This window comes from Mytilus trossulus, unplaced genomic scaffold, assembly GCF_036588685.1.
Source record: "Mytilus trossulus isolate FHL-02 unplaced genomic scaffold, PNRI_Mtr1.1.1.hap1 h1tg000024l__unscaffolded, whole genome shotgun sequence".
Classification (NCBI taxonomy): Eukaryota; Metazoa; Mollusca; class Bivalvia; order Mytilida; family Mytilidae; genus Mytilus; species Mytilus trossulus.
The window spans coordinates 7,978,990-8,051,078 of record NW_026963290.1 but is presented as its reverse complement, the minus strand read 5'-3'; the positions used below and the strand labels follow the sequence as shown (position 1 = coordinate 8,051,078).

General features: G+C 32.5%; 5 protein-coding genes across 6 annotated transcripts in view; 2 read left to right on the top strand and 3 right to left on the bottom strand.

Moving 5' to 3' along the window:
* Positions 1 to 137, bottom strand: part of LOC134698965 (glutathione S-transferase theta-1-like) — a 10,134-nt gene extending 9,997 nt beyond the window's left edge. The window contains exon 1 of the mRNA XM_063560650.1: positions 1 to 137. This exon is cut by the window's left edge and continues 104 nt beyond it. Within this exon, the coding sequence (XP_063416720.1) occupies positions 1 to 19 (19 nt within the window). The 5' untranslated portion in view covers positions 20 to 137.
* Positions 138 to 16,867: 16,730 nt separating this feature from the next.
* Positions 16,868 to 32,506, bottom strand: LOC134698872 (cyclin-D1-binding protein 1 homolog). The gene is made up of 9 exons (XM_063560546.1): positions 32,371 to 32,506; positions 24,911 to 24,973; positions 23,112 to 23,191; positions 22,402 to 22,483; positions 20,260 to 20,353; positions 19,547 to 19,617; positions 18,372 to 18,448; positions 17,350 to 17,661; positions 16,868 to 16,969 (listed from the first exon to the last, which is right to left on the bottom strand). The coding sequence occupies exons 1-9, from the start codon at positions 32,444 to 32,446 to the stop codon at positions 16,919 to 16,921; spliced, it is 906 nt and encodes a 301-aa protein (XP_063416616.1). The 5' UTR covers positions 32,447 to 32,506; the 3' UTR covers positions 16,868 to 16,918.
* Positions 32,469 to 42,163, top strand: LOC134698873 (programmed cell death protein 5-like). The gene is made up of 5 exons (XM_063560547.1): positions 32,469 to 32,687; positions 35,687 to 35,804; positions 38,825 to 38,916; positions 40,880 to 40,951; positions 41,501 to 42,163. The coding sequence occupies exons 1-5, from the start codon at positions 32,631 to 32,633 to the stop codon at positions 41,540 to 41,542; spliced, it is 381 nt and encodes a 126-aa protein (XP_063416617.1). The 5' UTR covers positions 32,469 to 32,630; the 3' UTR covers positions 41,543 to 42,163.
* An 11,359-nt stretch (positions 42,164 to 53,522) lies between these two features.
* Positions 53,523 to 63,978, top strand: LOC134698936 (uncharacterized). Of its 2 annotated transcripts, none has more exons than XM_063560619.1 (2): positions 53,523 to 53,647; positions 60,304 to 63,978. In XM_063560619.1, exon 2 carries the CDS (start codon positions 60,307 to 60,309, stop codon positions 63,250 to 63,252), a length of 2,946 nt encoding a protein of 981 aa, XP_063416689.1. In that variant the 5' UTR covers positions 53,523 to 53,647; positions 60,304 to 60,306; the 3' UTR covers positions 63,253 to 63,978. The 2 variants fall into 2 exon arrangements, with proteins under 2 accessions (XP_063416689.1, XP_063416688.1); XM_063560618.1 differs by lacking the exon at positions 53,523 to 53,647 and adding an exon at positions 53,659 to 53,847.
* A 342-nt stretch (positions 63,979 to 64,320) lies between these two features.
* Positions 64,321 to 70,364, bottom strand: LOC134698937 (uncharacterized). The gene is made up of 2 exons (XM_063560620.1): positions 70,062 to 70,364; positions 64,321 to 67,460 (listed from the first exon to the last, which is right to left on the bottom strand). Exon 2 carries the CDS (start codon positions 67,455 to 67,457, stop codon positions 65,676 to 65,678), a length of 1,782 nt encoding a protein of 593 aa, XP_063416690.1. The 5' UTR covers positions 67,458 to 67,460; positions 70,062 to 70,364; the 3' UTR covers positions 64,321 to 65,675.
* Positions 70,365 to 72,089: the final 1,725 nt, after the last annotated feature.

Below are 72,089 nucleotides of genomic sequence, written 5' to 3'. Positions count from 1 at the left end.
CATCAACTCCGTTTTCCATAGTTTTTATTTGAGTAATTTCACATGGTTCTGTCTTACCTGAAATTTAAACTTTAGTATGATACAACCTATATCAATACTACTTGATTTTAGAAAAATAAATTAACGGTTGATTTGAGATCTTTAAAACCACAAGTATTGACTGAAATGCTTATCTTTTTTAACCAACAGGTACATACTTATATGTTTTTTTATGTGTTCATAAAAGATAGGACCTTGGGTATCGTAACACATCTTGGTTTCATTAATTAAGTCAATAATTCGTAATTTTCAAATCTGTGGTAAATAATGTACATAATTATTTAGACGATTTTGTAGATAACCATCATCAAATGTTGTAAACATTTTTGACATCACGCAATATAAGTCGTAAACAATTAATTTTAACTTTTAAAAGGCAGTAAGCCTAAACTAGCCGTAATACAAGCCCTTAAAAATAAAATACATATCAGACACATAGTATCGAAAAATTACAGGTATAGGACGATAGATGCTGCTGTTATGTAACTACAAGAGAATGGTAAGTTTACTATCATTAAACGGAATTTACTCTGATGTAGATGCAATAGCATTTCTGATTCTACTCATATAACTTCAGTATTATTAGAAGTCGTTTTACTGAGTTTATCCCTACCCTTTGTAATTTTCCTTGTGGTTATTATTGTCCAATCTTCATTTGTCTGTGTAAAATCATGTTAACTGTTGTTTGTCAGTTTGAATTATCAAGTTTGTCATAAAAAGTTAACAGCCTTATATACCTTTGTCATATTCGTGCCTCTCTTTATTTGAATCATTTATAATATTTTTCTCTCTTTATATATTTGTCCAGGATCGCAAATTTTGATATGACTATAATCTTATTGTCACTGTTGAATTGGATTATGCTTTAAATTTCAAGTCCACACGAATAATTAATTTTGGCGAATTCTCGAACATAAAGATAACTGACATCGTCAATATATGTTACTGTTGGTTAAGTTGGTTGACCGTTATGGAATAACCGTTTCACAAATGATATCGGATATGTTCTATACGTCGTAACTACAATCCCCTTCCCTTTCATGAATGTGACCTACCGAATTATACTATTTACCGGATTTGTTATCACATAAGCAACACGACGCGTGCCACATGTGGAGCAGGATCTACATACCCTTCTGGAGCACCTGAGATCACCCCTAGTTTTCGGTGGGGTTTGTGTTGTTAATCTTTAGTTTTCTATGTTGTGTCATATGTACTATTGTTTGTCTGTTTGTCTTTTTCATTTTCAGCCATGGCGTTGTCAGTTTGTTTTAGATTTAAGAGTTTGGTTGTCCCTTTGGTATCTTTCGTCTCTCTTTTGTAGGAAATAAGGTTGCTGCATAAAAAAGTATAACGAAAGTACCAAACTCAAAGGTAATTTCAAAAAGTGGAAGTAAACCAAACATTGTCAACCAACGAAGAAAAACTAATGTCATATTTTCCAAGAAAATGGTATTTTAAACTTGGTTTTAAAACTAGATAAACCTCCAATTTGTATGACAATTGATAATAGGTCCGTTATTGACTAAATTGACCCAAACTCACATTTAAAGTTAATATAGCAATAATTGAGATACAGCAACCAAAACTGTTCAAACATAGATCAAAGACATTTTAGTCTTTCTGGAGTTTTGTATAAACTCAGCTTCGTATGAGAATAAGAACAGATATACTAACAGGGATGTGCAATTGAAACCTTATGAAAAAACGGCTCCAGGGATATCAAAATTCTATGAATATACTATGGAACTATTTTTTTCTACCGAAATCATTACTTGTTTTGCTTATTCTTTTTTTTTTATTTTTTGGTGTGGACTGAAATTCCAATTTCTGTATTAACATATATATCAAAATAAAGAGGGTATACAATATCACAAAAGATGTACTATTTTAGCGACCTTTCCGCTATCGAGACACACGACTAAAATCTAATACCGATACATATTCTCACCTCTTTGTGTTTTAACCCGTCTTCTTTTGGTTATAATGAGCTAAATATTATGCAACACAATACTTCAGGCGACGTAAAAAATATACTAACCATATGCTTGTACTGGACAATCATACGAAAACGACTCCTCCAGTTTGTAGTTATTATTCTGATTCGATTTCTTAATCTGACATCGTATTCAGACTTTGTGTATTGCTGTGTTTATTTATTCTATATTGGCGCAATGTATAGGGGATGGTTGATACTCAATAAACATGTTTAACCACGTTGCATTATTGCGACTCCCGAGTCATCAAAAGCCTCAAACCTTTGTTAGTCTTAATTTTTTTTTTAATTAAGTTCATTTACATGTTGCATAGATTAGTGTGACGTTCATTTTTATAGAACGAGTACACATTTGTGCTTAAGGGTCGGATGAAGCCCACCTCCGGTGTCGGTTTTTTTCCGCTCTGACGAGGACCCATTGATGGCATTGGGCTGTTTTCTGTCTTTTGTCCGGTTGTTGTCTGCTTGTCACTTTCCTCATTTCTATTTCCAATTTCATAAACAAATTTGAACATCGGCAAACGAGTGTTTTCATAATCTTTCTTACTAAGTATATACAATATTGCAATTGTGTTACAAATAAAAAAAATGAACTTGTTTACCCTTTGATACAAAATCGACAAAAAAAGTTATTTTCCACACAAATGCGAATCACAGTAACAGATTACATGTTTCAGGTACATGCCTTTCTTTTTGATTGACTGCAATGATTCCAAAAACAAATAGACCGCTTATGATGTCATCAAAACGATAGGCTTTTTGATTGATTACACATTTGCTGAGTTTGTTTGATTAAAAACACATTGCTGAGTTTGTTTGATTGAAATTTCATTAGACAAGCGGTTTACAATTTGTACTAGTTGTGTCAACCTACTGGCCGACTTGTTTTTATACTAATATAACGCATTATTTACAAATTATCTGCAAAGGTCTTGTATTTTTTCTTACGATATATTCAAGATGTTTTGTCACTCAATAAATTAAGACAACAATAGTTAACAGATGTTCAAACTCTCATTTCCTAGAGTCCTGTCGTCTCATATACCCCAGTGAACTTGAGGTTATTGACAGAGCAAGAACTAGAAGGTATGCATCATATCTTGAGGCTTTTTCCTTTATGGACACAAATGAACGAGTGTACTTGATTTTCATATGATGCAAACACCAGATGCTCCGCAGGGCGCAGCTTTATACGACCGCAGAGGTTGAACTCTGGACAGTTGGGGCAAGTATGGACACAACATTCAAGCTGAATCCAGCTCTAAATTTGGATTGCGATTAAATAGTTGACACAGCATAGGTTTCTGACACAGAATGAATGTGTTCTAATAAACTTAAAATTTTTGTTTTCTTTTTGAGCAATTCACTATGCTGTTGAATATTAATCCTCTCAAAAAAATGTTTGAAGAAATTTTCTTTTTATTTATGAATTTTCAAATGAGAAATATTTTTTTCACATCCCCCTTTCCCTTATTCCAAAACTGATCTCAATTCAAATTTCTAATGGAGTTTGCAACAATAACTACTCATTTAAATACATCATAAAATATTAAGATGTAAAGAAAGTGCTTGTTATCACTGAATGGTAAAGATTGTTTTAATTTATCAGTTGGTAGTAAAAAGTGAATATACATTGTTTATTGTATATAACAAAGATTTAAGTTGATTCTGGACAAAGAAAGATAACTCCAATTAAAAACCTTCTTGTTATTGCACAATATTGTGCAATTACCAAAAATTAGGAATCTACTTACACGGTTAGATTCGGGAAATCAAAGAACCATAATTATTTAATTTTTGATGAAATCAAACAAAGTTTAATTTTGGACCCTTTGGGCCCATTATTCCTAAACTGTTAGGACCAAAACTCCCAAAATCAATATCAACCTTCCTTTTATGGTCATGAACCTTGTGTTTAAATTTCATATATTTCTATTTACCTATATTAAAGTTATGGTGCGAAAACCAAGAAAAATGCTTATTTGGACCCTTTTTGGCCCCTAACTCCTAAACGGTTAGAACTAAAACTCCCAAAATCAATGCCAACCTTCCTTTTGTGGTTATAAACCTTGTGTTAATTTCATAGATTTCTATTTACTTTTACTAAAGTTACTGTGCGAAAAACAAGAAAATGCTTATTTGGGCCCTTTTTGGCCCCTTATTCCTAAAATATTGGGATCAAAACTCCCAAAATCAATCCCAACCTTCCTTTTGTGGTCATAAACCCTGTGTTAAAATTTCATAGATTTATATTCACTTTTACTTAAGTTAGAGTGCGAAAACTAAAAGTATTCGGACGACGACGACGCGACGCAGACGACGACGCCAACGTGATAGCAATATACGACGAAAATTTTTCAAATTTTGCGGTCGTATGATAATCCTTCAATCACTTTAATTGAGGTCTGGAGCTGGTATTTCAGAAACTGCTTTTAGTCCTTTGTTAATTTATGTATCATTGTCATTTTGCTTAATGTTTGGGAAAATCTATTCTGAAATCGGAAACGGACTTCTCAACAGAGTTTCACTGTTCGTATTGCTATGTGTTTATTTTGTCTACATTGGCTTTAGGTATAGGAGGGTGAAGATATCATAAAACATAGTTTAATCCCGCTGTATTTTTGCGCCTGTCACAAGTCAGGAGTATCTGGCCTTTGTTAGTGTTGTATGGGGTGGTGTTAATTTTAGTTTATTGATATGATTTGGAGTTTAGTGTGACATCCATTTACACTGAACCAGTACATAATTGTATTAAGGGAGGGAAGCTGAGGACCGTCTCCGGGTGCGGGATTTTCTCGCTGCGTTTAAGCCCGTTTGGTGGCCTTTGGCTATTGTCTCTTCCTTGATCGGGTTGTTGTCTCTTTGACATATTACCCATTTCCATTCTCAATTTTATTGACTTTTAACTAGAATCTAGAATCAACATAGTGATTTCCACATTCCTTTTTCTATGTGCTCCATGCATCCTGCATGAATTCGCATGGCGGGTGATGTAGGTAAATGAGGTTTCTTCTGCAATATCAACTATACTATTTAATCTAAGAGTGTAGGTTCCATTGTAGGTACTTTGGTTATATTGTACTACAACTTTTTTGCATTTCATATATATCGATTTTTATGTTCAGTTATTCTACCTGTGCTTTTGCATTCTGTATTATCAATTGCAACTTATCGTTTTAATGCATTTTGCTGATTTTGAAAATATATGTCAAGGGTAAATAAACTCATCATAGGTAACCGTATAAGAATTGGAATTTTGTATTTGCGATTAATGTGAGTTCCGTCTCCAATATCTTAACTAAATTTTGAAATCAGAAGTTGATGTCCGACTGTATTTATTTGCTCTGCGATTACGAACTCAGGTAGCACTCCACAGTTAGAAAATAAAATTAAAAATGAGCCCCAAAATATTTTATCATCTCCTATTCCTGGATTTCTAATACATTAATCTAACTGTTTGTGTTGTACATGTGCATATGTATGTAATCAGTATCTTCCATAGATTCAATTTTCAAAAGTTAAAAGGATGAAAAATTAATTCCTTTTATGTGTATCCATGGCAACATTCTGCATTTATTTACCATAAAATATTGTAAAAAGGGGGGTGAACATGTCATATATCCCCCAAAAAATTGGATCAAACTAGAATTTCAATGCCTTTGAGTGATACCTTTTTAGAAACTGTTTTCTTAAATCTTCCTAATGATCAAATAAAAAATGGGTGTCTTTCGCCTCATTTTTTCGTAAAATCCAATCACAAAGTTCGTGCGATAATAAGTTGGAAAAAAACATTGCAATAATTGCCGGACCAATGTATGGTATGGACATGCAAATATGGACTGTCATACAGAAAACAGCCTATATTACATACATTACATAACCTTGATGTTCATATAAACCCAATACAAAGGCTATTTTAATACTCAGCTATCCAAAAATGAATTTTATTGCACACTAGCTCTCATATTTGAAAAATCCACAGGGGCCAAAATGCGAAACTACACACCTAACTGTGGAGTGCTACCTTAAGGTGAAATTTTTCCCCTTTTGCCTCAACATTTTTTATATTTTCTGTGTTCTACTATCTGTTACGATGAAAATGGTACCTTAGTTTTTAAATTTGGTTCAGTAATAAAGATTTTATGGAGGTTAGCAGTTGATGTTGAAACACGACAAAAAGTGATTTAAAAATAAATGCTGGATCATAGTGAAAAACTTCAAGTCTGTCTCATTTTTGGGGTAAATTTCTAAAACTTGCCCCTTTTTTTTATTTGAAATTATAAAATTACCTTATAAGAGGACAAATTGTACAAGTTTTAGGTGTTTGAAAGCACTTATAGGTAATTTTTGATGTAAATAGCATACCTAAGCTTGGTTTAGAAGCTCTCAAGCAGGGTATAAATTTCTAACAGTACTGGCATCATTAAATTTAATTAATGCCAAATTATAATATAAAATCCTGCTAAAAATGTTTATTTGACTTATTCGCATTCAAAAATATAAAGCGATACATTCTGAGATTATTATATAAAGCGCAATCTTTGGTTAAAAGGGCAAAGCTTACGGAGTACAAATTTGAGACCGCAACATGTCTAAGTGTCAAAATGTGTATATTTGGTTGCTAAGGACAGTAAACAATAAAATTAACATAAATTGCATCCCTAGCAGTTTTTTTACCTTCAGAACTAAAACAAGAACATAAAAGACTAAATATTTGTGGTCAATTTTATCTTAAAAAGTGCATTTTTGTGCTTTCTGATGTGCCATAAGGTAGCACTCCACAGTTAGAAAATAAAATTAAAAATGAGCCCCAAAATATTTTATCATCTCCTATTCCTGGATTTCTAATACATTAATCTAACTGTTTGTGTTGTACATGTGCATATGTATGTAATCAGTATCTTCCATAGATTCAATTTTCAAAAGTTAAAAGGATGAAAAATTAATTCCTTTTATGTGTATCCATGGCAACATTCTGCATTTATTTACCATAAAATATTGTAAAAAGGGGGGTGAACATGTCATATATCCCCCAAAAAATTGGATTAAACTAGAATTTCAATGCCTTTGAGTGATACCTTTTTAGAAACTGTTTTCTTAAATCTTCCTAATGATCAAATAAAAAATGGGTGTCTTTCGCCTCATTTTTTCGTAAAATCCAATCACAAAGTTCGTGCGATAATAAGTTGGAAAAAAACATTGCAATAATTGCCGGACCAATGTATGGTATGGACATGCAAATATGGACTGTCATACAGAAAACAGCCTATATTACATACATTACATAACCTTGATGTTCATATAAACCCAATACAAAGGCTATTTTAATACTCAGCTATCCAAAAATGAATTTTATTGCACACTAGCTCTCATATTTGAAAAATCCACAGGGGCCAAAATGCGAAACTACACACCTAACTGTGGAGTGCTACCTTAAGGTGAAATTTTTCCCCTTTTGCCTCAACATTTTTTATATTTTCTGTGTTCTACTATCTGTTACGATGAAAATGGTACCTTAGTTTTTAAATTTGGTTCAGTAATAAAGATTTTATGGAGGTTAGCAGTTGATGTTGAAACACGACAAAAAGTGATTTAAAAATAAATGCTGGATCATAGTGAAAAACTTCAAGTCTGTCTCATTTTTGGGGTAAATTTCTAAAACTTGCCCCTTTTTTTTATTTGAAATTATAAAATTACCTTATAAGAGGACAAATTGTACAAGTTTTAGGTGTTTGAAAGCACTTATAGGTAATTTTTGATGTAAATAGCATACCTAAGCTTGGTTTAGAAGCTCTCAAGCAGGGTATAAATTTCTAACAGTACTGGCATCATTAAATTTAATTAATGCCAAATTATAATATAAAATCCTGCTAAAAATGTTTATTTGACTTATTCGCATTCAAAAATATAAAGCGATACATTCTGAGATTATTATATAAAGCGCAATCTTTGGTTAAAAGGGCAAAGCTTACGGAGTACAAATTTGAGACCGCAACATGTCTAAGTGTCAAAATGTGTATATTTGGTTGCTAAGGACAGTAAACAATAAAATTAACATAAATTGCATCCCTAGCAGTTTTTTTACCTTCAGAACTAAAACAAGAACATAAAAGACTAAATATTTGTGGTCAATTTTATCTTAAAAAGTGCATTTTTGTGCTTTCTGATGTGCCATAAGGTAGCACTCCACAGTTAGAAAATAAAATTAAAAATGAGCCCCAAAATATTTTATCATCTCCTATTCCTGGATTTCTAATACATTAATCTAACTGTTTGTGTTGTACATGTGCATATGTATGTAATCAGTATCTTCCATAGATTCAATTTTCAAAAGTTAAAAGGATGAAAAATTAATTCCTTTTATGTGTATCCATGGCAACATTCTGCATTTATTTACCATAAAATATTGTAAAAAGGGGGGTGAACATGTCATATATCCCCCAAAAAATTGGATCAAACTAGAATTTCAATGCCTTTGAGTGATACCTTTTTAGAAACTGTTTTCTTAAATCTTCCTAATGATCAAATAAAAAATGGGTGTCTTTCGCCTCATTTTTTCGTAAAATCCAATCACAAAGTTCGTGCGATAATAAGTTGGAAAAAAACATTGCAATAATTGCCGGACCAATGTATGGTATGGACATGCAAATATGGACTGTCATACAGAAAACAGCCTATATTACATACATTACATAACCTTGATGTTCATATAAACCCAATACAAAGGCTATTTTAATACTCAGCTATCCAAAAATGAATTTTATTGCACACTAGCTCTCATATTTGAAAAATCCACAGGGGCCAAAATGCGAAACTACACACCTAACTGTGGAGTGCTACCTTAAGGTGAAATTTTTCCCCTTTTGCCTCAACATTTTTTATATTTTCTGTGTTCTACTATCTGTTACGATGAAAATGGTACCTTAGTTTTTAAATTTGGTTCAGTAATAAAGATTTTATGGAGGTTAGCAGTTGATGTTGAAACACGACAAAAAGTGATTTAAAAATAAATGCTGGATCATAGTGAAAAACTTCAAGTCTGTCTCATTTTTGGGGTAAATTTCTAAAACTTGCCCCTTTTTTTTATTTGAAATTATAAAATTACCTTATAAGAGGACAAATTGTACAAGTTTTAGGTGTTTGAAAGCACTTATAGGTAATTTTTGATGTAAATAGCATACCTAAGCTTGGTTTAGAAGCTCTCAAGCAGGGTATAAATTTCTAACAGTACTGGCATCATTAAATTTAATTAATGCCAAATTATAATATAAAATCCTGCTAAAAATGTTTATTTGACTTATTCGCATTCAAAAATATAAAGCGATACATTCTGAGATTATTATATAAAGCGCAATCTTTGGTTAAAAGGGCAAAGCTTACGGAGTACAAATTTGAGACCGCAACATGTCTAAGTGTCAAAATGTGTATATTTGGTTGCTAAGGACAGTAAACAATAAAATTAACATAAATTGCATCCCTAGCAGTTTTTTTACCTTCAGAACTAAAACAAGAACATAAAAGACTAAATATTTGTGGTCAATTTTATCTTAAAAAGTGCATTTTTGTGCTTTCTGATGTGCCATAAGGTAGCACTCCACAGTTAGAAAATAAAATTAAAAATGAGCCCCAAAATATTTTATCATCTCCTATTCCTGGATTTCTAATACATTAATCTAACTGTTTGTGTTGTACATGTGCATATGTATGTAATCAGTATCTTCCATAGATTCAATTTTCAAAAGTTAAAAGGATGAAAAATTAATTCCTTTTATGTGTATCCATGGCAACATTCTGCATTTATTTACCATAAAATATTGTAAAAAGGGGGGTGAACATGTCATATATCCCCCAAAAAATTGGATCAAACTAGAATTTCAATGCCTTTGAGTGATACCTTTTTAGAAACTGTTTTCTTAAATCTTCCTAATGATCAAATAAAAAATGGGTGTCTTTCGCCTCATTTTTTCGTAAAATCCAATCACAAAGTTCGTGCGATAATAAGTTGGAAAAAAACATTGCAATAATTGCCGGACCAATGTATGGTATGGACATGCAAATATGGACTGTCATACAGAAAACAGCCTATATTACATACATTACATAACCTTGATGTTCATATAAACCCAATACAAAGGCTATTTTAATACTCAGCTATCCAAAAATGAATTTTATTGCACACTAGCTCTCATATTTGAAAAATCCACAGGGGCCAAAATGCGAAACTACACACCTAACTGTGGAGTGCTACCTTAAGGTGAAATTTTTCCCCTTTTGCCTCAACATTTTTTATATTTTCTGTGTTCTACTATCTGTTACGATGAAAATGGTACCTTAGTTTTTAAATTTGGTTCAGTAATAAAGATTTTATGGAGGTTAGCAGTTGATGTTGAAACACGACAAAAAGTGATTTAAAAATAAATGCTGGATCATAGTGAAAAACTTCAAGTCTGTCTCATTTTTGGGGTAAATTTCTAAAACTTGCCCCTTTTTTTTATTTGAAATTATAAAATTACCTTATAAGAGGACAAATTGTACAAGTTTTAGGTGTTTGAAAGCACTTATAGGTAATTTTTGATGTAAATAGCATACCTAAGCTTGGTTTAGAAGCTCTCAAGCAGGGTATAAATTTCTAACAGTACTGGCATCATTAAATTTAATTAATGCCAAATTATAATATAAAATCCTGCTAAAAATGTTTATTTGACTTATTCGCATTCAAAAATATAAAGCGATACATTCTGAGATTATTATATAAAGCGCAATCTTTGGTTAAAAGGGCAAAGCTTACGGAGTACAAATTTGAGACCGCAACATGTCTAAGTGTCAAAATGTGTATATTTGGTTGCTAAGGACAGTAAACAATAAAATTAACATAAATTGCATCCCTAGCAGTTTTTTTACCTTCAGAACTAAAACAAGAACATAAAAGACTAAATATTTGTGGTCAATTTTATCTTAAAAAGTGCATTTTTGTGCTTTCTGATGTGCCATAAGGTAGCACTCCACAGTTAGAAAATAAAATTAAAAATGAGCCCCAAAATATTTTATCATCTCCTATTCCTGGATTTCTAATACATTAATCTAACTGTTTGTGTTGTACATGTGCATATGTATGTAATCAGTATCTTCCATAGATTCAATTTTCAAAAGTTAAAAGGATGAAAAATTAATTCCTTTTATGTGTATCCATGGCAACATTCTGCATTTATTTACCATAAAATATTGTAAAAAGGGGGGTGAACATGTCATATATCCCCCAAAAAATTGGATCAAACTAGAATTTCAATGCCTTTGAGTGATACCTTTTTAGAAACTGTTTTCTTAAATCTTCCTAATGATCAAATAAAAAATGGGTGTCTTTCGCCTCATTTTTTCGTAAAATCCAATCACAAAGTTCGTGCGATAAAAAGTTGGAAAAAAACATTGCAATAATTGCCGGACCAATGTATGGTATGGACATGCAAATATGGACTGTCATACAGAAAACAGCCTATATTACATACATTACATAACCTTGATGTTCATATAAACCCAATACAAAGGCTATTTTAATACTCAGCTATCCAAAAATGAATTTTATTGCACACTAGCTCTCATATTTGAAAAATCCACAGGGGCCAAAATGCGAAACTACACACCTAACTGTGGAGTGCTACCTCAGCCCTGATTTTATTGATATTGAGAATATAAGGGGTTAGTTCTAAATAAACTTAGCCTAATCCCAATGACTTATATGTATTTATGTACATGTTCAAAGTCAGAAATCTCAGCAGAAATAGTCTTAAAATGTTTTTTGTCATTTCAATAGTTTGATGTCGATGAAATTCTTTACATGTTTCAGCTTTAACCGTTCATATTTAAAATGATACGTCCTTTTATAATATTAATAGGCTACAATAATTTGCCAATCAGCCTTTTTAATTCATTTCTTCTGACTCATCACCAGGTAACATTGATTGATTGATTGTTGGTTGCTTTACGCCGCATTCAACTGGTAACATATTTTTTCTCAATGAAATGGTATCAGTCTAAAGCGCAGTGCAGTGCAGTGATATAAGCCACATTTCGTGCCATCTTTTTACATACGTTTTTCATATTTACTATCAAGTTGCTGATATCAAAGGTAGATCATTGGAGAGCAATAATAACTTCGTAAAACACATCCAAATTTTACCAACATTAATAAAAAATCTCCTCTTGAAAATAAATTGCATTGTTCTTTTCAAAAGGATATCTGCATAACCTAGAGAACTTTGTTTCGATAAAATTGCAAACAGTCATGTTGATAAATGTTGATATATCCATGCAACACTTATTTAAAGTTTTTAAACTGAGTGATCAAAATAACATTGAACTTTTGATAAACAGAAGTCAATCCCTAGAATTGGATGGTTAGAGTATTTTTTTCAATAAAAGTAGTTGGCTAAATATGTTCACCAGTTGTTCAGTTTAAAGCTGCAGCATGGTAAAGATTTTTAGCCAATTAGTTGTGTAAAAGCACAGTTATTTATGTACGACTTGTTAGAATCAGCGTAAGTGAATAAGAGCTTCACATATGGAAAAGATAACTTTCTATTGTCCAAGACTTCCTTTTCCTACACAAACATTCATATCTGTTATTTCAACCAAATATATGTACCACCTTGTTATTGTAATTCATAAATAATCAATCAATCAAAAATTTTACAATGACAATAATTTTAAAAATTTGGTGCTTCCTATGAGCTAACTGAATGAACCTTCATCACAAAAGCTCAAAACCCTAATTGTGAATGCCAAGGCTTTCTAATTACCTAAATACATGAAGTGCTATATAACCAAACGGACATAAAAATGCTGTTAATTAACTTTTATATGTTGTCCAATATTATCAAAAGGATCCAACAGGTTCATTTATCTCAATACTTGTCAGTCTGGAAATCCAGGTATACCTTTTCAGTAGTAAAGTTAAATTATATCCCTTTTTTTAATAAAAATATTGAAACACCTGAAATGAGAATTTATAAAGAACAAGGTTCACTTAAAGTTAAACCTAAATATGGCTTTGAAGATCAACTTTATAACAAAATATCAAATAAAAAGGTCACCAATTGGTTATTTCATGATTTTTTTTCAAAAGTTTTATTAGTGTTATGATAATTTAAGTTATACTTAAGAATTCATTATGGGCTCCAGACATAACATTTTGGAGATTTTTGTTAAAATATAAAGATTTTCTGCATTTTTTGGACCTCAAAACTTCAGGAAAACTTAAGCCTCAACCTACTATCTAAAATGTTCAGTAACCGAAATATGCATATGACCATATTGAATTTCTGGACACAACATTTTCATAGACCACTTTCCAGTTCATCCGTCACCGGAAAAAACTCGTCAATTATTTGCACCTGTATGACGTCATTTACTAGATAGAGGGGGTCCCTGTCCTATTTACGTTCATCAAGTGTCTAAGTGATTATCATTGTGCAGGATAAACCAGAAATAATGGTTGCTCTGTAGATACTTAATGACAATTCCCTAATGACAGCAGTGCTGATTTTTTATTTTGAGAATTCAATTTGCCAAACAAATTGTACAATATAGAATTATAGTTTCCAACCACTCGCTCAACATTGGAATGGATGTGACCACGCCCCTAAACGCACAAATGACGTTCACTAAAACCAGAGTTTTTAACAGAAATGCATGAACTCGAAAGTTGTCTATTTACAGATCATTTGCAGGTGATCCAAAATTATTTATACTAAAAACTGTAAAAAAAATAATAAACAAGACTTCATAAATTTTCTGCCTCTAAAGTACTTTTCTTTTTTTTTTATCTTTATTCAATTCTTCAACATATATATACAACAGATATATTACATATTACACAAAATATCACAAGGCAATGTTTTTAAGTATAATCATATACAATCAGCACAATATTTAGAAATTAAATGTTATTACACCTTCGGTTTCTTGTACCAGAATATTGTTCTTTAAAAAGTGTTTCTCAAAAATATTTCTCATACATCTTGCATCACACAAATATTCATACAGGTAAGTTATATAATGTTTTACAGTGTATTTAAATAGTCTAATAAGATCAACATTACTGTTTAAATTTTTAAGTAAATTCCTTCTTCTGAAGATACAATATCTCGCTACAGATAACATGAAATTGACAAAACTTACATTTACGCCTTTGATAGATCCAAATAAACCAAACATAAATACCTCTTCATACACTAAATTATCAATTTTGTCAGAATCAACATTATCAAATAAAACTGACAAAGTACTTTTCTGAATTTCCTTAAACAGGAACACTTAAGGTAGATTGATGGTATACCGCCATCTTGGATTGTACAATCACAGTACAAAATCGGTCTAGTTATTTGCCTAAATCTGCAAATTTGGAGACAGATTTGCAATTCAATTGTAAGATGTTTTTTCTATTTAAAGAAAACTTGTTAATTAATTGTATTATACAAAATATTTTAACAAATATCTTTTTCTTTGGTTTAATTTTTTTTTTTTCAAATGAGCCATTTAAGGGGAGATAACTCTTTTAGTACAAAAATTATACTGGGCTAATAGGGAAATTTTTTATATTTATTTGTAGCAAGAAAACAAGTTCGGTGACACCATTTTTTCTTTTTATTTTCTTAAAACATATTATGAAACCTTTCTTCTCACAATTTATTTCAAAATTCTATCTCATAGAACTTTTTTTATGCACACTAATGTGTTTTTTCATGAACAAACTAACCAAATTTTGGCAATTTTCAACGACTCATAGCTTGAAAAATAGCACGGTGACCCATACTTTTTATTAAATTTTTGAAAAGAGCATAGTAAAATCTTCATTTTGGCAAATTATAAAAAAATCTGTCTCAAAAAATATATACTGGTGATCTACCTTAAGGTGGTATGGGAGTCTAAAATAAAAATGATAGAATTTGTTCATACGTTGCCAAAATGTAGTATCTATTGATACATGTTAAAAAAATTTATAAAAATGATAGGTCACCGTGCATTTTTTCAAGCTACGGGTCGTGACAAAAAGACACATTTTGTATGGATTATACAGGAAAAAACACCATTTAGTGAATAGAAACTAAACAAAATGATAGAATTGTAAAATAAATTAGGAAAATATAGCTTTCAAACAATGCTTTGATAATATCAAAAGAAAAGATAGGGTCACCGTGCGTTTTTTCCGGCTAAAATACAAAGTAGGAAAATTCCATGAACAATCCAACAGAAAATGCACTGTTTTAGAGTTACCTCCCCTTAAAATGACAATTTCAAAATATTTAAAAACAACCAAAAATAATCTACACTTGTACATATATTTATATTTATAAGTTATATTCTTATAAATTGGATCTTTAAAATGTAAAAACACATGAAATATCTGCATTCTTGCATCAAATTTTGCTAATTTGATAGAAAATATGGACCTTAGATTCTCTGTTTTTTACAATCCAAGATGGCGAAAGACACCCATACCACCTTAAAGCTCATAAATTAATAATTAAAAGTGTATTATCCTTTCTTAAGTATGTACTTTAGAACAACAGAGATGCTGTATTAAAGATTATATGTTAGGCAAAGGGGATGGCTACTGATGCTGTACAAAAAATAATCTGACATATCAGTATTGTCTAGGCATTTTTATTCAACTGACTTCATTTAAATGTGTGTTAATGTTTTCCCAGTTGTGTTGATTTGCTTTGAGTAGAAAATCTATCCACTGTTGATCGTTTTCTGACACAAACTCACATTTTCTGAAAAAGAGAGAAATATTTAGCTCATTAATTAGTTCTTCTACAGTTATATACAATATGAAATAGTATGAAAAGTAATCTGAATTCTTCTGGTAAAGGTAAAATCAATACTTTTTCCACCCAAAGTTCTAATATGGATTCATTTATTTTATCAATTTTCATGGATTGAAGAAAACTTGCATTTTGCATGGATATTTGATTTCATGGCTATGGAAAATTTGTGAATTGATCATCAATTGAATTCATCACATGTACTCAAAATGACCTCATATGACCACTTCAAGCATTATGTACTCAAAATGACCTCATATGACCAGTTCAAGCATTATGTACTCATAATGATCTCATATGACCAGTTCAAGCATTATGTACTCAAAATGACCTCATATAACCAGTTCAAGCATTGTGTACTCAAAATGACCTCATATGACCAGTTCAAGCATTACATGTATGTCCTCAAAATGACCTCATATGACCAGTTCAAGCATTACATGTATGTACTCAAAATGACCTCATATGACCAGTTCAAGCATTACATGTATGTACTCAAAATGACCTCTTATGACCAGTTAAAGCATTAAACTTTAACATCAGACACTTCAGAATGTAACATAATTTGAAAATAAGAAGATTTGTAGGCGATAAGTTCCAGTGTTATTCATTTTATTGAAGAAATCACATATGTCTGTTGTCATTGACAAAATGTACATCATCTGAACCTATAAAAGTTATCAATGACCTAATGAATAGCTAAGGAAATGTTGTAATATTGTCTTTTGATAAGCCAATTCAATTTTTTTTGCATTTTCCGTACATGAAATTTATCCTCATGCAAGATAAATTTGACAGGCCACAACCATATGAGAAAACAATTTATAAATAATTTCATATTACACTAAAATGTATAAATAAATCAACTTTCTAGATTACCTGTACATAAACCAATGCATTTAACAGATTATGACCGTAAGCTCTGTGAATTGTTTTTGTTACCTCTCTTGCTGAAGTCCTATTGTGATAGTCAGTTTTTTGTTTTAATAAAAGAAATTTTAATCAAGTTCACCTTCTCCAAACTTTTTATATTTTTACAGTCATATCACTACTATATAAATTACCTGATAAAGTCTAACATAGTTCCATGTATTTGGTAAACAGTCTTTCCCTGAAATAAGCAGATAGCACACTTTACAGTTTTCTAAAAATTAAACATGTATAAGCACACAGATAACTTTTTAATGCTGTACATATAATATTTGTTTGTTTTGTGACGCTTACATTTTGTATGCATGTGTACCTCTTCCTTATGCAAAAATAATATGTATCATCATACACTGCTATTGATTTTATCATCAATCGATACTATTCACTATATATTGAACTTTATATTATATGTAGGTGTGAACTAAAATTTGATGCATATTTTGTTTTATGCATTTAAGCTGAGTAAATTGGTTTTTAAAATAAACTTTAGAAAAAAAATCAATTATAGAAATGACATAAATATTTCCAGTTAACAAAATTAATCATTTTTAACAGACTTACATTTTCATTCAATGTCTGGTAGTGTAATGGTGGATACAAACTAGAAGCTAATTCATCAATGGCAGGACTTAATCTGTCTACAAGATCTGCTAAATCATCAAGCTGTGTGACCGTCTGCTCACTATTACAACAAGCATTCTTCTTAATTGTGTCCTTTGTCTTTTTAATCAATGATTTAGAAGCTTTCAGCAATCCAAGGCAAGGGCCAAGTAATGTTTTATCTCGTTCTGACCATGTGTTTTCATTATCTGATCCGACATCTTCATCAAGGAGTTCATCAAGGTCATCTCCTATACCACCACTGTCGACAGCCTAGAAATTAATCATTACAAAAATAAATGGACCAATTTCCAATTATAGGATTTGGTGTATAATGAAACTTTCAGCATTATTGGCTTTGAGGCTGCCAGTTTGTATCAGTTGAAGGAGCTGGGGTTCCCAAAGAAAACCACAGATTTTGGACAGGAAAACTGACAACGCTGGTCAATTAAGATTAATGCAAGCTGTTGTTTATGATCAGCTATGGTTTGAAAATGTTTCCCTTAGTTCATATACAGGTATCTTAAATTTAGGTTAAGGAGGGTGCATATGACATCAATGAAAAGAAAAAAAATTATAATTATTAATGCTAATATCAAAAAAGAGAAGCTTGTGATTTATCCTTTTTCTTGTAATTTCATGGTGACAGTCACTTTTAAGCTTAAAATTTGCATATTGTTTTAATATTAGAAATAAATCCTTCATGTCATGCTCTATGCTCATTCTCACATTAGGTAGGCATTATATTTGGTGATATTTTACACTGAGTGATAGAGAGGTGTAATATATGGCAAAATATAAGACATGTAACGCCTACCCATGGTAAAATGAGCATAGAGCATGACATGAAGTCCCTTAATATTTATACATGTACCTCTTGTATTTCTTGAAACACATAAGTAGTCAACCATTGTGCCTCACATATCACTCTTTATCAATGGTAAATTGTTTGTAATGATACACCTTATTATAAGTACACCTACCTCTTGTATTTCTTGTAAAGCATCAGTAGCCATTCCCTGTGCCTCACATAAAACCTTTAATACAGCTTCTCTATTGTCTGAAAGTACAACACAAAGTAAAGAATAGAATTATTGTCATAGCTCAAGATCAAAGAGATATCACTTTTGATTGATTTCTATCAATTACAAAAAAATGCTCCCTATAAAGAGTTACACTACGAGAAAGCTTGATATCTAACAATCATAATTTTAAAGCTTTCTAAAATACATTTGATTCATTAAAATCATATCTTCTATAAATTTATATAGAACTCAGCTGATCAGTTAACTTTTTTCTAATTTTTCAGGAAAGCAATGCCTCATACAGGAGTAGGTCCAGTAAGACCCCTTTTTGGCCCCAAAATATGACAGTTTTACAAAATTGTTAAAATGTATGCTTTTAGTTATTTATTGGACAGTTGAATGCTTCTGCTACATAAATATGGGCTGGTTTTGACAATACGATGTGCATATATCGAGTACTAGCACCATAAAGTCATGCTAAATTACTGAAATCTTTACAATTCTAGCATTTTGGTTAAATTTTAGACGGTTTCCGTGTAAAACGAAAGTGGCTGCATTCGTGTTCATCCAAAATATTTAAATTAAGTTGTATTTGATGATAATACATAACATATATAAAGGTTGAGGATGAACACAGATGGGGCCACTTTCATTTTTGACAATAAACATCTTAAAAGAGACATTTTTCAGCATATTTGGTAGAATTTTCATATTTGAGCTTGAATCGGAGCGTTTTTAATGACTAAATTAGTTAAAATCTTTCACATGAATTAATTGAATCAAATAAAATAGACATTTTAAAAGTGTATAAAAAGTGGTCAACATCTTTCGTCAGATGAACCTGAAATTTGAGGCCAAAATCAGTCCTTACCGTACTCCTTTCTTGAGATGAAATTTCTGATGGTCATACAAAAGTCATCTTAATTAACAGTTCTTCATAAGTCCTTGAAGGGCGGATCTGGTCATTATTTTAAAGGGGGAGGGGGTTCCAAACCCAGGAGAAAGGGGGGTTCCAACTATATGTCCTAATTTAAATGCATTGATCATTCAAAAAAAAACCTTCCACTGAATCTACCACTGCCTTGTACATAAAAACTTCTAAAATTCTTTTTTTGATTTTTATACTTTATTACCTTTTGGAATCTGAAGAAATATATCAGCACCATTCCATACATTGCCTGTGGACTGTAACTGTTCAGATGATCTGGTATATAAAATATTGATACTGATAATAAAACATAGGTCTTGACAATTAATTATTATCAATATTCATAAGTCAAACTGTTTTGTTTAAAAATTATCTTTATGCATTGCTACATACAGTTATATTTTGCTAGCTTGAAATATATGTGTCAAAAAATAATAATTATGATAATGGTGATAAAATATCCTAACTTTAATTTAGAAATGCAAGATTTTTTTAAGAACAATACATGCACACAGCCTAAAGGATCACAGCTTTTCTTCAACAGGAAAATTTCTCTCTTTACAGTTCATTTTCTCGTTTCTCCTTTTTATATAGATTAGACCATTGGTTTTCCACTTGTAAGATTTTGCATTAGTAATTTTTGGGCCTTTTTATAGCTTGCTGTTTTAGGTGTGAGCCAAAGCTCCTTGTTGAAGGCTGTACCTTGACCTGTAATGGTTTACTTTTATAAATTGTTATTTGGATGTAGAGTTGTCTCATTGGCACTTATACCACATCTTCCTATATCTATTTATAGAGATATTGCACGTCACAGATCAATTTGTTGACATAAAACTAATAAACTACATGTATCAACAGGAAGTTCTAAACTAATCAAATGATTTATTTAAATAAGTTTTAAGTAAGAGTTTTACTTACCCACATCCATATTGCTTAACAGCTTTAGCTAAATCAGTAATACCCTGTATTACATCTACCACAGCATTCTGTGTGGACTTTCTTAATCTAAGACCTAACAAAAGCAAACCATTTAACTTATTGTAGTAAAAAATAACCTATTGAACAATCGATCCAATTCAAGTAATATTAGAAATAAATTAATGAATGAAATCTTAGTTTCATCTGTTAAATGAATACAGTCCAGGGTTTCCACTGGCATTCGCCATTTTCGCAATTTGCGAAAAAAATTTAATTGTGGCGATTAAAATTCGTCATTGGCGAAAGAATTTGGCGAAAGAAATATATATCTAACGATATTTTTTTAGCCATCTTGTTTATTTACATTTTTCGGGTTTCTCTGACTTTACCGATCAGACAATTCTCGGAATTCAACTTGAACTCATTAAGAATTTGACAGAATATCAATAATCAGCTGATTGCATTTATAGCTATGGTCAGCTATCGACATCAAAGGACTAATTAATAAAGATGTTGATTGTATGATATACAAATACCAATATATAAATGGCTCCTGTTGCATGTCACAAAAGGGATTTATTAACCACGTTGCGATGCACGTGTTAGAAGCAAAATTTTTATGCTTCCTCTCCTTCTTTTAATGGTAGTCCAGAAAACTGTTGTTATGACGAAAAATGTTCAAAAGCAAGGAAGGTCTCTGATTTAAAACTTTAATTTATATCCTTGATTTGAGTGGGTACTTTAAAGTCATTTTAGTGACAAACGTGTTTCAAGCATATAGTTTTACTTTATTTACGATGGTCTAGAAGTAGAAAAGAAAACTGTCGTTATGAAGAACTCTATTCAAAAGGTTGGCATGAGAGTAACCCTTCAATGTATGACTACACCTTGCACGAGGGATCAATTTCAAGTGATAAGATGTTTTGTTTTGTTGTAAAAAACGCTTCTTATTTATGGAATGTGGGGTGGGGGGTCTTGGGGTGGCAGGCTGGAAAAAAAAAGTAAATTAAAAAAAATATACTGTTAACCAACTTATTTTCGCGAGCGATTTATTTTCGCGACTTTCGCAAGTAGAAAAAAACACGAATATAAATCGTCGCGAATATGTAAAACTTTGATCATTCCTTATTAAACTACATCAAGTCAATCAGAAAATCGCGAAATTAAATAGCCGCGAAATGGTCTAAAAAGGGTAAAACGCGAAATAAAGTATCCGCGAAAATAAGTTGGTTTACAGTATATATTTGCATTACTTGGCGAAAAAAATATTAAAGTGGCGAAAAATATATTGTTTTACCGAAAGAGGTGGCGAAAAAAATAATTGACCCAGGGGAAACCCTGGAATACACTCTTACGTTCCTTTGTATTAAGGAATAAAATTTCAGCTGAAATCAACAGCACATTCAATGCTTTCTGGATGTTGAACACCACTTCATATTATTCCATGAACACCACTTCATACTGTTCTATGTACACAACTTCATACTGTTCCATGTACACAACTTCATACTGTTCCATGAACACAACTTCATACTGTTCCATGAACACAACTTCATACTTTTCCATGAACACAACTTCATACTGTTCCATGAACACAACTTCATACTGTTCCATGAACACAACTTCATACTGTTCCATGAACACAACTTCATACTGTTCCATGAACACAACTTCATACTGTTCCATGAACACAACTTTATACTGTTCCATGAACACAACTTCATACTGTTCCATGAACACAACTTCATACTGTTCCATGAACACAACTTCATACTGTTTCAAGAATCTGCATTACACTCTTTCATCAATAATGGGTTTTGGAGTGTATATATAACAGCGTATATTTTAATTCAAAAACTATTAAATGTTTTACCACAACCTTAATTTGAATGAATGTTTTTCTTTACTTCAATTATGAGTGTTAACAAAGTTATGTCTAGTTAAAGTTTATTTGTGTGTTGAGAGAGTGTCATACTTAGTAAATCTCTTATGTGCATTAATACGCTTTATGTGTATCCGTAAATGAACTAATTCTCAATCTCTGCATCACTGAAATAGAAAGTTTGATTTTATTTTTTTTTTCTTTCTTGTTTTCTTTTAGCATATTCAAATTTATATGTATCTGTAGAGAATATATCCTACCTTGAGACTTAGGTAAGCAGTAATATAATGATACTAAAGCTAAAGTTGTTTTCTCCACTCCTGTTATCAATGATTCACACTCCTGCAAACAAATCTTTTGTGTAGATTTAATTGACGAACGTATAAAACCCATTCAACAAAACTGTTTCTAGTATTTAAAATAATGTAGTCATCCAGCCTATTAGAGCCTAGAATTAAGCAACCCCCATACAAACTTTGGTAGCCTTTCTTTCAGTGTATAAGTACATAAGTTTGACATGACAATAAATATGTGTCATTACTGTTGTCATCATCATGTGTGTTTCTTGAAATGAGTTTTGAATGTAAAAAATCAAATTATCTCCCTTGAAAGATGGTAAATCATGCTTAAATGCTAAATTATTCCTTCCATAATGTAATATATAGCATTTTTCCCCTCAACTAAATTTAGAAAAAGGTTGAAATATCTTTGGTGTAAAATTTATCTGATTTCTCAAATAGTGACCAAAATAAAATTCACGATATTTGAAATTTACCATGTGCAATGTTTGAACAAAATATAATACATGCCATTATGGTCTCTAATTGTAGTTTAATTTAACATGAGCAGAATGCAGAATAAAAAGAAATGAAGCTATTTTTATGATGATAACTGTATTCATTGATTATGATATAGCCAATAGAAGGCAAGGGAATATCATCAACTTTAACTGAAACATATATTCACTTACCTGAGAAGAAGGCAATGGAGGGGAAGAAAATGTCAGGGATAATTTAGTAGCTTCATGTGCTATAGCTTTAAATACCAATCCTACAAAAAAATACAAGCAAGAAATAAATAAAGTTATCATGCAGCAACCAGATACTTAGATCCCAAATGCCACCAAAAATAGTTATAATTCATTAAATGCATTAGAACAGCTATGCTATGATCTTATAAATCAAACTTTGTATTATTCTCCCGTTAATTTAGAAATTTTAACCAGATGCTCTGCAGGGCGCAGCTTTATACAACCGCAGAGTTTGAACCCTAAACAGTTTGGGTAAGTACAGACACAACATTCAAGCTTGATACATGAATCTCTGAATTTGGATTGTGATTAAATAGTTGACACAACATAGGTTTCTGACACAGAATGAATGTGGTCTAAGAACTTAAACTTAAAAACAAAATTTAAATACATGGTTAGATTCAGCATATCAAAGAACCCCAAATGCAAAGAGTTCAATTTTTGATGAAATCAAATAAAAGTTCAATTTAGACCTCAATGTGGACCAATTTGATAACCGGGTCCAAATATAAAAAATCTAAATAAATGGTTAGATTCAGCATATATCAAAGAACCCCATGTATTCAATTTTTGTTGAAATCAAACAAAGTTTAATTTTGGACCCCGATTTGGACTAACTTGAAAACTGTGCCTGTAATCAAAAATCTAAATACATGGTTAGAATCAGCATATGAAAGAACCCATAGGATTCATTTTTTGTTGATATCAAACTAAGTTTAATTTTGGATCTTTTGGACCTTAATGTAGCCGATTTGAAAATGGGACCAAAAATTAAGAATGTACATACATGTGTACACAGTTAGATTCTGCATATGAAAGAACCCCAAATATTCAATTTTTGATGAAATCAAACAAAGTTTAATTTTGGACCCTTTGGACCCCTTTTTCCTAAACTGTTGGGACCAAAATTCCCAAAATCTTTCCCAATCTTCCTTTTGTGGTCATAAAGCTCGTATTTAAATTTCATAGATTTCTATTTACTTAAACTAAAGTTATAGTGCGAAAACAAATGTGTCTTTGGACGACGACAACTTCGATGACGCCAACGTCATACCAATATACGAAGTTGTATAAAAACAAAGGCTCCACCCCCCAACAGGAAAATTTTACCTTAAGAGGATTTGGCTATTTTTCACAGGCTCCTTTTAGGTGACAGCTACCTTTGTATGTTGGTATTTACCCCTTTTTGGTATTCAAATTTTTTGGTTTGAGCATACCTAATGAGGTTGAACAAAGATAAGCAATTATACAAAAGTAATTTTCATAATCATTACCACTGTATTTTTATATGTTTTCAGCCTTCACGCTTAACTTTTGAGTCCACAAGCCAGATCTCAATTTTGGAAAATTTTATATGGATTCTGTTGGCTTGTAGAGAAGAATTTCACAAGCCAATGCCATAGGACTGGTGGTTAAGCATGAAGACTGTGATTTGGTCTACATTCATATTTTTCAAATCGTTTTGGGACAATCAAGAGTGAAAAATAATGTCTGAACAATTTTTACTTATATTGAATTTAGAAATTATCTGACACAAGTTTAGGATTTGCAAATTTGTCAGACTATGTCAAACTGAATATCCAGTCAGATAAGGAAGAAAGGGCAAAGGTGTCATAATTTGGCCTTAAAAATTGAACTCTTGTTATATCACGTATACAGGTATATCCAAACATGAATACCGGTATGTCCTGTATACCAGACCACTCCCAGGACATGTTTTAAACTGTGCAATAACTCACCTAATCTGTTCCAGTAATCTTCTGCATCAAACTCAATACCATCAGTTTCTTTAGTTTCTCCACCTGTAAAATATAAATTTAAACAGGTTGTGTTTGGTTGTACATTAAAATAAACACTTCAGTATTAATTGCTATGTTTTATTGTGAAGTAATATATGAGGGAGGGGGGCAGAACCTTTCTCAAGACATAGGGATCAGGTGTTTTTAGGCTCAGGATTTCAGGATCGATCCAGGATTTTCTTTTTGGAATTTTAGGATGTTTGGATTTATTTTTTTTTAATTTGGGACCTAGGGATTTCATGTTTTAAAGCCTGGGATTTCGGGATCAGGACCCCTCAGACCCCACCTCATAATATATGATAATCATCAATTATGGACTTTTTCATAATATAATGACCTGTTCAAATCATATTGACCAAGGACAAAGTATGAGGTTTAATATATCCTAACAGGTCCATATATTATACATGTATGTATCTATGCTATTCAATGATCCTTTTCCTTATTCATGTATTCTCTATAAATATGTCCCTTGTATGCCCTTAATTGGTTATAAAATAGGTTCTTGTTCTATGGCTGTCTCATTGTCCCAACTTATTTTCAAAGACAGTCATTTAATCATTTCAATTTAGTCAAAACTATTTTTTTATACAGTGTGATCATGGTGATTGGGCATTATAAACAGTCCAAGTTGACAGATTAAAGAAGGTCTTCATGGGGGTAGTTTTCATGAGGAATAACAATTCGCCAAATGAGGTTAAGGGCAATGTTTGGTTCATGATCTGATAAAATGTACACTTTCTTTATGGCAATAAGAAGATCGACTATTTTGACTTATCATGTTATTGTTTTTCCTAAAAACAGTAATAAAATTGAGAATGGAAATGGGGAATGTGTCAAAGAGACAACAACCCCACCAGAGCCTGAATCGCTCACCTTAATTTTTTTGGTTAAATCTCTCATCAATGATAATTTTGGCTTTTCTATTTATTTAAATGTTCTTTGAATCGTCCTATTTTCATGATTTTCTTCAAAAGCAAAAAAAAAATCATTTTCTCCTATGTTCTATTTTAGCCATAGGAGCTATGTTTCTGACATACAAGGAAATGAAATATAAAATTTATACTAGATACTCTGAAACTCATTTAGCCTAAGTTTGGCTGAAATTGATACAGCAGTTTCAAAGGAGAAGATTTTTTAAAGTAAGTCAACATGATGAACAAATTGTGAAACCAGATGCTCCGCAGGGCGTAGCTTTATACGACCGCAGAGGTTGAACCCTGAACGGTTGGGGCAAGTATGGACACAACATTCAAGCTTGATTCCGCTCTAAATTTGGATTGTGATTAAATAGTTGACACAGCATAAGTTTCTGACACAGAATGAATGTATTCTAATGAACTTAAAATTTTTGTTTTCTCTTAGAGCAATTCACTATATATGCTGTTGAATATTAATCCTCTCAAAAAAATGTTTGAAGAAATTTTCTTTTTATTTATGAAATTTCAAATGAGAAAAATTGAACCCAATTTTTTAATCACATCCCCCTTTCCCTTATTCCAAAACTAATTTCAATTAAAATATTCTCATGGAGTTTGTAACAATTACTACTCATTTAAATACATCATAAAATATTTAGATGTAAAAAAAACTGCTTGTTATCACTGAATGGTAAAGATTATTTAAATTTATCAGTTGGTAGTAAAAAGTGAATATACATTGTATATTGTATATAACAAAGATTTAAGTTGATTCTGGACAAAGAAAGATAACTCCAATTAAAAAAAATTTTGCAGATATTTCTTGCTTACTATACTGGACAAAGAAAGATAACTCTTAATTAAAAAAAAATTGCTATTTCACAATATTGTGAAATTAGATATTTCTTGCCATTGCACAATACTGTGCAATTGAAAAGACTTGCTATTGCACAATACTTAATATAATAATTTTAGATCCTGATTTGGACCAACTTGAAAACTGGGCCCATAATCAAAAATCTAAGTACATGTTTAGATTCAGCATATCAAAGAGGCCCAAGAATTTAATTTTTGTTAAAATCAAACTTAGTTTAATTTTGGACCCTTTGCACTTTAATTTAGACCAATTTTAAAACTGGACCAAAAATTAAGAATCTACATACACAGTTAGATTTGGCATATCAAAGAACCCCAATTATTCAATTTTTGATGAAATCAAACAATGTTTAATTTTGGACCTCGATTTGGGCCAACTTGAAAACTGGGCCAATAATCAAAAATCTAAGTACATTTTTAGATTCAGCATATCAAAGAACCCAAAGGTTTCAATTTTTGTTAAAATCAAACTAAGTTTAATTTTGGACCCTTTGGACCTTAATGTAGACCAATTTGAAAACGGGACCAAAAATTAAGAATCTACATACACAGTTAGATTCGGCATATTAAAGAACCCCAATTATTCAATTTTGATGAAATCAAACAAAATTTAATTTTGGACCCTTTGGGCCCCTTTTTCCTTAACTGTTGGGACCAAAACTCCCAAAATCAATACCAACCTTCCTTTAATAGTCATAAACCTTGTGTTTAAATTTCATAGATTTCTATTTACTTATACTAACGCTATGGTGCGAAAACCAAGAAAAATGCTTATTTGGGTCCCTTTTTGGCCCCTAATTCCTAAACTGTTGGGACCGAAACTCCCAAAATCAATACCAACCTTTCTTTTGTGGTCATAAACATTGTGTTTAAATTTCATTGATTTCTATTTTCTTTAACTAAAGTTATTGTGCGAAAACCAAGAATAATGCTTATTTGGGCCCTTTTTTGGCCCCTAATTCCTAAACTGTTGAAACCAAAACTCCCAAAATCAATCCCAACCTTTCTTTTGTGGTCATAAACCTTGTGTCAAAATTTCATAGATTTCTATTAACTTAAACTAAAGTTATAGTGCGAAAACCAAGAAAATGCTTATTTGGGCCCTTTTTGGCCCCTAATTCCTAAAATGTTGGAACCAAAACTCCCAAAATCAATACCAGCCTTCCTTTTATGGTCATTAACCTTGTGTTAAAATTTCATAGATTTCTATTCACTTTTACTAAAGTTAGAGTGCGAAAACTAAAAGTATTCGGACGACGACGACGACGACGACGACGACGACGACGCCAACGTGATAGCAATATACGACGAAATTTTTTTCAAAATTTGCGGTCGTATAAAAAGTCTTTAAAGGGCAATAACTCCTAAAGGGATCAATTGACAATTTTGGTCAAATTGACTTATTTGTAGATTTTTTTTGCTTAACATTTTTGCTATTAATAGTTTATCTGTATCTATAATAATATTCAAGAAAATAACCAAAAACTGCAAAATTTCTTTAAAATCATCTATTCAGAGGCATTATACCCAGTCAGAGCTCAGACATAAACAAGTCTATTTTTGTTTTTGACTTAAATAAGTCGAAACATGTATTTATTATAAAAATGTAGTTTCAATTTTAGACTTATCTAAGTCAGAAAATGACAGACTTAGCTTGTTTAGGTCTATTTATGTTGGTGAAAAAACTTAATGTTACTTTGTGGCCAAACTACACCACCTATGACAGCAAAAACCTTTATGAGAGTTCACAAGGACTTGAGCTATCTGTATTTAATTATCTAATTGAACATCCTTACTAAACACAGATGTTTTACCTCATTAAGTGTGATTCCAGGTGGTTGCATTGTTAGGTTAATTAACATTATCTCCGATTTTTTAGACTCTCATTCATATTTTTCTTTAGAAGACAAAGCATTGTTTTTCAATGTGGTTATTATTTGATTTAGATGCATGACCTCCTTATAAATATGCGTGGGTCTTGAAGTTAACCAATTTTTGATCACTTATGGACTTGTAGGAGTCGATATTTGCAACTTTTTGACTCTGGTCAATTATTTCTTGTTTAACACTATTGGACTTATTCAAGTTGTATTTTGTCTTACATTAAAGGGAGACAAATCCTAAAAGTTACAAATTTAGACCTCTATGAGTCAAAAGCAGATTCAGACTTGTTTATGTCTGAGCTCTGACTGATACCTGAAAAACCAGTTACCCAATTCGGCTGAAAATTTCAGGACAGGTAGACCTTGACCTAATAAAAACTTCAACTTCTTGTCTTATTTGCTCTAAATGCTGGAGTTTTTGAGATATAAGCCAAAACTGCATTTTACCCTGTGTTTTATTTTTAGCCATGACGGCCATGTTTTTTGACGAAATAAAAAATAAAGCACAAACTTTATGTTATACACCCTACTGATCATTCAGTTGAAGTTTGGTTGAATTTGGTTGAGTAGTTTTAGAGGAGAAGATTTTTTAAAGTTAGCAAATATGATGAACAAATTGTGAAAAAATGTCATTAAAGGACAATAACCCCTTAAGGTGTCAATTGACAATTTTGGTCATATAAACTCATTTGTAGATCTTACTTTGCTGATCATTTTTGCAGTTTACAGTTTATCTTTATCTATAATAGTATTCAAGATGATGACCAAAAACTGCAAAATTTCCTTAAAATTTCCAATTAAGTGGCAGATCCCAACAATGGGTTGTTTGATTCACCTGAAAATTTCAGGGCTGATAGATATTGACCTAATGAACATTTTTTACCCATCTCAGATTTGCCCTAAATGCTTTTGTTTTTGAGATATAGGCCAAAAACTGCGTTTGACCCCTATGTTCTATTTTAAGTAACGGTGGCCATGTTTTTTGACTGATCAAAAATCAAGGCACACACTTTGTGCAGGATAATCTCAGGAACAATCATGCTAAGTTTCATCCAAATCCATTCAGTAGTTTTAGAGGAGAAGATTTTTTAAAGTTAGCAATTATGATGAACAAATTGTGAAAAATTGTCATTAAAGGACAATAACCCCTTAAGGGGTCAATTGACAATTTTTGTCATTTTTAAGTTATTTGTAGATCTTACTTTGCTGATCATTTTTGCTGTTTACAGTTTATCTTTATCTATAATAATATTCAAGATAATGACCAAAAACTGCAAAATTTTCTTAAAATTACCAATTAAGGATGTACACCTCTGAGGAGCCAAACATTTCTAGAATTAAACTTTTTTTCTAACCCTGTTTTTTGGGTTCATATGACTGTAAAAAATAATTGGTGAAGAAAAAATTATATGGTGGTGCACTTCTTTCTTTGCTACAGCCCTTTGAAAGTACACAATTTTGATGATTTTCTCATTTTTCATCAGTTTTTACCTATTTTTGGGCTATAATCATGAAAAAAAAATCACATTTCCACAATTAAACTTTTTGTCATACTTTCAATAAAGACAAAGGGGACCAATCTGAATAAATTTGAATTACAAAAACTATAGGTAGGTGTTAATATAAGAAAGTTTTATCATATTTTGATGCTTTTTTGTGCCAAATTTACCATGTTGTCAATTTAGTAAATTTGTGATTTTTCTCCGTTTTAAGTACAAATTGCATATTTTTTCAACTTCTTTGTTATAAATGTTTGAAAACATACATATCTAAGAAATTTGAAAAGAAAAAAGGGATGTGGGATGAACATGTTTCTGGTAAAATCATTTTTTGTATCCCTCACCCATTTTCTCGAAATTTTGGCTAAAAATACTGACTTGATTGGTAATAAAATTTGAAAAATTGATTACTCAAAAACTACTCATTGGAAATACCCAATTTTTTCACATAGTTGAGTTTGATTATAACTTTTTTTAAATGCATTCATATTTTTCACTTGCATGACTTGTACCACATGTTTTAGACATAATTCCAGAACGAGATTTCAACGAGACTGAACGAGACTGAAATGTCAGAAGAATACATCCTTAAGTGGCAGCAACCCAACAATGGTTTGTTTGATTCATCTGAAAATTTCAGGGCTGATAGATCTTGACCTAATGAACATTTTTAACCCACGTCAGATTTGCTTTAAATGCTTTAAATTTTTGAGATATAAGCCAAAAACTGCATTTGACCCCTATGTTCTATTTAAAGTAACGGCGGCCATGTTTTTTGACGGATCAAAAATCGAAGCACACACTTTGTGCAGGATAATTTAAGGAACAATCATGCTAAGTTTCATTCAAATCCATTCAGTAGTTTCAGATGTTTGAAAAATTGTTAACGACGACAGATGACGACGATGACGGACGCCAAGTGATGAGAAAAGCTCACATGGCCTTTTAGGCCAGGTGAGCTAAAAACAACAGCAGAAGGTCACCAACAGGTCTTCAATGTAGCGAGAAATTCCCGTACCAGGAGGCCTCCTTCAGCAGGCCCCTAAACAAATATATACTAGTTCAGTGATAATGAACGCCATACTAATTTCCAAATTGTACACAAGAAACAAAAATTAAAATAATACAAGACTAACAAAGGCCAGAGGCTCCTTACTTGGGAAAGGCGTAAAAATGCAATGATGGCAATTATTTGAGAATTTGGACAAATCATGATAAGGATAGTTTGACAAACTCACAGGTGCTTGAGGACAGGATCCTGTATGAGCCCCATATAGTCCCTCCCCCCCTTTTTTTTTATTTATTCATAAATCACAGATCTTTCGATATATATCACTTATTTGTACCATATATATACTAATATACCATATTTATACTCTAAATATGCATGTTTACTATCAACGTGAATCTCGACTACAGGATCCTGTCCTCAAGCACCTGTGGACAAACTTCCATAAAAATTCTAACCAATTTCTTCTTCTAATAATTTGCATACCACCTCTTGTGTATTATCCCAAATGACTATTTACACATGCCCAAAGGAAACATAGACGCTAACTGCAGCTGAAAATGAACTTTTTATACCTGATCTATAATCTTCATAGATTAGAAAGTTAAAATTATCTTGATGATTAGAATTCATGGGGCAGATGTTGGGAAACTGGACTTAGCGTTAAATTATTGGATGTAAATGCATCATAATCATATTCAAAACAAGTCTATGTACATGTATGTGTGTTTTCTAGCCCTGCATTTTACCAGTCAAAAGTCATGAAAGTATTATATATCAAAATATTAATAAAGATCTATAGTTGGTCTCATTGGGGTCTAAATCTATAGTGAGTCGCATTGGGGTCTAAGTGTGACATGGGATTGCTGATTTTTTGTAAGCGTGACACATGAAAGTCAAATTATTGTGGTGTGAAAACGGGAAATAAGTTCTTGGGGGGGACCCAGGAAATGACAAAAAAATGAGAATTGCTTACGCACATAGTGTCAGCAGGATACGGGAATCTGACATAACAGTAAGAGGGATCCGGGATCAGAACCAACCCCCACCCCTCCAATGAGACCCCCTCTATACATTTCACAACAGGATGACAGGCACAGCATGGTCACATAATCTTAATTTACCAAAACTTAAAATTGTGTCAAGTGTGATTCACAACTGTCCTTATTCTTTTTTCTCCTTTTATCTGGTATCTGTCTATTGTTCATGTTACCTTTCACTTGATCTATTGCTATTGCTAAATTTGCTGTTAAATTGTGGAGTAGTTCAACATATAAGTTTTCTGCCATTTCCGTGTTTGGTTTAGAAATTATTTACACATTATTTTCGGATTTTCGGGGTGAATCTGCGTTTTTTTATGAACAGTCTAGAGAATAAAAATTCCGTTGTCATTCTCAAGATTCTCGAATCAAACACATTCTCACCTTATAATAATTATAAGATCTTATAAAATTGTTTAAAGAACATTACGAAATGGCTGATGATGAATTGGATGCCATAAGGGCCAGAAGAATGGCAGAACTTCAAGGGGTAAATCAAGGCACAATGAATGTATAATTCTGACAAACATGCATGTGTTATGAATTTTTCTACAGTTTATAGTCACTTCGGCACCTAGTTAAACTGGTTTGGAACAAACCCCCTGTATGGTGATTATATCTGTATAGAGGTATAATCCTTCTATAGAGGTGTTAAAATTATCCCTCTTTAGACATGTTAGAGGGGTATTTTTGTGGTATCAGGTCCATTCGCCCCCAATATACTTTCGCACCCTACACGTTTACACCTTGCACGTTCACACTGTACATGTTCACTCCCAATTTTAATTCAAATTTCAGTTGAATAATTGGAAAATCATGATTGTTGTTTTTAATTGCTTTCGTGTAAATACTGAATATAGCTTGGTATGATATTTTAAATGAAAAACACAAAAGGTAATTGTTTTAACAGTTTGGACCCTTTAATTGATCTGAAACAATGAAACAATAAAATATAGCAATACGCTATTATACATGTTATAACCAAAACATGTTAAAATTATTCAACACAAAAAAACACCCCAAAAAAACGTAGTCATAATCTCACTTCATTTTGAAACAAGTCAATAAATCAAAGTTATAGCAATACACTAACCAAAACATGATTAAGAGTTATAATTATCAACACAAAGTAAAACTGACAGAATTCGACTTTAAAGGAATAATATTTTTTTTAACAAACCGTACACTATCCAACATGTCCAAAACATGATTAAGATTTATTCAACACAAAAAAAAATGCTGTCTCACTTTATTTTGAGACAAATGAAAACAATAGGGCTCTTCACGGTTAGTTCAGCCATGTTGAATAGGGGGCAGATTTTTTAGAAAGAGGTGGAAATAGTATGAAAGTATGGGAAATCCTATGTGTGTTTCCAAGCAACTGCTCTGTTTCTATGATGTTCCCGTATTTTTGCCCCCTATCCAATATGGCCGAACTAACCGTGAAGAGCCCTATTATACTTATAAGAATACTACTTGCCAATACTTGATAATAAAGTTATTAAACGCAAAACCAATAAAAATTGGGCGCGAACATGAAGGGTGCGAATGGAGTTTGGGTGCGAACATGTAAGGTGTGAAAGTGAAAGGGGGCAAACATGAGTGGGTGCTAACATGAATGAGCGCGAACGGACCCGGATTCTGTTTTGGTTTAGACTGGATTTAAATCAAAATAGAGCAGAATGACATTCCCTACTTATTATGGCAGTAACCTGCAACAATTGATGTACTTAGTTTAATATGCACATGCCCAGTTTGATGCTTATCTGACTAAATATAAAATCTATTGTTCATCCTGATTGAAAGCTGTGATGATCAGGTAAATTCTACTCACTTATGCCTCACTGAACAAAATTTCTATTGTTAGATTTAAAATGAAATTAAAAGGTCAACTATTCCTTTTGTTGTTAATCAGGTGTTCAGATAGGTATACAATAGATTGCAAGTTTTGTCACTAAAGCAGAAAACTGGCTTTCCCAATCTTTAGTAAAGTGCATTTAATGCTAGAGATTATAGCCAATATAACTAGAAAATGCCATTCTGCCCTAATTTGCTTTAAATCCAGTCTAAACAAAAATACCCCTCTAAAGAAGGATTATCCCTCTATACAGGTATAATCACCATACCCAACCTGTTAAATCGGACTCTTTGTCAAATCGCATCCGGTTTACATCAGCACACTACATGTAGATAGTTATTTCGGTACACTAGCTGTGGAACCGTAGGTGTTCTAAAAAATAGGTCCTTTATTAGTATGGTTCGCAAATAGTAAAACAATAGACGTTTACACCTTATCACTAATCCTGGCCGACCCGGCCGCTTGATCTTTTGACGTCAACAACAATCACTTTTCCATTGTGGCGTCAGATATTTTGTTTTAGGAAGTCAAAATTTTTTTGGAACCTGTGTGAAATCCAGTAATGGCGGACACAAAGAGATAAGGTGTATTGACACTTGCATGCAAATGTGTCCGCCATTACGTATAATCACACAGGTTCCTTTAAAATTTGACATCATAATTTAAAAAATTTAACATCACTATTAAAAAGTTATTGTTGTTTGACGTCAGAAGGTTATTGGTAGTAGATCTGAGGTCATTTCAGAGGCAAAATTCAGCTTAATACCAAAAGTTTAAATACGTTTATAACACAAGCTAATAGCTATACACCTTATCCCTATTTGTCCGTCATTACTGGACATCGCACAGGTTCCCTTTAACTTATGATGTTATAATTCAAGATACATGTATCTAATGCCACAATGAAAAAGTGATTGCTGTATAATGTCAATTGTTCCAGCGTGACACATTCTCAATTCAGCCAGGAACAGCAATAAGGTGTATTAAAGACCTAAGACCCCTAGGTTCCACAGCTATTGATACCCATGATCATGAATCATAGTGATTAAAAAAAACCAAGTTTTACAATTAAAATATTGCAGATCATATAAGACTCTGTTTTTATACTACGGTACCCCCATAGCAGAAGGGGGAAAGGGGGGGCATTAAATTATACCTCTGTATAGCCAATCTTAACACAGTGTAGAACACATGCGTGTCAACTGGCATATATTTCAGCCCAATAAAAATCTCTGATGATTTAGGTGTTATATACTCTCAAAAGGATAGGGTATAATGTACATCAAATCCAAGAAATTACCTTCAAAAACAACAAAACCCAGAAACACTATGCAATGGACATAAAAGCACAGTGTTCATTAATGTAAAAATGTGGGGTAATTGATAATAAAAGTTATGTTTTAGAATGTTTATGTTTCCTGTATGGAAAATGTTTGTTGGGAAAACATTACAATGCATTGTAGATAAGGCAGGAAGCCAGTTAGTCTCCAGACAACCAAAGTTGTGTTAAAAAGTAGAAAGTCTGTTTAATAATTGAATTCTTAGAAAAGTTTTTTATTGAATGTATAATCCTTTGATGTTGTTTAATTTTTTATGTCTATTAAAAGTATCATTTTTAAATCATTTTTTAGGGAGGAGGAGGACAGAATATGCCGAGTCCAGAGGAGCAAGCTGAAAGACAAAGACAGATGAGTGATATGAAAAATGGCATCCTCAGTCAAGTACTGGATCAGTCTGCTAGAGCGAGATGTAAACTTTGTTTTATTAATTTAGCTTACATGTTTTAATTAGGCCCATTTGTGAAGGCACTTGTTGTTGTACCTTAGCTTTGAATAATATCTAGATCTTCTCCTCTAAAGCTATTGCCATTTAGAACAAACATCATACTTAGAGTACATCATCCATCATGTATCTTGTTTTTACAATATATGGCTTATAAAATAGTACATGTATGTGTTAATCCAGTTACATCTAAAAAGAAATTAGGGTAGGTACATGTAGGTAGGGATTTTTTTTTAATTTTATGTTTTATTTTTACATTGAGCCTATTGGAGAAAAATTCAGAATTAAATAAACAGTGCTTAATGAAAAAGGACAAAAAAATCTTTAGGGTATGCTATTACATGTATTAAGACTAAAAAGTAGGGTAGGTAGCGTAACTGGAACACATACTTTTTAGTTTTTGGCCAAAGATTTGTCCGCTGATCCAACCAACGAGGATGACCACCTTTGTTAAAACTAGAACTTACTTTCCTTGTAGAGGTTAAGTTGTCAAGCCAAGGGTTACAATCTGACTTGCTCCTCTTCTCCCTTGTAGTACATATGTATTAGATTGCATACAACCTAAAAGTTATTGTGTATAAAAAAGAAGATGTGGTATGATTGCCAATGAGACAACTATCCACAAAAGACCAAAATGACACAAACATTAACAACTATAGGTCACTATATGGCCTTCAACAATGAGCAAAGCCCATACTGCATAGTCAGCTATAAAAGGCCCTGATAAGACAATGTAAAAAAATTCAAATGAGAAAACTTATAAACGGCCTTATTTATGTAAAAAAATGGACGAAAAACAAATATGTAACACATAAACAAACGACAACCACTGAATTACAGGCTCCTGACTTGGGACAGGCACATACAAAAACTAGTATCTCAATTGTTTGTAAAACAATTGAAAGGTCTTTCCTGTAAAAGTGATGTTTTCGTGATGTACTTTGTACGACCTTTCGTTTGATATACGACAAGCATACCTTCTCAAACTTTTCGCTTTTAACACTTTTAAATGACCTCATCTGCCTACATTTTTGAGATCGGAAGTATGATATATGTAACAGAGTAGATGAGCTTTCATTTGATATGCGACAACGCCATGTCCTAGAAAGTTTGATTTTTGTACTTAATAACCCTATGCAACTAATTTTTGGAGGTCGGGAATTTGATATTTCAAATGTACACATCATGACCTTTCATTTGATATACAATAACCCTATCTTAAAAGAAAATTTATTTTTTGCATTCAATAACCCCATCCAGCTCATTTTTGGGAGACGTCAATTTAAAATTTGAAATGTACGCTTTATGTTCTTTCATTTGATATGCGACAACCTTACCATCTGAGAAATTTGAATGTTTGCACTAAATGACTCCCCCCGTCCCCCTGGGATGAAAAGGGGGTTTAAAATTTTCATTTTATATTGAGTTTGTTAAGACCTTCAATTTGATATATCAGATGACCCCATTTGACAAAGTGCAAATAATGATGCAATATCAACTATATAAATAGAAGTTATGAAACTTACAAAGTCAATGCAAAACTTCAACATTTCAAATTGAATTTTTGGTGTTTTTTTCCATGGAATGTTTTTGGTATTTGGTCAAACATATAACTATGTTAACCTCTTTAATTTCTAAAACATTTTAAGTGGTAAGCTCTTGTTGATTCAGAAATACATGCCTCCGCTTGCAAAACTTCAAACTGCATTATCTCTCAAACAACAAAAGATATCTCAAATCTGTTAAATGTTAAATGATCTACAGTTAAAGGACAACATTATAGAAAATGAATTGGGACAATTTCAAAGTTCATCAAGGTCACAATAAATCATCAAATATATGATGCAATACCAAACTTGAAAGCCCAAAATTGTAGAGACATGGGACTATCACCATTCAACTCAGGACCACTTGACCTTTCAAATATCACAAGGCCAAGGTCAAGCTTGAAATTGCAGCATAATTTTTTTTGCACTTAGTGACCTTTGACCTTGGGTGCAAATTTAAGGTCACATGAACTTAAGATTATTGGTGTAGGTCCCAACTCTTTACAACTTCTGGTTCTCGAGATACAATATTTCTAAAATTGTGTATATTTTTTCAAGGGAAATAACTCCTTATAAGGGTTAACAACAAAATGATTATATATGTTTATTAACATTGCCATCTGGTCTTGTACATGTTGCCGTTTTCAAATTGATTCTATCTTGATATTTTTTTGAGAAAAATGTAAAAGAAAGAAATTGCTTCAAGGGGACATAACTCTCATAGGGAATGATGAAATCCTTAGCAGCCTCATATGATAACACATCATGATGAGATCTAACTATTGTCCAAATAAGGCATTGATATCTTCAAAAACAACGAGGGGGGAGGCCATGTCGAAAAAAAAAACCAATAAAAGGGAGATAACTTTTAAAGGGGATGATGAAATCCTACACAGCCTCATCTGGTAATACTTCATGATGAGTTCTACAGATGGTCCATATTTGGTCTTGATAACTCCAATAGAAACGAGGGGAGGCCTTGTCAAACAAATGCTGGATTAAAAAAAAAAAACATGAGAAAAACAATAAGGTCTTTCCTCACAGAGAGGAAAGACCTTAATAATGTGGCGGGGTTAAACATGTTTGCGAGGTCCCAACCCTCCAGTCTTTCAAGATTTTTTCAGATTAATGTGACAGTTACAGGTCAAAATATATTTATTACTAATTGCTTCAACGTCCTAATTTTATTCAGGTGAAAAATTATTAATTTTAAAAACATTTAATGAAGTATTGATTTAGAAAATTAGAAGTTGTTGTACACAAAGTGTATGGTGGCCAATGAGACAATTATCCACCAGAGATCAAATGATAATCAGAGAGATATATATAAGTTAACAACTAAAGGTCACCAATAACTTTGGATATTTATAATGTATTTCTCTTTCTTACATTAATACTGTGTCATTATGTTTAATATTTCATTATACTCTTTACTTGCAGTAAACACAATTTCTTTAGCAAAACCAGAAAAAGCCAAGATGATAGAAGGCATGTTAATGCAGATGGCGCAAAGTGGTCAGATACAAAATAAGGTATGTGTGAAATAATCATAGAACACATTCATTGTAAATGAGGTATGTTTTAAATATGTATTGAAATAATTTGTTTAAAAACTATTCAAAAGTTCATATATCAATGTTGTTGGGTTTTTTTTCTCGTGAGAACTACACTGCAATACTTCTAAGATAAAAAAAAGTTCATATAGTCCAGTCAAACTAAGATTTAACCTCAAACTAATAGCAACAGAAAATGTTTTAGTTCTAATCTATAGCATTATGTCCTTTATATACAGTGAAAAAAGTCCCATAAAATCTAACTTGAAGGGAAACTCAAAATCAACATTGTTAATTTCCTATGGAAATTATTTTGGAAGGGGAGATAACTCTTGCAAAAATGAGTCTTTTTGTCAGATTTGGTTGCTTTTCTTGAAATTTATGTAAAGTATGATACTTTGATGGGATTATAAGTTTGTATTTGACTATAACTTATATAATCTTCTGCTCACGAAATGTACAAAACAAAATTGTTATGGGTAGTTTTATTTTTTTCTGGCATTTTTCATTGAAGAAATTGCAAATTTGAAGCTTTGTAACCATTTTGAAAAAATAATGTGAAAATCTGGTATATTATATTTTTTCAACAACTTACTTATCTAAAGAAACTTTAAACCACAAAAAGAAGAATACATGCTCAATTATTTTTATTAAATTTGAGATTCTTTACATTGATATGTTGAAAAATTGAATAAATGGTCAACTAATGAATTACGAAATCTAGATTATAGCTTGATAAAATATATGAAAACACCTTTAGAGTTGTTTTTTATACTCTAAAGACTGCTAAAATATCAAGAATCAATACATTCTGATGAATAGAAGCGGTAAAGTTATACTTTTTTATCAATTTTTTTTTATATTTCAGCCTTTTTTGCAAGAGTTACCACCCTTTTCAATGCAAATCTCCATAGAAATTTTAAATTGTGATTTTTTTAATCTTCCTCAAGTTAGATTTATGGGACTCAATATATTTAGCGTATAATGCTAAAGATTAAAACTTACGGTAAAATATCTTCTGTTGCAATTACTTTCGGGTTAGGGTCAAATTTATGCTAGATTGACTGGACTAATACTTTCTTGCAATTTCTACTGGAGTAGATATCCTAGATTAACATGTTTTATCTACAACAACTTTAAGTACAAAGACTACATATTATTTTTTCTACATTCAGATGCAGTTCAGCAAATTTTGATATGCATAAAAAAAAATCACCAAATGACTTATATTTTATTGTAAAAAGAAATAAATGAGAATTACACAACAGGTTTCAAAAAAATGATTCAAAAATGAAAAAGAAAGTGATTCAATAAAATAAAAAAATAAAATACCATAGGAAACTAAAAAATGAAACAATCTAAATACACTGTACATGTATATATATATATATGTTGTGTACAAGAGTTTTTGTACAAGTTATAAGTTTTTTGACACTTACCTTTTTGCACCAGGTAATACAGTTTTGTCTTCTGAAATGTACCGGTACTAAATTTCCAAACACGGCACTAAGACTACAAAGATATGCCAAAACAAAAATAGTAATTTGCGATTTGAACTGGCACAACTCTAAATTCCCAAAGGTGGTGACAGTTGTGATGTTAAACAAATGCTTGGAATATTGTAGTCTTTGTGCCGCGTTTGGAAATTTTAAAATTGTACCAGCGTTCACTTAAATTGTATAAATTTCAAGATTTAATAGAGTCTTAATTTGAATTGACATGATTCATTTGACATCGTGCTATTACAGAGGAAGGATATTCTGTTATCCAAAATATCTAACATATTGTTCGTTTAATTGTGTTTTTTTGGTGATGTTGTACCCTTTTAGACTTGTTATATATATATAAAATATGTTTTTGTATTAACACATTGCACAGTTTTATGCATCAACAATATATGAAAGAATAGATATAATGTTTCTCAAATCTATGAATATTTCAGCTTGGTGAAGATCAGTTAAAAGGACTGTTAGAAAAAGTCAGTGAGAGAACAAACAAAAAAACTACAGTAAACGTATGTTCAATTAATTAGACTAAAAACTTTAGGAAATTAAGTGGATATTCATGAGACACCCATCCTAGCTGCAACCTGAACTAAGCATATACATGTATCCAAGAGTTAGCACTTTTATTATGCCCCTGACTAGGCATTTTCAGGAAGATTTAATAATTGAAATTTTGTTTAAAAGAGGCATAGCTGAAAACTATAAAATTATGTGATCCTGAGATTGCGGGTTACACATCCTCTACCTATTCTTTCCTGTTCATAAAAATAACAGAACATTTTCATTTTCTTCCCTGAAAAATATTGATTATAGATAAATTTCTCTTCTGCTCAGTAAAAGTGAAATTTTCAAAACTTAATTCAATTTGATTTTTTATAATCCATAACATTTTGTCAGACATTCAAATGTAGCTTTGTCATGAAACAAAATTCTGCAAATCAGCATTTTTAAGATGAAAATCATCTCTATGAAGTTATTTTTGTGGGCTAATCCATTCTATAAATTATAAATTAAAAGATCTTTTAGCAATTCATTATTTTCTTTTATTGTATTTTTAGTTTAAGAGAAGAGGATTAGACGACTCGGATGATGAATTTTAGAAAGATTGTGAAATACCTGCTATAATGTATGTGGAGGAAGATGTTTGACATTCTGTGATGGTAGTGAGCCAGAAGATTACATTGTATGAACTGTGAATGGCCTACAAATGACTTGTTAATATTTAATGAGAAGCATGTATTTATTATCTGTCCAAAACAAATGTACTAAATATATAGAACTAAAAAATGTAAAAAATTTATGGGTAATTAATTGCTTTATAGATTGATCTCATTGTATTTGGAAAGGAATGTTTCATTGTTAATTACAAATGTAGTTTGTATGAAAAGATTTCTTCATTTTAGTTTAATGCTAGTTTTAGAAATATTTAATGCCCATTGTGATGGTTGAAGTAAATTTAGAAATTATCAAACATGATACACATTTTTGTAACATTCATTTGATTTGAATTGATTTTTTCTGCTTCGATAAAAAATTAAAATTTTATAGAATATTAGATTTCGAAATATAAATCCAACATGAGGTAGAATTTGACAGATGTATTTTAAAGAAACTTTTTTTTTATCTAAAAGAAATCCAAGAGTTACAGAGCATAAGAGTTTCATGCATTGCCGAAGAATATTGAAGACAAGTAGAAATAAATTAGGACATCATGAAAAATATGAACAGAATGGGGCATGAAAATTTTTCTTAAACTGAATCATTCTCATATTTTTAATGCATTTAATTAAAATGTTATGAAAAGAAGATATAAGTATTCATGATTGTAATACATAATATCACCCAAGTCTGTAGTACTTTATATGTATCTGCTTCATAAAAGTTCAAATTGTGCTTTAACAGTGATGTGTAGAAAGTATTCCATTACCTATCTATCATTACTGACTACCTCATTGTTTTAATCAAGTCATCTAGTTAAGGAATTCTATGAAGACCTATGGTAATGTGCCATGATTAGAATGAGATGTTTGCTTCCAATGTTGCAATATTATGTATTTATTGCTTTCTTGTGTATGACCTTTTTACCAAATAAAATTTAAACTAAATGACAAACATAGTTATTTTATTGTTTTTATGCCATGGGCCTCATAATCTGTTTGTTCTGTTGTTACCATTAGTTTATAATTTAATTTTGGATGTAACACGACTTCTGATTGGCTGATGTTGTTTTGTAATCAGCCCATAGTCATAATTTAGTCATATGACCGTGACATGATCAACCTTTTTAGTGAGCTTTTCTCATCACTTGGCGTCCGTCGTCCGTCGTCGTTAACTTTTAGAAAAATCTTCTCCTCTGAAACTACTGGGCCAAATGAAACCACACTTGGCCACAATCATCATTGGGGTATCTAGTTTAAAAAATGTGTGGTGTGACCCGCCAAACAAAACAAGATGGCCGCCATGGCTAAAAATAGAACATAGGGGTAAAATGCAGTTTTGGCTTATAACTCAAAAACCAAAGCATTTAGAGCAAATCTGACAAGAGGTAAAATTGTTTATCAGGTCAAGATCTATCTGGCTTGAAATTTTCAGATGAATCAGACAACCAGTTGTTGGATTGCTGCCCCTGAATTGGTAATTTTAGGGAAATTTTGCTGTTTTTGGTTATTATCTTGAATATTATTATAGATAGAGAGAAACTGTAAACAGCAATAATGTTCAGCAAAGTAAGATTTACAAATAAGTCATCAGGAACAAAATGGTCAGTTGACCCCTTTAGAAGTTATTGCCCTTTAAAGTCAATTTTTAACCATTTTTCTTAAATTTTATATATCTTTTACAAAAATCTTCTCATCTGAAACTGTTGGGCCAACTTAATCCAAACTTGGCCACAATCATCTTTGGGGTATCTTGTTTAAAAAATGTGTGGCGTGACCCGCCAAACCAACCAAGATGGCCGCCATGGCTAAAAATAGAACATAGTGGTAAAACGCAGTTTTTAGCTTATAACTCAAAAACCAAAGCATTTAGAGCAAATCTGACAAGGGGTTAAATTGTTCATCAGGTCAAGTCCTATCTGCCCTGAAATTTTCAGATGAATCAGAGAACCGGTTGTTGGGTTGCTGTCCCTGAATTGGTAATTTTAAGAGAATTTTGTTGTTTTTGGTTATTATCTTGAATATTATTATAGATAGAGTTAATCTGTAAACAGCAAAAATGTTCAGCATAGTAAGATTTAAAAATAAGTCAAACATGACCAAAATGGTCAATTGACCCCCTAAGGAGTTATTTTCCTTTACAGTCAATTTTTAACAATTTTCATAAAACTTGTAGATTTTTACTACCGGTTACATTTTCCACAGAAACTACTGGGCCAAGGTCGTTATAGATAGTGATAATTGTAAGCAGCAAGAATGTTCAGTAAAGTAAGATGTACAAACATATCACCATCACAAAAAACATAATTTTGTCATGAATCCATCTGCTTCCTATGTTTAATATTCACATAGACCAAGGTGAGCGACACAGGCTCTTTAGAGCCTCTAGTTTTTATATGGTTTTCTACAGTTTAAAATGGAATTTAGAATTTAATTAGAAGAAATGACTGTAATATTTTTTTCTGTCTTTTAAAAATAACAGCTACAAGCGTTATTCAGTGTGCACCAGATTTTTTATGCCAGAGGGGCATTATGTTTTCTGGTCTGTGCCTCCGTTCGTTCAGCCGTCTGTGCGTCTGTCTGTGCGACCGTTCGCTTCAAATTGAAGTTTTTGGTCAAGGTAGTTTTTGATGAAGTTGAAGTCCAATCAAATTGAAACTTAGTACACATGTTCCCCATGATATGATCTTTCTAATTTCAATGCCAAATTATAGTTTTGACCCCAATTTCATGGTTCACTGAACATAGAAAATGATAGTATGAAATTCAGGTTAAAGTTTTTGGTCAAGGTAGTTTTTGATGAAGTTGAAGTCTAATCAACTTGAAACTTAGTACACATGTTCCCCGTGATATGATATTTCTAATTTTAATTCCAAATTAAAGTTTTGACCCCAATTTCACGGTCCACTGAACATAGAAAATGATAGTGCGAGTGGGGCATCCGTGTCCTATGGACACATTCTTGTTATGTTATTTCTTCATAGACAGAAAAAATATTACAGTCATTCCTTAAGTAGAAATCAAATAAATATTAAGGACAACCATGTAATTACTGCAGTTTAAAGAGAAATATTATATTAGTGCTGACAACTTAAAATCAGTCATTAACATTGATTTTATGAGTAGATAGAGATATATATGACTTAATTTTTCACAAATATGTCAACATTTGTTTTGTTGTTTAAGATTAAAAATGTATAAAAAAAAAATTTGCAAAATATTTCATTTGACTCTTTTTTTGTGCATTTAAAAAAAGATTATATGCAATAGAAATGGTTTATTTGGAATTTGACGAGACTGTCATCAGAGTGAGAGGGTTGGCACTATATACCAGGTTTAATCCACCATTTTCTACATTTAAAAATGGTTGTTCCGGGTCAGGAATATGATAGTTCTTGTCCATTCGTTTTTGATGTGTTTTGTTATTTAATTTTGCCATGTGATTATGGACTTTCTGATTTGAATTTCCTCTGTGTTCAGTATTTTTGTGATTTAACCTATTAATGTAGGTGTTTCTTTCCTTTTGTTGTTGAGTTTACAAAGTCAGAGTAACAACAAAATGTGATTTTAAAAACTGCTTTCTTCTCTGAACATGGTTTAAAATAAAAGCTATGGCAAATAATTTTTCATCTAAGTTCTATTATAATATCACATCTTGGAAACTTTGTTGTTGTAGATCAAGATTAAGATTGTCTAATTTGAGTGAAATGTGATATCATTGTAGATCAAGGTTCAGATTGTCTAATTTGAGTTAAATGTGATATCATTGTAGAGCTCAATGTTAAGATTGTCTAATTTGAGTTAAATGTGATATCACTGTAGATCAAGGTTAATATTGTCTAATTTGAGTTAAATGTGATATCACTGTAGATCAAGGTTGAGATTGTCTAATTTGAGTTAAATGTGATATCACTGTAGATCAAGGTTAAGATTGTCTAATTTGAGTTAAATGTGATATCACTGTAGATGAAGGTTAAGATTGTCTAATTTGAGTTAAATGTGATATCACTGTAGATCAAGGTTAAGATTGTCTAATTTGAGTTAAATGTGATATCACTGTAGATCAAGGTTAAGATTGTCTAATTTGAGTTAAATGTGATATCACTGTAGATCAAGGTTAAGATTGTCTAATTTGAGTTAAATGTGATATCACTGTAGATGAAGGTTAAGATTGTCTAATTTGAGATAAATGTGATATCATTGTAGATCAAGGTTAAGATTGTCTAATTTGAGTTAAATGTGATATCTTTGTAGATCAAGGTTAAGATTGTCTAACTTGAGTTAAATGTGATATCACTGCAGATCAAGGTTAAGATTGTCTAATTTGAGTTAAATGTGATATCTTTGTAGATCAAGGTTAAGATTGTCTAATTTGAGTTAAATGTGATATCATTGTAGAGCTCAAGGTTAAGATTGTCTAATTTGAGTTAAATGTGATATCACTGTAGATCAAGGTTAAGATTGTCTAATTTGAGTTAAATGTGATATCACTGTAGAGCTCAAGGTTAAGATTGTCTAACTTGAGTTAAATGTGATATCACTGTAGATCAAGGTTAAGATTGTCTAATTTGAGTTAAATGTGATATCTTTGTAGATCAAGGTTAAGATTGTCTAATTTGAGTTAAATGTGATATCACTGTAGATCAAGGTTAAGATTGTCTAACTTGAGTTAAATGTGATATCACTGTAGATCAAGGTTAAGATTGTCTAATTTGAGTTAAATGTGATATCACTGTAGATCAAGGTTAAGATTGTCTAATTTAAATGTGATATCACTGTAGATCAAGGTTAAGATTGTCTAATTTGAGTTAAATGTGATATCACTGTAGATCAAGGTTAAGATTGTCTAATTTAAATGTGATATCACTGTAGATCAAGGTTAAGATTGTCTAATTTAAATGTGATATCACTGTAGATCAAGGTTAAGATTGTCTAATTTAAATGTGATATCACTGTAGATCAAGGTTAAGATTGTCTAATTTGAGTTAAATGTGATATCACTGTAGATCAAGGTTAAGATTGTCTAATTTAAATGTGATATCACTGTAGATCAAGGTTAAGATTGTCTAATTTAAATGTGATAGTATTGTAGATCAAGGTTAAGATTGTCTAATTTAAATGTGATATCATTGTAGAGCTCCAACACTGAAAACATAAAAAAAATAAGGATTAAAAAAGATAATGTGACTGTGTTTTTAAAGTGGTGTTGTTGAATTTTTAGCTAACCTGGTCAGATGCCTGTCTGTCTGTCTATCTTTCAGTGTTTAAAAAGATATCTTCTCTGAAACTACCTGGCACATGTATTTAAACCTACCTACATGTTTCTGATGGATTATTTAAGAAAAAATATCAATGTATTTGATCCATCAACGAACATGGCCACTGTTGCTAAATATATAACATTAATGGATGAAATGCAGTTTAAAGGTCTTAATGGGGATCATTCCACTTTTTTCCAGATTTTTCCATCCTGGAAACAGATGGTTAGAAGCTATAAACATTGTTTTTTAAATTGACACATGAGCAAATGTTTGAATTAGTGTGTAAATTAACGTGTGGCTATATTAATATGATATCAGTAGGAGAATCTTCAATAAGTTCATTTGTAAATACATTTAAAAAATTACAGTATAGAAATGTGGGCTTATATGAATAAACATGTTATAGGGACATATTGTGGTTATGCCCCTATTTGTTAAAGCTTTATATTTCAAAAGGTAGGAGACCTGGATGCTCAATATACCCTGTATACAGATACCTTATGTTACAAAGTTTCTGTCAATCATTTGTCCATTGTCCTTGACCTCATTTCATGGTACAGCAGTTACTAGGGGGAAAAATAGTTTATTTTGTCATGTTAATTTCTCAATTATTATAAATAATAGGAATTTGAACAACGGAATATTTGCATCTTTTGGAAAGTTTGTAAGAACCAACATGGTCTGAAGATCCATTTGGGAAAGATGAAACGCAAGCCAAATCAGATCATAACACAACGCACAGGGTAGCTTAGTGAGACGGATACAAACCACAGTGATCACAGCCTCCATGTGTTATACAATGAGGAGGACAGCATGGCAGAGAGGACTCAATAGGAACAGGAGAGTTGACAACCAGAGCAGAAAAGAACATCGGACACAATCAAGGACAACACAGGGAGTAAAACAATAAAATGGTCCAACAATAAAAGTAAAAGGGAATGGCAACTGTTTGATGAGGATGTTGGTGCAATTTTGAACACAACATTAGCAGGTTACATGGACAGGAAGATAGAATCGATGACACCATTTATTGGTATGGACAGATTTGGTGCAGATGAGAAAGAGGTGGTGAAGCGAGAGGAATGAAAGAACAGACGAGAATCCGAGATAGCAAAGATATGGAAAGACATTAGGCAAGTTAAGAAAAGATATAAGCAGGCAGCAGAGGATGAAAAACCAGCATTATCTGAACTCAGGGACACCATCAGGAAGAACCTCAAAATCACGAGGAGAGCAGAGAGAACAAGGAAAAGGAGATTAAAAAGGGAGAAAGCAAGAGGGTAGAAATGCCGGGCCAACTGAAAGCTAGTAAAAAGGAAGTAGAAAAATACCTGAGAGAAATGCACAGTGATCCAAAAAGGTAATAAGACCTATTGGAGATAGAACAACTAATACATTTTGAAGATCCAGAGCAGGCTTTTGATTAATCACCACCAAAGTTGAAGGAGGTAGTAGATGTTATCACGAAAGGAAGAGCAGCATCAGGACCAGGTCCAAATGGAGTACCATATAAAGTATACAAGAACTTTCAGAGGATTACAAGACGTTTATGGCAACAGATAAGGGTAATTTTGAGAAGAGGTCGACTTGCAGAGAGTTTGCACAAGGCATAGGGGTGCTTTGTACCAAAGAAAGAGAAGTCAGAAACATTGAAACAGTTTAGAACAATCTCACTGTTAAATTTGGAAAGAATAATATTTCTTGTTATCCTTGCCAAAAGGATGAAAATCTACATGCTGAGCAACAACTACATGATTGACATTGCAGTACATAATGGAGGTGCACAAGATATTGAAGTCATACAACTTTCGAGTCATTTTCTTAATGTAGGACAGAAAGTCACATGACAAAAAGTCACAATTCAGTTTTGATATTCTTTTTCTTCGAACAAAAAAAACCTACTAATTTAAAAAATACTTAGATTCAAAGGGAAAGCTTGCAGTTGTCTGGTTGGATTTAGCGAATGTATATGGGACAGTACCACACATTAGTTGAGTTTTGACTGGAAAGATACCATGTACCTGATGCGATAAGAGAGCTGATAAAACAATTTTTCAACCATCTACAACTGAGATTCACAGTTGGAGATTATACAACATCATGGCAACATTTAGAAGTGGGAATAATGACAGGATGCACGATATCTGCCACCCTTGTCTCAGTAGCAATGAATATGAAAGTGAAATCAGTAGAGAAAAAGAACAGAGGTCCATGGATGAAGTCAGGAGTGCGGCAACCACCAGGAAGAGCATTCATGGATGATTTGACAAAATTCACAAAGATTGAAAATACAGGAGCCTTATAAAAGAGGGACGAAAGACACCAAAGGGACAGTCAAACTCGTAAATCTAAAACAAACTGACAACGCCATGGCTAAAAATGAAAAAGACAAACAGAAAAACAATAGTACACATGACACAACATAGAAAACTAAAGAATAAACAACACGAACCCCACCAAAAACTAGGGGTGATCTCAGGTGCTCCGGAAGGGTAAGCAGATCCTGCTGCACATGCGGCACCCGTCGTGTTGCTTATGTGATTACAAATCCGGTAAATAGTCTAATTCGGTAGGTCAAATTCATGAAAGGGAAGGGGATTGTAGTTACGACGTAAGGAACATATCCGATATCATTTGTGAAAGGGTTATTCCATAACAGTCAACCAACTCGTGATGGCGTCCGTAAAATTTACGATGGGATGATTTCAACTTCACCATTTGGAACTCTTGGTTCCAAATAAGATGGTTATAAGATGATCACTTTGACAAGAATGAAAGTGAAGCCAAGCGAATCCAGAAGTTTGGTGGTAAAAATTGGTAAAGTTAAGGAGGAAATGTTTAAAATTGGAGACGAGATAATTCCATCAGTCTCAGAGAAGCCAGTTAAGTGCCTTGGGAAATGGTTCAACAACACTTTGTCAGATAAGTTGAATGTTGAAGATACATATTAGCAGTTGGACGACTGGTTAAATGCTGTAGATAAGAGCGGATTATCAGGGAAATACAAGGCATGGCTTTACCATCATGATATATTGACTCGGCTGCTGTGGCTTCTTCTTGTGTATGATGTACCAAGGACAACGGTAAAGGGAATGGAGAAAATTTCAAACAGTTACTTACATAGATGGATTGAAGTACCATTTAGTTTCAGCAGCGTCAGCCTATGCAGTGTAAGAAGCAAGTTACAGCTACCACTCAAGTCAATCACTGATGAATTCAAGGTTATCAAGGTTAGACAACATCTGACGTTAAAAAACAGAAGGGATGAGAAAGTACGATCAGCACTAGTAGAAAAAAGAACAGGAAAGAATTGGTCGTCAAGGAAGACAATAGAAGATGCTTAGTCACGATTAAAACACAACGAGATACTAGTAGTTGACAAAGTTGAAATTGGAAAACATGAGCTGGATGTAACACCTCTAGCAAAATGGAGAACAGCAACAGTGGAAGAAAAAAACACCTTGTACAGAAAGAGGTAGGTACGATCAATGGAAGAAAAAAGTAGAATATTAAAAGCCGTGAGTATGAAGAAACAAGGAAGCTAGTTAAACTGGGAAGGAGCAGCTGAAGTTATGATGGAATTAGATCTGTAAGATGGAACCACATAGGATACAATTCAAGCTGAAGTCAGTATATGATATATTGCCAAGGCCAACAAATCTAGCAACATGGAGATTGATAGATGATCGACCCAAAGTGTGTTCTTGCACTAGGCCAGCAAATAAGGAGAATACAATATCTTCATGCTCGATTGCTTTGAAAGACGGGAGGTATATACATGGCGACACGACAAGGTATTTGGGACACTAGCACACACCCTGGAGAGAAACATCAGAAAGCCAAGAACGAACAAGTAAGGCCTTATCTTTGTCCATTTTGTTAAGGAAGGATAAAAGAAGAGTGTAGAAGGAAGTGGTTTACTTGGAACAGCAACTGATTGGCATAAGCTGGTGGTTCTGAAGCAGAAGTTAAAATTTCCGCCACAGATTGCCGTAACAAACCAGAGACTTAACATCGTCATTTCGTCAGCCTTAACAATACAGGCAATCCTGCTGCAACTAACCGTGCCATTGAAAGAACGTATAGAAGATGCAAACGAAGGAACGAGAATGAAGTACCAAGACCTACTTGCAGATTGTAGAGACAATGGATGGACAGGTTGGTAAGTTCCAGTGGGAAGCCGAGAGCTTGTTGAGCAGTCTATGTGGAGGACACTAAGATCACTTGGTATAGTTGGAGGGGATAGAGATGAGCTGATTGGTAACTTGTGCAAAGAGGCAGAGATATCATCAATGTGGTTGTGGAGGAAAAAGTCTGAGCAGTAAAGTGTAGAGGCAGGGATGGATAGCCATGTGATTTCGGGCTGGGATTTGATCACCACAGTCTGTGCACCTCTGGAGGTTGTAATGGACAGCACCTAAACTGCCGTGGAATGAGGATACACCTGAAGACGGACCACGCATCTTTTCAACAGGAGGTATTAAGGTAATAGGATACTAGTAACTATATTTGGTATATTGGTTCCTTGCAACGTCTTAATCTTCGTCAGACATTTCACCTGACCTTGACCTCATTTCATGGATCAGTAATCAAAATTTAGAAGATGAGGTCTGTTTTTCAAATACAATAAGCAGTAAGTCAACTATTTTGGCGAACGGAGTGATTGCTATGGGTATAATAACTGCGATTCTGGCAGGTTTCATCTGACCGTGACCTAATTGAAAAAGTTCATTGGTAAATTTTGATCAGTTTTTCAAGTCCTTTGAGCAATATGTCAACTAGACTTGGTGTATGGAATTATTGTAAGGTGCACAAGTCTGTCTGGTTGGTATGATCTCTGACCTTGGCCTCATTTTATGGTTCATTGATGAATTACGTTTTTGTGGTTTGGTCTTTTCTAATTGGCATACGCAATAGGTCGACTATATATATTCAGTAATGACAGTCTATACTACCTATATAGACTGTACCTGATTTGATGTATGAATGAATGGTAAGATGTAAATATCTGTTTGACATTTCATCTAAAATTGACCTCCTTGTCATTAATTTTTAAAAATGTTTATATATATAGTTTCTCAAATGCTCTTATTTAAACCTTTATTCTTAAGACTTTCAACATAAAAGCAATTGTGGTTAAGCAGGCAACGCATTTCAGCGTGTTACTCTTGTTCAAAACATAGTTTCCAACAAACTGGTAGAGCAGATATTTGCGACCAATGTCGTCTATTTTGGTTACCACCCCTAATGCATGTTTATACTTCTTATATAACTTTGTCGATGAAGTAATCAAGAAAAAACAAGAAAATTCGGTACATTTAATTTTGAATTTTATATCGTACTGACACACGTATATAAGTGTAGTTTACATATTAGATTTGTCCTCAAATAATTGCAAGTCATGCAGATTTTTTTTCTATCAAAAAGATAAAATGTTATCGTTCCCTACGCTTACCCCGTTTTTCACCCACAGTTAATGAACCTGTCAATATGTACATAGATTCAATGCACGTTTGGTATTTTACCTTGCCTGCAGTTATCATTGAATGTATATATTTGGTGTCAATACACATGTCAAATTATCTTAAACAAAGTGTATATCATGTTAATGAGTCGTTGTAATTACACATTCCGTTTCAACAAATAAAATGTCAAAACTACAAATATATTGTTTTTTGCAATAGAATATACAAGTATGCACCTGTCCTAAGACCGGATCCTGTTTAGTGTATTGTCGTTTGAAAGTCGAATTGCGAATAAAGAACCAACTTTATAGCAAACAACAAAGCTCTATAGAGGCAAATTAATAGGAAAATATTAAAACGGAAACCTCAGTTGGTGCATATGGGTTTCATGACTGGAAAAGGAAAATCAATTATAAGAAAATTACGAATTCGTCAACAGCTAAACTTCGGGCGGCATATTTTATTCACCGTGAGGGCCATGCTTTTCAATATAAAAACTTGTGAAGGTAGTTTATACGAAAATATGATAGTATTATAATACCTATAGCATGCAATAAATAATTATAAATTCAACTGAAAATAAACACAATGATGTGGAATACACAAGTATGCACCTGTCCTAAGACAGTCGTTTGAAAGTCGCTTTTTTCTTAATAAACAACAAGCTTTATATCAAATAACAAAGCTCTTGAGGAGCAAATTAATCGGAAAATGATAAAATGGAAACTTCTTCAATTGGCGCACGCGCGTTTCATGACTGGAAAAGGGAAATCAACTATAAAGAAAATTACAGGCAAAATCGTCAACAGCTAATACATATTATTCACCGTGAGGGCCATGCTTTTCAAAATATACAAATTTATAAAGGTTTATACGAAAATTAGATATGTATATACCTATAGCGTGCAATAAATAATAATAAATTCCACTGAAAATAATCTCGATGATGTGTCTTTTGTGATAATAATGGAGTTCTCATTCTGTCTTTGTAAAAGGATGGGAAAAATAAATTGTATATTTTGACATCCCTATTAATTGCCTTAAATTTATATTAAAATGTACTTAAATTACTCATCACAACCCATCCAAACATTTGTTCATTTTATTAACATAAAGTTATTCCTTTTAACCAATAAACATATTCAAAATGTAACAATTTATTTTACCTATACACGAATGATCTAGACATACATTATAGGTGTTTTTGACCTGCGGTTAAAATCCTGACGTAATCTAATAGATTATTTCATTAAAGATTATTTCATATATGTCAAATAGGTCACCAAAATCAATAGATATTTCCATATCTATGTATAGTATAGGTAAGTTATAAGTTTTATAAATTTATGAACCGTATAAACAGCGAATATATATGCTTTGAAGATTAGGTTCAAAGGTTGATCGCTTCTAACATACATAAGTTTTTATAACCAAAGGGAAGGTAGATGTATGTGTTTAGTGGTCTACACCGTGAAAGTTACACGTTTATAAGTTGAATGGTTTCCAGTATTTAACGTTGGTGGTATGTATTTAAACTTTATTTGAATACTTTCTTTATTTTTATTTCTAATATTTTAAATGACCAATTGATATTTAATATGTTATAGTGTTTAATTTTAGAATTAATCTTTACAGAAAGATTTTATTTGTTAATCGTTTAAAGTTTTGTTGAGATTTAAACCACCACACCTCTCTGTATGTAAACATCTTTTTACACACAAGAAATATCCCCATTTTCAATTCTAATTTAAAATGAATTAAATCTGATAGCTTTGTTTGAAACGTGTATTGTTGCTTTCTCCAATTTGTAAGAAACGCTAGCCAGTAATTTATTATCAACAAACTTTGTAAAAGGCTATGAAATATGTACGGTTTGTACAGGGACTGTAAAATGTGTATAAGTCTAAAAAAAAACACCATTAGAACGAATTTTTCAATATTTTTTTTAAAGATTGGATTTTCGTAGTGTGTGTGATTTTCTGAACAGATCATTTACAATTTCAAAACAATGCAAGCATGAGAGACTGGTGAAAGCCAGTGACAAATATTTCATACACACCAAGTACGGCATGTAATGAGACCAATAAACTTTGTGTATCTTTTATGGTCTTCAAATAAATAATACATATCAGAAATAATGTAATAACCGTCACATTTGCCTTCCCGGGCTTGTATCTTTGTTGACCTTTGTCAAATCCGGAGATAATGCTATTTAGAATCTAAATGGATATATTAATTAAATGGCATCTTTCAAACATAGACAATCAAAATTTATTAAACTTTAATAACCCTTTAAATATTGACGTTCGTGTTTGTAAGGCTCGTCAATTTGAATTATTTGTTGTTAAACAGGTTTTATGCCAATACAAAACATAATTGAGTGTATGGCCCCCTACATTGAAAAAAATGCAATGCCTAGCCTTAAGCACAATTAAAGTCAACATTTCCCATTTTCGTTTATGAACATATTTGAACTAAAAAGAATTATCTACCTACCTTTACAATGAAGGACAGGAAACAATTATATATATATATATATTTATTGGCCTTTCTTAAATTCAATTAATGGCCTTAATTTGCTTTGTATAGAAAGCAGTACACTTTTGTTTATAACGCATGTCTTTGTTTTGGACTATTTTCAGTCGATCAACTTTTTAAAACACTGCGGTGTCTATTCAACCTTTTTAATTTCCCTTTGTTAGTTCATATTTCAGATTTGAATTTTATTTCACTTAAGAAAACAATACGTCAAGAGAAATCTAGTCACAAGTTTTTTTTTATTGTGATTTATTTTGTTCTTTATTCATATGTTTACATTCCTTTTTTTTTTTTAAAGTTGTTGTATGATTTGTTCTGTTTCCTATTTGTTGTGGTTTTTTTTCATTTATTTTTAGGGGTGCAGGTGTTTTAACTTTGAAAGAAATATTAATCTTCGAAGTCAAATCTGGACAGTGGCGGATCCAGAACTAATTGTAAAGGAGAGAGGGGGCACTGACTGACCTAGCTAAAGAGGAGGGGCAGCCCCAGTCATTAGTCATTCTTCAGTGATAACCTATATAATCAACCAATTTTTTTCCTCACAAGAAAGGTGGGAGGGGGTCCATGTCTCGCTAAGATCCGCATGAAGCAGTAAATCTAGAGTATTTTCTTAAAATAAATATTTTAAAAAACATCAGAAAGAATCACAGTTTGCACAAAGAGATCACATTGCTATTACAAATTATACAGTAGAACAAATGACCTATGTCATATTTGTCATAGGTACAAATCGGTACCACTCAGATGTCTATATAAAGTAATTACTATGTAAAAATAGAGACATATTATTTCTGGTCAAAACAATAAAAGGGGAATATTCCATTATTTTAGCCTGAAGCAATTGTTATTATTTTCACTGACACAGTTTATGACCTTTAATAGTATGTAGATCTATGTACTTTATACATAATATCACAATGTTCGAAAAGCAAACGTCGTAGTCCTATTTTTGTAATGATTTAAACCTGTCATATATTACATTTATATATTGGTATAAACAACAGTTAATATGTCAGCAAGAATAAGTTAAGAATTAAAACAATCACCCTATTTCCCTGACTTAAGCTCAACTATTTATGCTTGTTCGAGTTCTTCATTATAGGTTTTCTGTTCCAAAATATTACGAACTCGATCGTAATTGAGATTCACGTGTCAGGTCACTTATGTATGCATCAAACGAACTATTTAGAAAAATAAACAAATATTCATAAAACTAAATAGTTCACAGAATGAAAATACAGATGACTTGAACCTGGGCGAAAAACAGCCACGATACGAACATTGATAAACAGTAAATTATAGTTTCGTTGAAGTTGTCTATAAATCTCTGTTTATAGATATAGGAAGATGTGGTGTGAGTGCCAATGAGACAACTCTCCATCCAAATAACAATTTAAAAAAATAAACCATTATAGGTCAATGTACGGCCTTATGCATATATTTCAGTGCACTCAGTAAAGTATATCAATAAACACCTTGAAGGTGGAATTCATGAAGAAAATGCTTATACATATACACTTATAATATGTCACGTTTTTAATTAAGAACTGTAATGGGGCTTGTCCGTCGACCGAGACTAAGTTCGGGGCCTATATATCTAGTTAACAGACTCGTTCATCATTCACGTGGGTATACTATTAATATTAAGGTTCCATTTTGAAGATAAAAATACGAAACCTACAACTTTCATATATATGAGAAACTAAAACTGTTCTTGTCTTTCCCCTCGCTATCCCAATTTCAGTTTTTTTTTATTTTCAAGTGTGATAAAAACTTTAAGATTCTGTTTATCGTTTTAATGCAGTTGTTATTTGTTTCAGTTTTGATGTCAACTAAAACATTTCAATGTACGACAAGTCACATAACACATTTCTTCTTTTCTAGACATGTTCCCCGGATACAAACAAAAGCATTTAAATTATCCGTGATTATAACATATGTGACGGTAAAATATGACGTCCACAAACTATTAAACAAAGACTATGTAGTTTCGCCGAAAGCAAAATGAAATTTCTCATCACATTTAACACAATTTTCGTTTTTATATACCTTTAAGACCTTATATCATCTCTTATATTCATCAGCCAAAGGCGTTATGATAATATATGTTTTAAACAAGGTCACTTTGAATAATAACCTTCGGAAATGTATCTAAGAACATTGCAGGTTTGGACAATACCAGATCTAAGGCAGCAACCATTTGATTTTCTTTCAATTTTAGCATTACATGTAGTGGCACCTGAGGGTGAAACATACAATTTTTTTTTCTCAGGGTCCAAAACAAATTATTTTTTTTCACCAAAACCTGGAAACAAACTTTTTTTTCCCAAAAAAACCATAGCCCCCCCCCCCCCCCCCCCAGAAAATCAAATGGTCGCTGCCTAAATGCAAAATAAATGATAGTATATGGAAACATGCCCTGCATTTGTGGAGTACAATGTATACAAAAGCTCTGTTTAACTGTTATAAATTTGATAATAAACTATGCAAATGTTTTCATTTCAATAAACTGGTTGACATTTGTTGAACTATTTCGGTAATAAATATTATTGAATTGTAAGTCATTTTAAATCTGCTTTTATCCATATGCATCTTGGTATTAGTGTGTGTATTGAACCTAACAGTATTAAATTTGCTTGCTCGACATTTGCCTTCATATTATTTGAAGTGAAAACTTAAGCTTTATTTTAAAATATTTTGAACTTTTAAAGTTTACTGAAAGGTTAAACAAGCTTACTTTAAGTGAAAAAGTACTGAATGACGCTTCAATCCGGCAAATTTAGCAACATGTGCTCGCATTCTGATTCAGATCAACACTAGATATTTATTTGAAATATTTTAATTCGATCAAATTATGCACGGTTTAAACACATTCTTTGTTCCCCTCAAAAATATTCGAGGAGCTGTTTCTATACAAAGTTCAATACGGAAACGAATGGGGTGACCTATTTAATTTATAAGCAGATCAAAAGTAAACAGAGAAACACAATAATTACTTTTAAAAGGATGTACAAGTACCCGACCACGTCCACTCTGTGTTTTATTAGATGTATTCTATTTGTATCCATCTGATGAGTTATGCCCTTTTCTTATGATTTGTATAGTTTGTTCATATATTGAACTTTTTCACCATTGCCCAAGGTTAAGGGGAGGGTTTCATGCCCACTTACATGTTTGACCCTCCACATTCTATATAAGCCTGTACGAAGTCAGAAGCCTGAAATTGAGCTGTTGTTGTTTGTTGCTGTTGAGCATATGTTTTTTTTAATTTTTTTTGTACAGTTTTTGTATTGTTCTGTTGTATCTCTGCCCTTGGATTAGGGAGAGGGTTGGATGCCAACAAATATATTTAACTCATTCTGACTGTATATACGTGCCTGTCCAAATTTAGTCAGGAGTCTGTAATTTGTTTTTCATTCGTTATTTTGTACATAATGTAGGTTGTTAGTTTTGAATTGTTTTACATTTGTCTTTCGGGGTCTTTTATAGCTGATTATGAGGTATTTGACCAGAAGAGTACAAGATGACCACTGCATGTATTAAACTTTCTTACATGTTCTTCGTATTAGTTTATTAACTGGTTTATCGAAGGCTGACATTTTGTTATCAGATTAGAGTGTCTCGTAACACAAACGAAATATATCAAATAATAAATAACTTGAATGTCAATAGAAACCAAACATTGCTATTGATCCTGGTAAAGCAGTTACTAGTAATGTGATTCAATATACATATACCACTGCGCAATGTGTATATCTTAGTAACTTAAAATGTACTATCACCACAGTTTATAGTTAATTTCAAATTACGATAACACGATCTCCTTTTCGTGGTGGAACAGTTTTCTCAAAGAGTATTGTCAACGAAATAGTCAAGTTTTTTTTTTACACAAAGTCAATTTATACTGATGATTTCGCGACTTAATAAGACCTCAGCCTTACATAAAGGAATCATGAACATCTTTGTATAACGAGCGACGCTAGTTCAGACTGTTAATTATTGAAGAATGCCTTTAAAAATATTTAATGTTTTATTCAAAAAGAGACCAAAGATGAATGGGATATGATGTGTTTCGCTTGTACGCATTGGCGCTCAGTATATTCAAGAGTCAATAATAACCACCGTCCCATATATGCAAAATTGAGCGGCAAGTTTGATATTCAGGCAGACAAGCTTGGCTTATTTTGAAAAATAAATAATTATGAAAATAAAGTTATATCCCCAAAAAAATACAAAATCACAAAGGTCATGAGCGGGTGATATGCCTGAACATATGTACTTATATATTCATGGCCGGACGGGTGACCATAGTCTGCTTAAATATATCCATTAACCACATACTGTCTTACTGTCAACGATCTTATTCTCAAATATATCAAGTTTTATTCTATCAAATTTCAGTTTTGTACTTCCTTTCTATTTTTATTATCTGACTGTGTATATCAATTAATATAAACAAACATGTAAATGCCTTTTTACTAACAACAATAAATAGTTAACAAGAGCACGAAGTGTGGTAACAATATACATGTATGAGGATATTAACAAATAATATATTTACACATCTTACATGTGCACTTTGACATGCATAGATTTATCGCGTGTTATAAGACTTATATTTCGAACAACCTGTATGAGTCATTTACATGTATAGGTAAATATCAAAAGTACACCTTTTTAAACAAATACATCTTCGCTAGCCAAGGGTTACGATCCACTTTCGAAAGTGGATCGTAACCCTTGGATAGCGAAGATGAAACAAATAGCACGTACCATTTAGGTGCTTTTAGGTTATTTCTATATTCCGCCTTACTAAACAGATCAGCCGTTCAATTCAGAAAAAAAAAATTATTCGTTTTTCAACATCAGCACCACCCAAATTTTATTACATATCTGCATTAAAAGAATTAAAGTGCTTTGTCAGTATTTAAATTGCTTTTCTGTTTGTATACACTATTAATTATAATTGAGGACATAGGCTGACAATTGTAGTGTTGGTAGAAGAAAAGAAAATTTCCTGTAATGAACCTTTCTTTATAAGCACAAGAAATAATAATCAACTTCTGTACTTACCTCTAGAAAAGATGTCTTTAAATTGTTCGTGTCGTTTACTTGCTGCCTCATTGAAATATAGTCCACATTATGTATAATATGTTAGTATTGTCGCTCAATCATGGTACCCTAACCACTATCCTCTGTATTTCCATGCACTGGCTGTCAAATGTTCAAGACTATGCTGGGTTTGTTAAAACTTAGGACATGACGGAAACTGATTATTCAGAAAATAAATACTACAGCTTTGAAGACCGTACTTTGACCTTTAATGGTTTGCTTTTGAAGATTATAACTTTGGGTTGAGAGTTGTCTCATTGGTACTCATATAACATCTTCTTATATCTATTCGATAAATTTACTAAATTATTTAATTGTATGATTTCAGAAAATGGGTAAATGGGATGTGATACAGTGGACAAGGAAATCAACGAACAGTGTACGTGATAAACAACCAGTAAATTCCTGCTTTGGATTGTATCCACAGGTATATACACCTACAAAGCTAGTATACAAGGCTGCAATAATCTGCAATGAATTTGAAAAACCGGAAGTAGGTGTCGTCAAGGCTAGGCGATATAGACCTGGGACAGAAAGATACTGGCAGGGAGAATTGGACCAAAATCGCTATGCACACCAAGTAGCAACCGCGTTTACAGATCAAACGCTTGCTGCTAGAATAGAAATCGTGGACCAATATCTAGCACCACTCCATAGACACACCAGTTGGGACAAAGTCTGCCTAAAACTAAAGCCAAGATATTTTAGACAGTTGTTGAAGTTCGAAATTGTGTTACTGGAAGAAGTTGTGCGAGATCTAAAGCCTTTCAAAAACGATAGAGTTTTAGATGCGTTTTCTCATTTTTCATATTCAGAAAGCAATGGTGAAAATATGTTGAATGCATTTCAAGGCAACCGATCAGACGAGGGAATATATCTGATGTTAACCCCAGACATGTTAACCCATAAGTACGATATTCACAAATGGTTTGAAAAACACACATGTAATGACATTTGTGGTAAATTTAAAAAGCCACCGAGTATTACTGAAACCATTCAACCCATGAATATTCCACCAACCGACAATATGTTCTTTAATTTTCAAAACGATTCTCGACCACCGAGCTACGAAGACGATATGTCCAGAGATGCACCGAACGAAAAGGGTAATGACAATGCTAACTTAGAAACTACTTTTGGAGCTAAATCTTGTGACGGGTCATTTTCTGTCGTCACTGCATTAGTACATTCCGACAGTTTTGGGAAGAATAAACCTTTATTGCAGGAACAAACTAGCATTCAAGTTGGAGAAAAGTCGACACTAACAACAGAGCAGCTACCAGTCGACAATGAGGATGTTACCGGCCAAGATTGCCTTGACGGGAGAGATAGTCACATACAAGATACTGGACCGACGAATATCAACCTTTATAGATTTAAAAGTTTAGACGAAGATAAGCAAATGAATAAGACAGTTTCTTTGAGAAGTGAAAACTTGCCTGGAAATGACATTGAAGAAATAGAGGTCGGCAACTACGACATGGCGAGTTCAAAGTTCGAGGCAACAACTCTTGTCATGAGGCCTAACTTTTATTCTTTAAATGTCAGTGACATCAGAAATGAAGACAATTTGAATAGTACCGAGCACTATGTGGACGTAGAGAAAAAAGATCAACATGCAAAAGTTTCCGTGGAAAATTGTTTTGGAAACGAAGAAATACCAAGATATGTAAACAGCGTCGGTAGAGATATAGTAACGTCCACACCGTTTCCTAGTCCAAATTTGGCAAATGAAAATGATCAATCACAACAATATATATCCGAACAGAATTCCTCATCTCAAGAAAGTAGTCCGTTCATACCACAACAAATTATATCTGAAGAACATTGTCCGAGTGAAAACTCTGACATGACACAGAATCATGCAGAAAATAGTGAATCAACATTTTCATCCACATTATCATGTGAACCTGAACAACCAACAGAATTTCAATCAAGTATGTCATCTGTACTTCAACTGCAATGTCAAAATACATATAACATTTCACAATCAGAAAACATATTTCCATTTAGTCATACTGAACAAAATACTAACCAATCGCAACAACGGGATGAACACTATAAGCCTCTTGTCACTGAAGAATGGAACTCTGAATCAAATACATATTGTGAAATACAAAATCTTGGAACAATTTCTTTGCCAGTCACAGAGGTCTCAGCGTCGACTTCGATGAAACCAAACGCTTCTGACCTTGACATTTCGAATGAAAGTACACTTAGCTCCTTAGAGATGTTTGCGAGAAATTATATCATACCTGAATATGATGCAAACGAACAAAATAATTCAAATTCTTTTTTGTCCACGGATGTAAAGGAAACAAATGAACAATTTATGATAGATATCACAGAAAATGTGGAAAATAGCAATAAACATGAAACAGAAGTGGAACTAATTAGTGAAAAACACGATAAAGTATCTACATACGCAGGAACAAATATAGCAACCAATACACTTCTTGTGAAAGAAGAACCGGAAATATCATCTAAAGCAATAGAATTACAAGATAACTGTATTAATACAATACCTACCGATTGTGAAAATGTGTCGGAAAAGGAGAAAACAGAACCAATGTCTGTCCTTGACGAAAACAAAATTACAGAAAACACCGTCGAAACAATGGAACGTGCAGATTTAACGGCAAATGATAAGACCGAGCAAAATTCTTTTCTGGACAATGATGATAACGATGTCCAGAAATTACTTGATGTCCAGAAGTTACTTATATCAACCTCAGATAACACCGATTCTATGGAAAAAGAAAAGAACGAACGCAACTCTCGTCTCAACAGCGATTCTCATAAACCATCCAACCCAGAATTTTTGATAAAATATAATTTACATGAGTTTGTTGATCCAAACGAGAACGGAAGTTATTGTCATTCTCCAAACTCTACTCCTGCGTCGATACCAACCACTTCAGAACTATCGGAACAACCCAGTTCACCACAAATAACAACTACTGAAGCAGAAGTAGTTCCGTTTCAACGACAAAAGCCGCTTACATCATCACTGCGTTCAAGTAGGCAAAAACACAAAACTAAAAGCGTGAAATTTGCAGATGATATAAATGTTGGGACGAGAAACAATTTTAATGGACAGCAGACTGAAAATAACCTGGGACAAAAACCACAAACAATATTACCAGTGATAAAAAATTCAACGTCAGATTCTACAGAAACGAAAAGTTTAGAGCCTATAAACTCGGTGGATGCAAACTGGTATACACATATTCCTTGTGAATGTTGCGATAACCAAAACATAACCGGACGAGACTGAAGATAATATATTGCGTTTAAACTAATGCTGTAGAAATTTTACTGGAAATTATTCAATGCACAAATTGGTTCGGTTCCGTGTAAAAGAAGAATTCATCTCGATGTTAAACACATCTGGACAAGATTTTAAGCTTACTTATTTCTTTGTCGAGCCAAAAATGTGAAGGTTAGACAAACTGTTTCCTTGACTGGATTAATTAACTCCTTAAATCTATATAAACGTGGGATACCGATTTCAGGAATAACCTTTATCAGGTTTGCCAAAGTCAGGCACTGACTTATATTTATAAACGTGTGCTACTGAGGTTTTCCAAGGTCAGGCAAAAGTCAGGCACTGACTTATATTTAGCAAACGGAACTTGGATTGTTTATAATGGTTCACCTAACGTATAAGTAAACTTGTACACCTCAAAATGAAAAAAAAGTTGTGGACCAAAACGAGTCGTCGGCTTCACATGTAGTTCAACGGCTAACAAACTACGGATATCGTATTTCTATCAACTTTAAAATCAGGATTCTATGATAGTTTGACCTGGATTCCTAATCAACGTTAAAACATTTAATAATTTCAATAGGATGAAAATAGTTGTCTGTGTTTCTATTCATAGATTGGATTACGCAAACAACGTCAAGTTAAAAACATAATACTATTATGCAATTGTAAACAATGCTGTATATATATCAAAATGTTATTACATAATTACAACTGAAATTAACTATTAGTTTATGTGCATGTCGTGCAAATTATGTAAAAATAAAATTGGTGGTTTTCCAAATTAGTGCAAATTTCCTAGCGGAAAGTTTGATTCAACAGTTGGTTTTATGCAACAGAGTATATAAACTTAATGTTTAAGTTAAAAAAAAAACCAACACTTTATTTGGGGGTAAAGGGAGGGGGGGTCGATACTTTTTTTGCAAACTTTGTATTTGAACGCAATCTATGTATTCCTGTTTAATATATACAGTAAATCAATATTTACATAAATTGTTCAGTTTAAACAAAACCCGGGTCAAACTTTTGTAAAATGGCGATACTTTAATAGTGCAGCAGGGGCCGATGTTTTTCATATTACTAGTTTTAAATGTGTTTCGTGTCTATATAAACATTTTAGATTACTGCGATAATTGGATCCAGATTAGTACAAAACAATGTTTTTGGGAAACAATTCAACTTCTAAAACCGATAGTAAAGGTTTCTCGGAATAAATTTACCTGGCCCTGATTTGAAATTAAACTTGTATATGTTTTGCTGATAAGTTTTAAACTTTATAACCCGAAACAAAAATCCACACAATTCATACAATGGACAATTACTGTATATTTGTTATAATTATATATGTGATACAATTATATTTTTTTCTTAATTTACTGCTTAAAATTAAAAGAAAAATACGCCTACTGTTTCTGTCAAAGATTTTCTATGTATCTAATATGATTCTGAATATATCAGACACTTCTTTCCCAATGGTTCATTACAAGTGTTTTCAGACGATACAAAATCATAACGCTTACACAATGACCGCCAAGGGATGGGCATTTAACTAATGAGAGGTTCGTGTTTTGCTGTTTTGTACGGTTGTCTGATGGGCTATTATAGCAGCATACATGGTCATCGAGGCGACACCAAAATGATGAGCGATAATCCCGGCACACCAACGAGACAACCCGGCGATCTGCTGGAAAAGTCTTTTAGGCCTGATGATTACGGAAAAGCTAACTTCGAAATCAAATTAATTAATTCAGATACGGTGGTCATCATCAGCGACATATGTCACAGTAGGAAGGGAATGACTTAAAATGCTGGAGAGCATAAACATGACTTGACTTTGTCTGTTAAACAATGCCATGGTGCTACGGTTTTCAGATTTATAGCTTCAACTGCTGCTCAGTTATGACCCTTGCCCTGTTGCAAATCTCATACTTATGTACCTTTGAGACAGTGTTGACTGTCACAAGAATTAAAAACTCAAATTGAAGGTGTCCGTTAGGTCAAGTATATAATATGCAATTCCTGACAATACAGCTATGGTTGTTGTACAATATATATTGTTGTAGACTGAAAGCTGAACTTATGTTCTCTACAGCTATACGTTAATTTTGTTTCTGATGGATATAGTTGGCTCATTGGCGAACCATACCACATCATCTAATGTTTATATAAGGTCTATATAAACATTCAATTGTTTCATGAAAATATGTTTGATTAAAACAAAAAAACAAATAAAATATGCATGTCTCCATTATCCGTTTGAAAACACTGGTTTACTAAGAATTTCGCAGTAAATATTAAGCATCACTTAAATCGCCTATCTGGACAAAGACGTTACAAGTTTGGAGACAATAACAGACCAATAGATTTGTAATTATAGAACAATTGCATATTGTATCTAAATAATACTGGTATGTAAATATATAGTCCTTTCATTAAGAGGCTAATGTAGCCTGTTTCCGCAGAGATTTTTTAGACTTTACTTTGATTTCACTGACACTGTCATTGCATTTCGGAGATTCTGCTGCTGCAATACCGGATGGATTAACATGTATATTAGATTCCCGCAATGAAGTGTTAGGGAGGTCTTGTTTGTCTGAAAGTTTTTCTGACTCATTCTTATCTAAATGAGGTACTAAGATTACTTTTTCCGGTTGACTTTCCTGTGTATCATTTATTTGTTCAGTCGGCCGATCACTCAGATTTGATTTTGGGAACATTTGTTCTTTGTTCACAACTTTAGGTAATCTATCAGGAGGATTCTGTATACTTTTAGTTTCATGAGTTTGATTTTCATGTAATTTTAACTTAGGGTCTTGTTTCTCTTTATTTGCTAACTTGGAGAAACGCAACCTGAGTTCATCTTGTACGGCCATTTTATGAACACCGTATTTATCGTCAGTAACTGTATCATCATTTTCCTTGTCTATCCTTTCTTGTTTCTTTAATTTTGGTTTCGGTTTGATTTCAGGCTTTGGTTTCACTTCGGGTTTTTGCTTGATTTCGGGTTTTGGCTTTATTTCCGGTTTTTCTGTTGATTGAGCGTTCATCTTTTTTGGCATTCTAACATTTTGAACGTCCATAGTATGAACTCTTACCGGTTTATTTTTTGTACTTGGTGAACTATGTTCAGTATTAGTCCTTTTCAAAACATGAACATGTGAATCGGATCGGTCCTTTCGGATGGCATTGTCAACATATGGTGCACTTGTTCTTTTAATTGACCCCCGCCTCTCTTTCTCGTCTTGCTTTTTAAACGAACCTCGTCTCACTTTTTCATCATTTTTAAGTACTGCCCCCCTTCTTCCTCTTTCGTCCGGTTTTGGATCTTCATGGACGTAAACGGCATGCATAATAGTGGTCACTTTTTTCTTCGACGAAGATGCCGATGATTGCTCCTGTGGTGGAGCAGATGGATTTCTCAAAATACCAGGTGAGCGGTGTGGAATTTTAATCTGTGAAGCATGTTCACCGGGTTCGTGGACTCGTACAGATGTTTGTCGTTGTAGTTTTAAATGTTCGCTGGATGCAGGTATATGAAATAATGGCGTATCTGTGGTTATCTTGACATCCGGTTTGCTCCAGCCAATGCACAAATCATTACAAATATGGTCGTCGAAAAATTCATTAATTTCTTTTTGTTTCTGTAATATTTTTGGAGTTAGTAAATTATATTCATTTCCACTTTTTACACCTTTGAATATGGCGATCACAGACTGATGATTTCCTTCTATAAATGAAAAATGAGAAAAGGCATCTAAAATTATATCTCCTTCAAAGAAAACCATTGTATCCGAAAGTAAAGGTTCAATTAGCACTATTTCATCTTTTTTAAAATCTCGAAAATCGTACTGTTTCATACTCCGACAAATTTTATCCCAACGAGAGTATCCTTTTAAGGGGGCAAGATACTGCTGAACAAAATTGATTTTCCCCGCCCCAGTTTTCTCTGTAAAGGCACTAGCTACACCAGCAGCATGGGTATTTGAATCTAAACGAGGCTCCCAGAACTGCTCCGTTCCTGCTCTGAATCTCCGGAATTTAACAATGGCTTTCTTTGGTTTGGGAAGATGCTCGCCATACAAAACGGCATCATAAACAAGTTGTGTGTACGTAACATCTTTAGGATAAAATCCAAAGCATGCCCATACTGATGGTTCGTCGTCTTTATTCTCCAACGATGCCTCCGTAAAGTGAACTATATCAAATAGGCCCATCACCTGTACAAATATATATAAAAAGTAGTATGAGATGGTAAAATAGACGCCCCTCTTTCTATATATACGGTTACATCATTTTCCTTTCAGTCAATCATTACATTATGTCAAATAGTAACTCAAGTGTTTAACCAACACTTTTTTTTTTCTTTTTCAATCTAAAAATTAAAATAATTGTGAATTTTTGAAATCTAAGTTTAGTTTTGAGTCAACATGTCACATAAATGCTATCAGAACACAAAATAAAAATATCTAATCTGGAGGAGGTATGGTATGATTGCCAATGAGACAACTATCTAGTGTTTATGTTTGTAGCTATATCATATAGGATAAAATCTTATAAATGTCGATCGTCCTGAATATGCGTGAAATGTTTGCCACTGGACGATAAGTAAACAACAATCAATCAATATATATATTTTTTTAAGGCCGAGGAGTTGTTTGAAAATAGCCAGAGTGAAATAATTTCAGGAACATTTGTCCTTCCTCCTACATATATACTACATAATTTTACTGTCAAAACAAGTGGTAAATTGACAAGTTCCAAAGTAGATAATCTTAAAGTGTTTGCATATATCCATGATTTAGAAGTATTTACATTTAAAAGGGTTTAAGTCCCCACATCATTTCACAATGGAAAGAGTCGAACCTTATTGATAAAAAGCATACACACGAAATCTCCATACATTGGATCTTGAACTGGTAATATTTTATAAAACTATTCGTAAACCTAATGGAATAGCCCGTTTGGGACGTATTACTCAATAAGGGGTAAACATTTGCTGTGTAAAAATTCTTTGATTTCGAAGAAACGATTTCAAATTAGTGAAATCGAAAGGCAAAAACTTTCTGGATACATGACGACGAATAATAAAAATTCCTCATGTAGAGTTGACATCGTCATGGTAACTATCAAAACAAAAATTTCTACATTTTTAAAATATTGGGCGCAGGGCGTACGCATGCGTCTTATTTTTACTTGTAACACGGAGGACATTTGCGATACAAACACTATATGCCAAGTTCCGTTTTAAACTTTGATACACCTGTATTGAACTAGGATTTTTTGGCCACTTAACCCCATATTACCAATACCCATATGACCTTCTGCAATGCAAGAATAGAAAGGGGCAGTGTCAGACACTACATGAACTAACACAACCATCCCTTAATATGACAGAAAATTCAGCGCCAATAGTGCATGGTAAATAGATCGAAACCCTTTTCATAGACAATCGAAGATAATTCGTTTAGAATTGGACCACAGTTTTGCTGCTTCCTAAGAATTTAAAGGCAGCGTTAAAAGCCACGTACAGAGTAAGAAGAAAGGGTATCAATGACCAGCAATCTATATACCAATTACATCAAAATTTGGTATGTTACACTTCAATCCAGAACTGAAAGAAAGAAATAATTAGAGATGTGGGATAAAAAAAACAGTCAAGACAGATGACGCGAGCCACACTTGTTTCATCTTTGGATTACATGTATCGAGCTAAAACGGACTTTTAATGACTACACGTGTCCTACACTCCTGTTTTAAGAATTCCAACTACTATATATATGTGAATATAAATATATGAATGTGTTATGTTTTGTTTTGGATATGAAATCCAATAAATATACCCCTATGAAGGTCAAACTTGTGGGTATTGTCCGTAGGAAGGGTGAGGAAAGTCACAAAACATAAAATCTCAGAATGCTGTTTAGATTAAGCGCAAATGTCCTGAAGAAAATCTCAAATTTCCTAACAAAAAGAGAAAACATCCCCCGCCATACACATTCGGATAAAATTCAATCTAAGTTCGTTTGAAAATTTTAAATCTATATCCTAAAAGGATTAGTCCAATCATAAGAGCTATGATCTATAAACCATCTTGGTAGTTGGGTTAACCGGAATTCGTGTTTGTTTTGCTTTTTTTTTTATCTACTTTGCAAACTTTCTTGGGTTATCTTTGAATTATTTTAAAGGGTATAGGTACGGAAATCCTGCATATTTATAACTCATTTGATGATTGGTTCTAGCCTGTTGAATAGGAAGATATTTAAGAGATCCGGATTACTAAAAACTCAAATAAACGAGTTTCATGTAACTTACAAACGGAGGGTCAATAAAGATGCATATATATAGACTATTTGATACTAAGAGAAAGTGTAAAATTGAAATTAAGTGTATTTAAATCTAGTTTTCAGTATGTCGAATTTCTTTTTATTCAATGTCCCCACAAAAGAAGTAATTTTGATTGATTGATTGTTACTTGCTCAATGTCCAGTGGCAATTATTTCATGCATGTTCAGGACGAGGCAGTTTATTGTGCATTATGTTCACATTCAGTCTGACAACACTGGTATTCAGACAGGTGTCCTGATAAAATCAATGAATTGATAGCGGTTTAGGTGTTTGTTTACTTTGAGCCAAAAACATTATCTGTCAACACAATTATCAGAAATATATATCATGTGTATCATAGGTCACATGTATACATGTGTAAACAACAGTAGACATAGTATTTATGTGATGATTAAACGATACTGTGATTTAAAAGGCTAAAATAAAATAATGATTGTATATTTTAAAGAAACCTTCAATTTTGACAAACTTACCTTTTTCACTTATACACATATCTGTACTACATGACGGTCAATTTTGTCGTGGTAGACGCGTGAAATCAAGGTACGATCACCTCATTTGCAAAGTAAAAGTAGATATTTCTGTCCCATCTATGGATACCACGTGTTTCATAGAAAATAATAGAAACAATATACTTTGTTTACACATTAATCCGGCCACACGTGTCACATTCCTTCGTCACAGGTGAATTTGCATAGGTAAACTTACGCGGGTGGAGGTATTCAATTGGTGAATTTAACAAGTTCATGGTCTAATAATAATTGTTAAAATGTGAAACGTCAATTGTGGTCTATTTATAGAACGTGACTATTCCAATGATATATCTTGAGTGCGGTGAATAATATATGGAACAGTCATTAAAGACTCATTAAAGAGACTGCATGCACATGCCAAATAAAGGTAAATTGCAATATGCGTATTATATAGCGTCTAAAATGATAGGCTAGTAGAAGAGATAGAGGGAACAACATGCATATATAGATAAAGGTTTAGTTGGGAGACGTGGATGCATATAGATAAAGATTTAGTTGGGAGACGTGGAAAGGAAAGAACGACAAAGGAAAAATAGGAAAGGAAGGATGAAAAACGGGCATAGTAATCTATCTGTCCGTTTACACAATAGACTTTTATAAACGCAACTCTAGATTTTTCTTTTTAGTCTAGATTATTGTCTAGCTAGCTTTTATGCAATTTTGTAAAATTAATGTAAAAACATAAATCGCATTCATTACTTCATTAGAATATAAAAAAATGCAGTTAAAGAATTTAAATTGATTAAGGTTCCACTAAAGTCAAAATATAGGACACTTCATAAACATCTAAACTTTGTCTGTATTTTTCAACCTATAATGAATAAAGTCATAAACTATGAGAACATATGTTCATTTAAACATACTTTATATATACACATTGTGTAAATTGTAAATAAACTTGAAATTGTTATGTTGTGGCCAAACCGGTTCTTGGGGTGAACACTAAATTTTCAAAAAAATCTGCAGGCCTGCAAGACGACTTAATTTGCTTAAAATTGGTATGGACGAATACTGTTACATGTAATGCAGGGCAAGCGGATGCTGATTTGTCACATACATATGTTTTAATGGCATATTTGTCCAATTTCTGTATTGAACCTTCGATATTCGTTCACTTAGATACCTGAAATTAACTGAAACTCGAAAATCAATACATTTTATAAAAAATCAACATTCGCTTGCCCTGCATTACATGTAATAGTATTCGTTTATACCAATTTTAAGCAAATTAAGTCGTCTTGCAGGCCTCCAGATTTTTTTGAAAATTTATTGTTCACCCCAAGAACCGGTTTGGCCACAACATAACAATTTCAAGTTTATTTACAATTTACACTGTGTGTATATGTAAAGTATGTTTAAATGAACATATGTTTTCATAGTTTATGACTTTATTCATTATAGGTTGAAAAATACAGGCAAAGTTTAGATGTTTATGAAGTGTCCTATATTTTGACTTTAGTGGAACCTTAAGTCATAATTGATCTCCAAACCATGTGATATACGCTGAAAAACTAGTTTCCCCCTTATGTCGATACCTTGGCATTTCAGTATATGGGAAGCATTTATTACACTAATTTGTATGCCATGGCTTTCGAAGCTTTGATTGCTAACGATTGTGCTAACCATCAGACAATTGACTCTGAAAAAATAATACCTTAACAACAGTAATTTCACAGTTGTTAAGATCTATTAAGTTTATCGACAGGATTTAGGTATTCCTATGGGAGCGAACTGAGCTCCTTTAATATCAGGCTTGTGTTATCATGATAAATTTCTCCTTTAAATCAAGAGTATCCTTAGTATACTGCGGAAGTCTCCCCATGCAGGAAACTGACTTTAAAATGATCATCAATAAATTTTCTTTTAGTTGTTGAGTATAATGATAATGTTAAATTAGCTGTTATCGTCCAGTGGCAAATTAAAAATGCATATATAAGGACAAAAAAATCCTGTGTGATAATAATGAAT

Coding starts and splice junctions, on each gene's coding strand:
- LOC134698937 (XM_063560620.1), bottom strand. CDS start 67,457: ATGGGCCTATTTGATATAGTTCACTTTACGGAGGCATCGTTGGAGAAT.
- LOC134698936 (XM_063560619.1), top strand. CDS start 60,307: ATGGGTAAATGGGATGTGATACAGTGGACAAGGAAATCAACGAACAGT.
- LOC134698872 (XM_063560546.1), bottom strand. CDS start 32,446: ATGGCAGAAAACTTATATGTTGAACTACTCCACAATTTAACAGCAAAT. Junction 24,974..32,370: donor AGCAATAGATCAAGTGAAAG/GTAACATGAACA, acceptor TATATTTTACAG/GTGGAGAAACTAAAGAAACT. Junction 19,618..20,259: donor GTTAAGCAATATGGATGTGG/GTAAGTAAAACT, acceptor TTTATATACCAG/ATCATCTGAACAGTTACAGT.
- LOC134698873 (XM_063560547.1), top strand. CDS start 32,631: ATGGCTGATGATGAATTGGATGCCATAAGGGCCAGAAGAATGGCAGAA. Junction 32,688..35,686: donor GAATGGCAGAACTTCAAGGG/GTAAATCAAGGC, acceptor ATCATTTTTTAG/GGAGGAGGAGGACAGAATAT. Junction 40,952..41,500: donor ACAAAAAAACTACAGTAAAC/GTATGTTCAATT, acceptor TTGTATTTTTAG/TTTAAGAGAAGAGGATTAGA.